We start from the raw sequence: 72,089 nt of genomic DNA, 5'->3' as shown, positions 1-72,089 counted from the left end.
AGAACAATAGTCCAGTTATTCAGCTTTCTATAGGCTTAGGTTAATCCAAGGTTGTATTTAGAGTAACTAACTAATATCCACCCATCAGGACTTCTAAGGCTGTTCCTCCCAGTTGAACCTCTCATACATACTGGGTTGCTGTGATTTCAAGATTGTCCTTCTAAGTAAATATTATTCCATGTTACACTTTTTTTGTTGTACTGATGTCATAATTTTTCCACCTTCATTCACTCACACCCTCTGGTGGTACTCTTCTACACCAACTCTGAACTTAGCCATGTGAAATCCTTTAGCAATGAGATAGTAACAGACAATACAAGCAGAGACTGGAAAAATCATTGCTCATCCCCCATCCCCATTACCTAGAGGACAAATCCAGACTAGCCTGCCAGAGGAGAAGGGACTTTGTGGAAACGAGAAGAGTTCCCAGCCAACCTCTCAGATGACCACAGATGCATGAGCAAGTCCGACCAAGCACAGGAGAACTCAACCAAGATCAGCCAAACAGCCCAGCCAACCCAGAGACTCAAAAATAATAAATGGTTGCTGTTTATATTCCTTATGTTTTGGGGTAGTTTGTTATCTAGAAATATGTAATTGACAAGTGCCAATTTAAAATTGCTGTACTGGAAATGGGTTGACATCCTCTTAGAAAAAATGAGGGGCCAATGAAGGATTTCTCACCTCTTCTATGAGTGAGCTGATGATATATCTGCTGGAAATACCCCATATAGTAGCCAAAAGCACCAGACCAATGACGAAAGTGGGTGGTGAAGGCTGTTTTATAATTTAACGTAACAAGTATATCTGTAAGGTTTTGGAAAATAGTTTTTGATGATAAAATAAATGTTGGGATGGGTACAGTGGTTCATGCCTATAATCCTAATATTTTGGGAGGCCGAGGTGGGAGGATTGCTTGAGTCCAGGAGTTTGAGACTAGCCCCTTAGGCAACACATAGCAAGACATTATTTCTACAAAAAATTTAAAAAATAAGCCAGGAGTGGTGACATGTACCTGTAGTCCCAGCTGTATGGACAGACAGACAGATAGATAGATAGATAGATAGATAGATAGATAGATAGATAGATAGATAGACAGGCTTGAGCAAACTACACACACACACACACACACACACACACACATGCACACACACACATATATGTATTTAGGCTTGAGCAAACAAAATTTTCAGTGAAGATTGAAAATACCAACACTCTCTTTTTACTGATTCAACAAATATATATTGACTTACTCGGCTGAGCACAGTGCTGGGTATGTGGTGCTGAACAAAATGGCCCCTGCATCCATGGAACCAGAGGGAGGGAGCAGCACTAGGGCCTATGTACAAGACTGATTAAAAGGAGAGCGTATGTTCAAGTTTCCCGGATTGTGACCTTGGCTTGCCACTGTCCTATGAGGTCCCACAGATGTATGCTTTCAAATTGGGCATAATGTTAACCAAATTACTCTTCATGCCTTGTTTTTCTTATCTGTAAAATGAGGATGATAATACTAACAGTACTGCATTCTAGGACTGTTGTGAGGCTTAACTGAATGAGTGCAGGCAAATTGCTTAACAGAGGGCCCAGCATGGAAAAAGCCATTTTGAGGGCAGTTTTGCAAAGAATTGGGAGTGATGAGCATGTTGGAGTCAGACTGTTTCAATGAGAATTTAGGCTCAACCACTTTCCTAGCTCTGTACCCTGGAAAAGTTCCATAACCCCTCTAAAACTTATGTGAAGTGGGACAAATGACATAGTGAGAATTAAAGGTGATAAACTCTGTAAAATATATAGCATATGCCTGATTCACAGTAAATGCTCATTCAGTTATAATTTCATCAAAATTAACAAATGTGCAAATTATGCTAAATGCTTTTATGAAGAAAAATATGGCAGATATTTAACTTAGACATGGAGGGGTAAGGCAAACCCTCTCTAATGGAAGGGACAATGACCTGAGGGAGGAGTTAACCAGTCCAAGGGGGAAGGAAAGAGCATCTCCCAATGAAGGAACAGCATGTGCTGATCCTGAGGAGGCACCTGAGGAGGGAGAGGGCTTGGGATTTGTAGAAACTGTCAGAGGTCAGTGAGATTGCCATGCAGGAGTGGGTGAGCCAGGAGTACAGGTGGAGAGGTGGCTGCAGAGGTGTCCAGGTCCATGTTGCCTCACTCTACATCCTGTATTTCATCATAAACACAATAAGCAGCAAGTGAGGAGTTTTAATCTAGAAAGTGATGAAACCCAATTTACCTGTCATTCTTCGAAGGCTCTTAATATCTGCCCTTTGGCTCTCTTATCTCACAACTTTTTTTCTTCCAATTTCCTTCTGGCTGCAAAATAGGTAGGCGATTTGGGGAGCTTAGAAATAAATGTTTTAAAACATTTTTAGGAAAGCAGGTATGTGCAAGTGGGACCAGGTGAACAAGAAACAATTGCCCAGCCCTCAGAAATATAAACATCATTGGCATCAGCAAAATGGCAACCCTGCCTTCTTTTAGAGGAAAAACAAACAAACAAAAACAGAAAAACTACCCCCCTCTAAATCCTTGAAGTAAAAGTCATCTAGATTTACAATACAATTGTTTACCCAAAAAGTAAAGGACAAGAGATTTAACTTCTGGTCTTATATTTAAGCCACTGTAATATATGGAAATTTGGTAAAATTGGTATGTGAAGTTGAATGTTGCTTTGGATTGATCAATAATTTAAAACAAAATTAACCTTTCAAATGTGATTTTTTTTTTAAAGATTTTATGCCTTGCCTTTAGAATTTCTAAAAAAAAAAAATTCTAAACCATTGGTCTTGTCTGCTATCATATTTTGAAAATACTTTTATACACATAACCCCAAAAAGAGTTTGCTTATGTTTCATAAGTATAGTAGTTCTCATTTTAATAATTATGACTTATGGATTAAATATATTATATGAAAAATTTTATAACATTAAATTTCAAATTAACTAGACTTCTAGAATTAAAAATAATAATTAAAATATTATATATGCAATTGATAACTACTTAAACGCCCTGGTATGTAGCCATTTAAAAGGATCCCCACTCCTAAATATCTGTTAAGTTTGGCCAGAAAATTCTCCCAGACAGCTTCTTAAGCCTTAACAATTTTAAAAATTAAAAAAATTACAAAACAATTTTTAAGGAGAAATGGATTTGACTATATTTTATTATACCTGGCTCTTCTCTTTACATATAAACATATAAATTCAACATTAACAGAAAAGGCAGATAAAAGTGAGTATATGGAACCCTCAATTATCCAGTCTGAGAAAATATCTGCAGACAGAATCAAGCTACACAGATCTAATGCACTAAGGCCAGCTGTTCACCAAATCTCACCTATGCAGACCCACTACAGGATACGTCCAGAACAAACGATTTTTAATGAAAGAAGCAGATGAATGTTCAGTCTTGTTTTGGCCACATAATACTTTTGTGGCTTGTACTTTAACTAAAACAAAGACAAATCCGTTAGGAGACAATTCTCCATGAGTCTCGTGTTTCTGCATGTATTTTGCACTGACTATTTCTGTGCTGAACTGTCTTTTCAAAGACATTTTTTATTGTGTACCATTGTGGAAGATAGAGATAATGTTTCCCTTTGGAGCAAAGGGCAGGATTGCTTATAGCCTTAGTAGGTAGAGATGATATCTTCCTCCAGAGCACAATATAGGCATGCTTCTGTTTATTACCCATTATAAAATAGTTGTGGTCCATAAGCTCAGGTTTGCCCTGTTGTAACACAAACCACTGCATGTATAGGTGTCAACTGACCCTCTTCACATTGTTCTGTGAAAACTGGGAGCTGGCACAAAGGCTTATACTTTGGCTACTTCTGTTACTATCAGTAATAAAGTTGTTTGTCTCTGACCTACAAGTCTTGTGTCTTCTGCCAGTTTACGTAAAATGGTGGCAGGCTAACATGTTAGATTGCAAGTAGAATCTCTTCACATTTCTTGACAAAACCATTCCCTGAGGAATTCTCTGCTAATTCATACCTTTAAATAAATCTACATATGTGGGAGGATTTAATCTATGTTCGATGATACATTCCTATCACCCAAAACAGTGCCGATGTAAAGTGTCACCTAAATATTGATAAATAAATGAAAGAAATTAGGAGTATTATTTGGAAAATACATGCATAATACAGGGGTTTTGCCAAAAAATAAAGTAAAATTTCTGGCATTCTGAGAGAAACGGTTTATAAACTAGAAAATGGTGCCTTGTATTAAAACATATTCTGAAAATACTTCTTAGAACTTTAAGCAATTCCATTTAATGAATATTGGTTCCCAATGCTCATGGGCCAAAATTTGAAAACTTTAACATGGCTTAGAGACCTTTCATTTGTTTTTTGACCTGCCAGCCTCTCCAGCCTTATCACCCAGACTCACTGACAGCTCCTGGGCATATCTGGATCACTTTTAGCAACTTGACAGGACAAGTCATGCCATCTAGATCTTGCAAATACTCTTTTCTTTGCCTGGAATGCTCTTCACCCACCTCCTTCCCCTTTACCTCTCACACCTAGGAATCCTTCAGGTCTTAGTTTACATATCAGATACTTTGGTAAGCATTCTCTGATATCCCTTACCATCTAATTACCAACTAAAATTACCAATTAAACCAAGATTAGCTGCGATAAGAGCACACTCTTCTACTACCTCTGCGTACTATTTGTTTACTTTTTTCACAGCACTTACTACTATCTGAAATTATCTCATTTATTTGTTTAGTGATTTATTTCCTGTCTCCATGGGATTGGGGTACTTGACACAAAGTAGGTCATCAACAAATATATTAGTCAAATAAGTAAAGAATAAATGGAGGGACAACACTATAATTCTTTATTATATTTCTTTATTCATTTATGAGCCCAACCGGACTGTAAAGTCTTAAAAGCAGGAACCTCACCTCTCTTATTTCTATAGTACCTGGGACAGCAGCAAAAATTGTTGATGTAATGATAAAGAGTGTTATAGCAAACCACTCAAACACATAAGAGGAGCTATTTAAATAATTTTGAGTTGAAGTGAATCAGAGATGAAATGCAATATAGCCGCTTAATCCTTTACAAAAAAAGCAGTATTTGAGATGATATGGACTTGAAATCTTATACGGACAACTGTTAAAAAGGACTGTATATATTGCTTTGCTCAGAATACTCTTCCTATCTCTTCCATTGTGCCTACTCTTCTTCTCTACTTACTGGTTCCTCAAATTCCAGTTTCACTTTCATCATGACTAGAAGGTAGCTGAGTTACAAAAAGCTGGCATTGCCTGACAGTCTCCAATACTGAGATACCTCAAGGAGTTGTGATCTGGGAGAATATTTAGATTTTCCTACTTCCTTTACTTCCTGTCCTCCAAATTGAAACTTGGTACAGATAGAGATAACCATAATAAAAGGAGGAACAGTGTGGATGTTGTGGATGATAGAGATATGTACATGTGAGTGTCTGCATTTGAAATATGATCAAGCAGGTGGTGAGATCAAAGAGTAAGTGCTGAGACAACTCTCTGCATATCCTAACATGTTTGCAAGTATGGCATAAGCAAACAAGGTTTGGAAAAAAATTATCTATGCAGGCAGAACTCTAGAAAAAGATCTCTGCCCTAAAAATCTTTCTTTAAAGTTACTTTTAAAATGTTTATTCAATAATTAATAAATAAACTTATAATTATAGGACACAAATTTATCTGACTATAACATATTTTAGCAACTACTAGCAAAATTGTTGCTAGTATTTTACACCTTAACAACTTGGTACTTATGTACTACCTGAAATTTATCCAGTTTGTAACAACAATGAATTACTCAAAAGGGCAACCACAAAGTCTCTCTGCAGAATTCAGCTCTAGAAGAAAACCAAAAAGTCATTTACCTTGTTAAATAAACTAGTAATCACAGGGGCATATTTATATTCCCTATAATTCTTCTCTACCCACTGGTTCCTATTCCCTATAACTCATTCAACAAAGGAAATATTGTGTAGATAGTATTTAAATACAGAAAGAATTAACAAAGGCAGTTGTAAAGTATAGGCTTCTCTGGTTTTGAGTCACATACCAACTACAAATTCCCTGAAGAAGAAATGTATTACAATGAAAATTTTTTTGCTTCACTTATAACAAGAATTAATATAACGTCTCTTTTTCTCTAATTTTTTTCACCAAAAACCGTCACCTTATTCTCTATCTTCAAACATATCTGAATACAGTACTTTCAAAATAGCACCAGTATTTCCCACAGCCTTGGTGCTACAGAGTGTATTCTACTGCCCTCTGCTGGAACATGAAGTGAGTTATCATTCATCAACGGGATTGCTGGAGCAAGTGAAGGAAAAAGTTGCTCCCATATCCGTTCAACAACTAGTTGTTTATCACCTACCAGACAATGTACCAGATAATTGATAGATCAATTGGTAGACTGATCTATCAATCTACAGATTCAGAATATTATTCAGAGACAAGATTGGTTCTCTGTACTCTACAACTATATTAGATTTATTTATAGAAGAAAGTTGAACTTCCTCAAACTTGCAAAATAAAAATAGGACAATACATTTAAAATGACAAGTGACAAGCATTTAATGAGTGGGGAATATGGAAGGATTGACTGTAACTAATGTGCAGATAATTAATAAAATGAAGCTTCTTAGTAAAGGGAAGGATCTAGGTTAGAACACAGGAAAATTGGTGTCAGATAAATAAAGAAGGAATAAATGGATGGGTAACTGAAGACCTTATCATAACAGTATAATTCTTTATTACATTTCTCTGTCCATTTAAGAGTCCTCTGGACTGTAAAGTCTATGAGAGCACTTAATGCAACGTTCAGTAAATAATTTCACTGCTCTGTGCCATGGTTCTCTTATCTTTAAAGTAGAAAGTTTTCCTCCAACCCTACAAGCATATTGAGGGTGACAAATAAACAGTGTGTGTTATTTTGTACGTGTGTGTGTATGTGTGTGTATGTGAATTTTCTTACAATATGGATGTTATGTTTAATCTCATAACTTTACTTGAATCATGGATTTAATTCAAAGTTTCCAGAAGGTTTATGTGAAATATAATGGCTTAAAATCTTAATTGGTCCCAGTTTGGGAACATGCTGTATCCTTCCTTGCCAGTTACTTTTGACATTCATTTTTGAGTCTAAATGATGCATCTTGACTCATTGAATCTTTATTTGGACTAAAACACTGGCTCAGCAATGTGGTTTCAGTCACTGGGCTAAGAACTAGCATGGGTTTCATATTCAAACAGACTTGGATTCAAATCTCAGCTCTAACAAAATATTTAATAACTGTCAGAGCAAACACTTGCATAATGTGTACCATATATAGCAACCCCATGAGGGAAAAACTGTTATAATGCTCATTTTACAAATGAGAAAACTATGTCATGGAGATGGTTCAATAACTTTTATATACTGAGTCATATAGTTATTGAGTGGTGGAGTCAGGATTCAGGTCCATGTCTAAAGGCTCTATAACTCTTCTTAAAACTTACATTGCACTGCCTATCTTCCCCAAATCATATTTTCCTAATACATAAAATGATAGTAGAGAAACCAAACTGAATTCAGGGAAGGATTGGGGCAAATGCATATGAAGCATAAAGCAGAGATCCTAGTACATAAAAGGTGCTGAATAAAATTGTTGCTAGTATTTTATGCCTTAATAACTGGATACTCAAGGACTACCTGACTTTTATCCAGTTTCTGAAAGCAATGAATTACTCGAAAAGGCAACCACAAAGTCTTTCTGAGAATTCAGCTCTAGTAGTGAACCAAAAGGCCATCTTTCCTACACTCTTCATTTTAGAAGTAAGAATCATGATGCCCAAAGAGCTTCAGAGGTTTACCCAAAGAAGCACCAAAACCAGACCCCGGAGCCCCTCATGGTCAAATGGGTTTGTCATTCCCATCATGCTGTGTTTTCTCCTGATGTAGTTTGCTATCTGATTAGCCCCACTTCCGGAAAGTTTAGTGAGAAATTCTAGACTGCCTTTTATGTGAGCTCAGATGATGGTAAACCTCATCAAATCACATATATCAGTTGAAAAAGCACAATAGAAAAATAACTATGGTACATCTTCCCTTTTAGATTATTAGATATCATGGCAGCACACAAATAAAAAATATTTTCAATTTCCTTCCATGACTTATACATGCTTTATTTTTCCTTTGTCCAAGTAATCAACCCTGAATTTCTAGTATGGGCTCATTTTATTCAAAAGGAAATTTTATACACACATACCACCCCCTACAAAAGTTTCACGGGACCACCTGAATCTGAATTTTCTGAAGTCTTTAGTAAAATGAAAATCCCTAGACTCTACTCCTGATTTACAGAATAAACCGAATCAGTATTTCTGAAGGTGGAGGCTTAGAAGTTGTATTAAATTCATACTCCCCATTAAAGCATCCTAAAGCTTGAAAACTACCACCTTAGGGCAGAAAACTATGGTTGAGCACAGAGGAAAGTACGTTACACATCTTAAGCCCACATTCCCAGGGCTGAGTTTGATTCTTTGATTTTCCTTTCTGCTCCCACTCCCTCCCCCATGCCCATAGTGTGTTTCTCTCTTCCTTTCTCTCTCTCCATCCCTGTCTCTCTGTCTGTCTCTCTCTCTCCCTTCCTCTCTCTCTCTCTCTCTGTTTCTTTCTCTTTCTCTTTTGCCTTTTGCCTTATTGGTAAAACTGGGATCTGTATAGGCTAGAAGATGCTTATGAATTTCAGATCAGTATTTATGGTAATGTGTACGTATGTGCCAAGGACTGTTGGTTTTAATCACATTTCTTTATTTATTGCAGCATATTTAAATTCAATATCAAAATTTATTTCTGACACTGACAAAAATCTCCCATGGAAATAACTAGGCAGTTCACCCCTAAAGAACAACTCATTTGGGGTGAGCTCATCACACAGAATAAGGTCACTTCAGGACTTTGTGGGGCTAGTGGGTTTCAAGGACCTCTCTTTGGTCAGTCTGCTAAGAAAATGAATCAGGGGAGAGAAGGAAGCATAGAAAAGCACACCCACCTCCTTCAGGTAGCTCAAGCACTACCAGAGTCCAGGCTAACCGAAGGATGGAAGGGCAGGAGACCGGAAGGCTAATTGACAGGAAGGTGGAGGCCCGTAAAAATGTGACCATCTGGGAGAAAATGGAGTCCCCATGGAGCTTTGGAAAGGAGAGAAAAGGACCCGTTTCTTCACTGAATACCCTTTTCTTTCCCATGGCTTTCCCAGGCTTCTTTTCTCTCACCTATCCATGACCAAGTGGGTTTGATGGAGCCCTAAGATGGCTTCCCCTTTCCCTACTGGACTGAAATTGCGTGCACAACTAGAGTGGGTGTTAGGGTGAGGTTTTTCTACCTCCCACTCTTACACCTTAAGTAATGGGCCAATCCCATTATCTACATAATTCTGGGCCTAGAATCTACGTGTACAAAATGCACAGAATAGTTGAAAATGAATACATTCTCATGGATCATTATTTAGAAGCAATATCAGACCCAGAGGCCACAGTGTATTACAGTTGTCATTCCTGACTGATACCGTTTTCTCGGGCAACACAAGTTGCCCTCCCTGAAGTTTCAATGGTATTAGGAAAGATGTCTTTTGCTTCCCTCTCCTCAACCCACAGAACGTCTTCAGCCCCTACTAACCCCTTAACCATTCCATAATATGACCTCCATTACAGAATGTTTACACCCTTGGTTGCCTCAAACGTTTGATGTGGTTCCTCCAAAGGATCAAAATATTCTTCAGATCTTTCTTCCTGTGCCTACTGCTTCTACCTGTGTAAGTAAGTAGCAAATGGGAAGGTGTCATTACTATACATTATTTATGAGCTGCAAATTATATAGTTCATTCATAAACCCTCTGGTAAAATAGGCTTGTACAACTTTAAGTTGGAACATTTGAGGGGATTTCCAGTTAGTTTCAAGTCAGTTTCCACAGCACTAATTGGTACATTCCAGCTGCATGTGATATCTTTAAAAAAAAAAAAATGCACAAAGCCTGGCACAGTGACTCACTCCTGTAATCCTAGCACTTTGGGAGGCCAAGGCTCACGCCTGTAATCCTAGCACTTTGGGAGGCCAAGGCTCACGCCTGTAATCCTAGCACTTTGGGAAGCCAAGGCGAGCAGATCACAAGGTCAGGAGTTTGAGATCAACCTGGCCAATATGGTGAAACCCCATCTCTACTAAAAATACAAAAAAAAACTAGCCGGGTGTGGTGGTGCGCGCCTGTAGTCCCAGCTACTTGGGAGGCTGAGGAAGGAGAATCACTTGAAACCAGGAGGTGGAGGTTGCAGTGAGCCAAGATTGCACCACTGCACTCCAGCCTAGGCAATAGAGGGAGACTCCATCTCAAAAAATAAATAAATAAATAAATAAATAAATAAATAAATAAAATAAGAAAAAAATAAGAAAAAAGAAAGCACTGAATTCCTACCCCTGTAAATATTTCCATCTAGGAGTTCCACCATCTATCAATAATGATGAATTATTAATGTACATACTGTTGTTAACTATAGTTTGCCATGGTACACTAGAACTTATTCCTCCTATCTAACTGTAAGACACTTTCTTGAAGATATGGGAAAATCAGCTTATATATCTATGGTCTTTTATAATAAAGGGAAAAATTTATTCTCTAGCCTCAAAAGCCCTCATTTAGTTATTCAATAAATATTTATTGAGGACCTAGTAGGTGCCATGCACTCTTCTAGATACTGGGGATATATAAACAAAACAACAACAACAGCAAACTTAAAGACTGTGCCTTCATTGAGCTTACATTCTAACTTGTATTGCTTAACAGGAAGGGAAATATCTGGGGAAAAAGAAGATTTGGGTTCTAATCTTTATCTTCTAACTTATTTTCTGTTACCCATTTTACTTGTTTTGACCTCACAGTTTTCCTTCCTATTAAATGATTGTTTAAAAAGAAAATAGGCTGGATGCAGTGGCTCATGTCTATAATCCAGAACTTTGAGAGGCCAAGGTGGGAGGATCACTTGAGACCAGGAGTTCAAGAACAGCCTGGGCAACATAGCAAGACCTTGTCTCTACAAAAAATAAAAATAAAAAATTAGCCAGGTTTGGTGGCCTGCACTTGCAGTCTCAGATACTTGAGAGGCTGAATCAGGAGGATCACTTGAGCACAGGAGTTCAAGGCTGCAGTAAGCTATGATCACACTGCTGCAGGGCAGGCCAGGTTTAGCCCATGAGAGTTCTTGGTAGCGGGATGAGGGAGAGTGGGGATGAATGGGGATAGTTAGTGGGTGCAAAAATATAGTTAGAATGAATAAGATCTAGTATTTGATCATGCAACAGGGTAACTAACTATAGTCAACAATAATTTACTGCATATTTTAAAGTAACTAAGGTGATGAGATTGAAATGTTCCTCGAACAAAGAAATAAATGCTAGAGGTGATAGACACCCAATTACCCGATATCATGATTACACATTGAATGCCTACATCAAAAATCACATGTACCCATACATACATACACCTAGTATGTGCCCATAATGATTAAAAACCTAAAATTAAAAAATACCTTTTACTTGCCTCATTGAGGTGGATGGAAATTCGATAAAGCAGCATAGATACAGAATGCCATATACGCAAAAGCATGTAAGAGACATCCATGACATATACTGAGGATGAGCCTCAAAGAAGTCTTAATCTTGCTCAAGGAGATGGCTGTGATGTAAAACATACAGTGATGATTAATTACCAAGCTGTCTGCTGTTGACTCTAGCTTGTAGTTAGAGAAATCAATGAGCACTTGAGTAATGAGAGGGTGATTTAAGAAAAGGGTAAAACTTGAACTGAATCCCAGGTAATATTTAGGTTAGGCAGAGTAAGAAAAGTATAGAGATGGGAATTGATATGATGTAACTGGTGTACAACAATGAGGACTGCTTAATAAGAAATGGGAGAAATAATCCGCGAAGTAAAAGTCATGAATAAACATCCGGGAGGCTTTAAAGTCCTAAAAGAAGTTTTGATGTAACAGAGAGCCAGTGGAGATCTCAAGCATGAAAGAGAGATGCTGACAGTCCTGTCTTTGGAGAGTCTATACTAGATGCTGATTTTCTGCTATAAATTTCTCTTATGAATAAGCATGTCCTGACATTGTCAGCCTCCTCCAATTATTAGAAGGCTTCCCTTTATAGACCTAGCAAGATCCTAAAGTCTTGGAAGAAGGGGAGAAACATATGCTCTGAAGAAACCTGTCATCACCATACCACTAGATCCTCCATCTCAACCTATTTGGGAAGACCCTAAAAGTAAAGCAAAACTTTTGACTCAACTTTCCTCTTTCAAGCCAAAGAAGAATAGCTTGGTCTTCGATCATCGTCATTCCATAAAGCATTCCAAACTTGAAAGACTGGGAAAATACAATTAATATACATTTGATACCTAAATGTAGGAGGTGGCTGGAGAAACTATCTTACTGTATTAAGACTCTCAGAGTAATGTGGTCAATGAGTTAAGAATAGGTTTAACAGAAAATCCAAAATCAAAATGGCTTGCATGAGAAAAAGTTTATTTCTCTCTTATATAAAAGAAGTACAGAATCAGGCAGTCCAGGGTTGGTGTAGTGACTTCATTCATCAGTAGTCCAGGCCTCTTTCTGTCCTTCAGCTCCACTATCTGAACACAAACTTCCATCTTTAAGTTTCAATACATGGCATCATTCGTACCTACACTGCAGACAAGAGGAATGAGAAAGAAACAAAGAACTAAATGTACCCGTCTCAGATGAGTTGCTCCCTTTGAACAGCCTTCCTAGAGCCTCACACCACATTGCACTTACAGTTCACTGGTTATATGACTATATGACCATCAGAGGCTGGAAAAGACAGTCTTTCAGCAAGGTTTATTCCTAGTAAAAATGAATTCACTAAGGCTATAAAGAAACTGAATTTCAAAGTCTGAATATAAATTCACTACAAATGGGAACAGAACAAAGTGAAAAATGGTGACAGTGATAGTTAAAGAACAGGATCTAAGTATTTTTCCCAGGATTAGACAAGAAATCAAAACAAGAACCAGCTGTCAGAACTGGGTCTTTTCCTTGGCCTTATAAATTGCTGAAGAGTGTGTTAACATACACTTCACTCAGATTCTCTAAATATTAACATTCTACCTAAATTGCTTTATATATCCATTTGAGAATAAATCACAGACATAATTCTCCTTTACCCCAAAATACTTCAGTGTGTGTTTCCTAAATTCAAAGACGTTTTTATACGGCCACACCCTAATTTTCAAAATCAGAAACATAGTATTGATAAAATACTACTTATAATTTACAAACTTATTTAGATTTCTCCAAATATACCAATAATGTATTTTACAGCAAAAAGAAAATATCAGATTACATCTTGCATTCAGTTGTCATTTCTTTAATCTCCTTCAATATAGATAGTTTCTCAGTCCTCCTTTTATGATTATTAACAGGTATTTTGTAGTGTATCTCTGATATTGTATTAGTTCTGTGCTTCCTCCCCACAGAGGAAAAAGAATGGCTTTAAAATGGAGATACCTAGGAGACACTATGTTAACGAAGCAATCAACATTAATATCACCACCAATGGGACAGGCTTACATCATTTGCCTTTGATATGATGCAATTGACAACACATAATTCCCAAGCTATCCCTGCCAAAAATGCATAACGGAATCTCATTTCATGTTTATTTCTTGTAATATGCTAAAACTATTCAAGCAAAAAGATTTTTCCCTTACACTATCTATCTGTTGTAATTGAGTGATGAACCATGTGTGGTTCAATTTCAGGCACTAAATTAAACCATCTTATTTACTTCAAGATTTAGATTGTGAGAAAAGAAAAAGGTGAGTCCTATAAGGAAAATGATGCCAGGTGTTTTTCTTCACTCATTATCATATCTGGGTTTCTAGAACTTCCATAATTTCCTTCACTTTTTGTATCTAACCAGTTGTGTTCTACTCTTTCTTTGTATATAAAAATGTAAACCCAGAATCTGGTGAGCTAAAGGGGAAACTTAGTTCCCATCCAATGTTCTAGATTTTGAAAGAGAGAACATTGCTCATTATGTTATTTTTTAACCACATCCTGAAGTTGCTTTGTGTTTCTTCACTCTGAACAAAAGATAAAAAAAGATTTTAAAGTATTTGTTAAAATTAATCTTGTCTCTTTTCCCATGAATGCCTAAAGTATAGTATTGCCATTATTTGCATAGAGAATGAAAGCTAAAATGTTCCCATGGTCTAATAGCAAACTATGCCAAAATTTAAATTTTCAGAGCCATTCCCCATTCCTCATGAAACCCAAGCTACCTAAGTAATGAAAAGAATCATGTTTTATTTATCAGCATTTATTATTTATCTCCATTCACCATATTTCCTTTATCTTATTTGTTTCATTTTATAACAGAGGTTAATCTAGAATGTCTGATTTTAATTGCAGATTAACTTTATACAGAACTTTAAAGTATGATTTTTAATGTAATTTCTTCCTGACCTCAAATCCTTTGGACAGGAATGTCAACAACTTCTAATAATGTTCTTTTAAGGATTACATTAATAATGATTCAATGAATGGGGCAAGTGAGACCCATTGAAAAAAAAAATCAAACAGGTAAAAGCGAAGAGCCAACATATATCAGTAAGTAAAAATAGAGTCAGGCTTGCTTTCAAAACAGCATAGTCCACTCTCTAATGATACAAATTATGCCTTTTATTCTGTGGACCCAAGATAGTCCCTTAACCATGCCATTCTTTCTGTTTTCTCTACAAAGCAACAATTAAAGCAAGCCTCTCCTGGATTTGTTCAACTAGATGTAGACTCTCTCCCCAAAACTGTTCTGATTAATCGGTAGAATATATAATATATTATATATATTTTTTCTTTTAAGTTCCAGGGTACATGTGCAGAAAGTGCAGGTTTATCACATGGGTAAACGTGGGCCATGGGGGTTTGCTGCACCCATCAACCCATCACCTAGGTATTAAGCCCCACATGCATTAGCTATTTTTCCTAATGCTCTCCCTCCTCCACATCCTACCCACTGCCGGACCCCAGTGTGTGTTGTTCCCCTACCTGTGTCCATGTGTTCTCATTGTTCAGCTCCCACTTCAAAGTGAGAACATGTGGTGTTTGGTTTTCTGTTCCTGTGTTAGTTTGCTAAGGATAATGGCTTCCAGCTTCATCCATGTCCCTGCAAAGGACATGATCTTGTTCCTTTTTACGGCTGCATAGTATTCTGTGATGTATATGTACCACATTTTTTAAATCCAGTCTATCATTGATGGGCATTTAGGTTGATTCCATGTCTTTGCTATTGCGAATAGTGCTGCAATGAACATATGCGTGAATGTATCTTTGTAATATAATGATTTATATCCAGTAGTGGAATTGCTGGGTCGAATGGTATTTCTGATTCTAGATCTTTGAGGAATTGTCACACTATCTTCCACAATGGTTGAATTAATTTACATTCCCACCAGCAGTATAAAAACATTCCTATTTCTCCACAACTTTTCCAGTATCTGCTGTTTCTTGACTTTGTAATAATCACCATGACATGGCGTGAGATGGTATCTCATTGTGGTTTTGATTAGCTATTCTCTAATGACCAGTGATGTTGAGCTTCTTTTTGTATGTTTGTTGGCTGCATGAATGTCTTCTTTTGAGAAGTCTGTTCATGTCCTTTGCCTACTTTTTAGTGGTGCTGTTTATTTTTCTTGTAAATTTAAGTAGTAGAATATATTTTTAACTTATCTGTAGTCAACCACATATGAAATTTTTATATCTAGGCTTTAGGATTTTACAATTCCTCTAAAATATTATTTTAGAATAATTAACTGATATTAAAACAAAGGTGGTATTATTGCTGCTTTTTTATCACCTCACTCTGTACATAATATTTGAGTGAGTTGCACCTCTGAACAAGAAATATTTGACTACATCAGTGAGCCAATTAATCCATCATCCTATACACCTTTCCAGTTATACAGGAAAATAAATAGTGGTTTGTTGTTGTTTTTATCTCCCGCTAAATGAAATTGTTGGCTAGCTGAACAGATAGACTACTAGATGCCTTTTGGAGGTGTGAACTAACTCCTTAGAACCAGCCTGGAGGGAAAAATAACATTCATTTTCACACTCAGGAAGAACCCTGGATCGTCTGCTTAGATCCCCTTCCGGTTCTGGGAGCTTCCCCTCTGGCTTGCAGATAAAGGCTTCAGGTATCATGTTCAGGTAGGTCAAGTTGAATTCAATTCACCCTGAGTCATTTAATTAGTTTTAGAACTTTGCCTTAGAATATAACTATGAAAAAATAGCAATTAATCAAAAACATATTATAATATCATTAATGTGGTTTCTCAGTTGCAGTTGGGAGAGGGTTCTTTATACTTTCACAATGCCTGACACCCAATCCTCCTGTGCTTCTTTGTGTTTTCCCTCTCCTCTGCTTACTTTCAGTTTTAATTGTACATCTACCTTCTCCCAGAAGCCCTTTCTGATTAAAATCATGCTCTTACTAATACTAGCTTTATCTCCTATTGGTTTTCCTTTTAGGCTTGATCAGACATTTCTATGTACAAGTGGGTATCAGCCTCATATGCATTGCTTCTCTAATTAAATACATATTCTCAAAAGACAGAGGAATTGGCCTTTAGTTTCTTGTCATCTCCAGATCCTACCATGGTTAGTACAGTAAATGAGTTAATACGCATAACACATACACTTACACCATTGCCTGGCACAGAGAAGCACTTAAGTGTTAGTTGTCACTGTCACAATCTGAGGTGCTCAATACAGGCAGTTGGCATCTAATAAATGTTTACATATTAATGCATAGTTCATTCATTTTTCTGATTTTAATTTTTGTGCTTTATTATCCCATGCTTAAGTTACACTGATGAGAAAGACATATTTGAAAACTGCATTAAATTAAGGGAAACAGTGAATCCAAAGTGTTACTACTACTACTGTGAATTATAAAGGCTTGGCAACTACCATAATGGCAAAATTATAATCTGATTTAATCAAATGCAGTACTTTATTATCATTACATTTCTTTCCTCAGAAGAAAGAGGGGATATTGTATTAACTATTACAAAACTTTGAAAAGAATCTGTAAGTTGTTATGTCTGTGTGTCAGGGTTTGTGCTTGCATCTTGTGTGCTTTTAACAAACAGACCTGATAAATTAAAGAAAAAGATGCTTAAGTCATTTCTGATGGTTGGTGTTAGTAGTAAATTGCAGAATCAAGTTTGATAGAGGGAAAGAACTGAGAATTAGAAGGTTGAAGAACTGGGATTTTGTCTCAACTCAGCCATCTATGGCCTTAGGCAAGTCACTTCATTTTTCTGAGCCCTGACTCCCTCCTCTGTAAAATGATAGGCCTGATATAGGTTCCTTATGGTTCTCTCTGTTCTAACACTGGGCTTTTAAAGTCCTCACACAGGAAAGTTAGAACTGACTATTCAACCCCATTCTGCTTCCTTAGAGTTCACTGACATTAAATTGCAATTTATATTGAATTACATATTCAATTTGTATTAAAATATGAAGCGTACCACTCTAAAACTACATTATAGAATTTTTTCTCAGATATTGCAGGGACACAAAATAATCTACCAGTACTAAGACTTCTTTCATGTTCTTTTGTAACCTAGATGATGATCTCTTCATTTCTCCCTCCAAAATGTCTTTTTTTAATTATTGGTGTTAGCTAGGGGATTTTGGACAAGCAAACCCTATACCAGGGTTTCTCAACCTCAGTACTATTGACATACCGATAATTCCTTTTTATAGAAGCTGTTCTATGTATTACTTAATGTTTATCAGCATTGTTGGCCTCTGCCCACTAAATGCCAGAAGCAGCACCACCCTCCAGGCAGACTGAGAATTTAAAAATGTTCCCAGACATTTCCAGATATGCTCAGGGGATCAAGATTACCCAACTGCATGTTGAGTACCACTATTCAGAAAATCAGCAGCCTACTACATGCTGTGTCTGTTTTCCTCTCTTTCTTTAAAATTTTACACTTTATCTATTCATCTTTCTTTCTTTTCCCCTATTTGATTTCTCTTTCCTCCTTCTTTTATTCCACTTTTTTCTTCTGTCTCTCTTATATGTGATCTGGTTTTTCCATTTTCCAAACCACTGGCCTGTGGAAGTCAGAATAAAACTGACTCTGGGCCTTGAAAGTTTACACGGCTAAGGAGACAGGTTTACAGCCAAATTTAGGCTCAAATCCTATTTCTGTCATTTAAAAGTTCTATAAAAATTGATGAAAGTTACTTAATCCCTTTGGGGCTTGGTTTCCTCATCTGAAAAACTAGAGTAAGAGTGCCTTTTTCGTAGACCCTGTGAAGATGAAATTAAGTGAGCTAAAGTAAAGTACTGTGCTTCATTTAGGGCATGAGACACGGTGAGGTCTCAATAGGTGGCAGCTATTGCTTAATACTGTTAGGCTACTAGAGAGAAGGAAGCAATTTCAAGAGTAGAAAAGCCCATAATAAAAACTAAAACAGTGTCGTTGTTGTCAAAACAGGTAGAATCCTAATCAGTGTACATAAAATAAACGTGCAGTAAAGGGCAGAGCTAATGATGGTGGTCCTTTGTGTTTTCTGCCCAGTTAAATCCACAAATTGCTTATTTAATTGAAGCGTCTATAATGTGACCATTTCACATAGGAGTAACTGCATTTATTCTCAAATATAAGTTGATGGTATAGGGTATATTAATATAATAATCAATCCAAAAGAAATGGTGTTCTTCCACTGAAGAAAAAAATAAAATGTTGTTTGGAAATAATAGTTTAAGGCACTAGATAATATTTGGATAAAAGGCTAGAGCTGGTATGTTGCTTCTTTTCATATTTCACGTGACTTGGAGGGCCCTGGAAATCTGGTCTCTCTTTTTAGGCAAAGTCATTGTTTTTTTTCTTTTGAGTTGCTTGGATACAAGGTCACTTTGGAGCCACTGTCATCACATTCTCTAAAATTGTGTTCACCATTTTCTAGTACTGTCCCTGTAGTTAGAACTGAAATAAAAAGTATTTGCAAAAACAATATCAAGGTCATTAATAAGAAAGACCCATTGCCCCAAAACACCAGGTTAAGAAGAAACCATAGTCAGACTTTCATTATGGATTTGTGAAAACCAGAAAAGTTGTTGCCAAGTAAAGCTGTACATCCTAGATCATTTCTAGCATCTCCAATGACTAGTTGTTGTCAGATCTGCTCTCTCCCTGAGCTGTATTTCCACAGAAGAAAGGCTTAGAAAAGCTGTCATTCAATATGCATGAACACTCACTCACAGCATCTAGCTCCTGGATTCTGAGGCAAAAGGTCAGCCAAGTCTAGGTAATGCGTGGAGTCAAGGCCAAGGCCAGCCTTCACATTGGTTCATAGACCAATGCTGTTTGCTTTCCTTCGACCAAGAGCCAAAACCTAAGAAGGTGGTAAAAGGTGTGACCCTGGAGATAGGCTTCCATTGGCAAGTGTATAAATCAAGATTTAGAAATGCTCAGAGTGAGACTTCATGGGAGAAAGTCACCACTAGTAGAATATGGAGGAGTTTCTCCTAAGAAATGCAGAATCTCAGCGCCTGATATGAAGCAAATAGAAACTCCTATTGATATGGTTTGACTGTGTCTCCACCAAAATCTCACCTTGAATTGTAGCTTCCATAATTCTCACTTGTTGTGAGAGGGACCTGGTGGGAGATAACTGAATCATGGGGGTGGTTTCTCTTATACTGTTCTCATGGTGGTGAATAAGTCTCACAAGATCTCACGGTTTTATAAGGGGTTTCCCCTTCCACTTGGTTCTCTTTTCTCTCTTGTCTGCTGCCACATAAGATGGCCTTTCACCTTCTGCCATGATTGGGAGGCCTCCCCAGACACGTGGAACTGTGAGTCCATTAAACTTCCTTTTCTTTGTAAATTACCCAGTCTTGGATATGTCTTTATCAGCGACGTGCAAAGGAACTATACACACACACACACACACACACACACACACACACACACGCATATGCATTTAATTTACCAATCACTAATCACAAATTTTATTTTTAAAAAACTTTCTGGCCAGGCTTGGTGGCTCACGCCTGTAATCCCAACACCTTGGGAGGCCAAGGCGGGAGGATCGCCTGAGGCTGTAAGTTCAAGACTAGCCTGACCAACATGCAGAAACCCTGTCTCTACTAAAAATACAAAATTAGCCAGGCATGGTGGCACATGCCTGTAATCCCAGCTACTCAGGAGGCTGAGGCAGGAGAACTGCTTGAACTCAGGAGGCAGAGGTTGCAGTGTATTCTCTAAAATTATCAAGACAACCAGTAAGAAAGAGCATGAAAAAGTGACTGCCCATGCTTAGTTGGGTCTTAAAATATTTATTAAATTTAATTTAGGTTGTAATGATGAGGTTAATAAAAATATTTTATAATACAGCAGGAAAAGAACATTCTTTATACTTTCTTTGTAAATACTAGTGAAAGTTTTATAAAGAGTTTTCACATTCCTTTGCAATTAAGGAGGGACTTGGAAAGAATTGCTTCTCTTTACTTGTGTGCTTATTTAAATAACTTAAAGGTTTTTGAAACTCCCTCAAAGGGAGCCTGGCTTTGAGTGTGTTCATTGGAGAAACGTTCTGCAAAGCATTTATTTCTTTTAGGGATCAAACAAATGTTCCTCAAAAAATATTGCAAATAAAAGCCTGAAAGGCCCTTCATCCATACCCTAAATAAATAAATTTGCTTTTCTTCATTCTATAAAGCCACCCATATAAATCTTATTAAATATGGAAAAAAGTGATAATGACAAAAGCAAAACAATCAGAGACTGACAGACCAATAAAGCTGTTGAGTATAATTACTGTGATGTTGTTTCTACTAATAGAAATCAGATAACATATGCATTACAAGGAAACATGGGCTCAGTAAATGTGTACAATTCCCCAATCAGATAATACTTTTACAGATGCAGAAATAATGGAATCTTTCACATGTATCTCTCAATGCCAGTCCTTTACAATGATTAATCTGCTCAACTCACAATGCAATATCAAGCTGAGCACCTGTAGTAGAATCCCAACATCTTGGTGTTGCAAAGGACCTCCTGCCCAGCGTTATATAGATAGACCTCCTGCCCCAGCATTACCCCATTCTAGATGGAGGTCATATAAACTCTGCCTGCATCCTACGGCTACCGACAGTTCATCATAATCAAAGTTGCTTTTTCTAGTGCTTGAAATTTTTAGAATTTTTTGTCTCACACTGAGTTAGATCTGCCTCCTAGTAGCATCTCTCTATTGATCTTATTCTGTATCTTTAGAGCAAAAGAGAATTATTTTGCCTAAAATGCTTTAAGCACATTTGAGCCAGCCACTTTGCTATACACTGGTAATATAGCAGTGAACAAGACAAATGCTAACTTTTCCTCAGTCTAATTCTCCTTCCCCATCATCAAATATTGAAAGACAGCAATCATATTCCCAAGTTTTCTCTGTATTAGTGTAAAAATTCAGTTTTCTCAACTCTTTCTTCCTTGGCATGACTTTCAGAACTTTTTAAAATCTGATTGCTTTCTTGTTTTTGTTTCTGTTTTTGTTTTGAGACATGGTCTTATTCTGTCACCCAGGCTGGAGTGCAATGGTGCAATTTTGACTCACTGTAACCTCTACTTCTTGGGATCAAGTAATCCTCCCACCTCAGCCTCCTGAGTAGTTGGGACTACAGGCACAAGCCACCGTGCCCAGCTAAGTTGTCTTTAGTTTTTGTAGAAACAAAGTGTCACTATGTTGCCTAGGCTAGTCTTGAACTCCTGGGCTCAAACAATCCTCCTGCCTCGGACTCCCAAAGGACTGAGATTATAGCCACTGTACCTAACCTGAATACTTTCTGAGACATTTTGGTTTACCAGTAATAGTTGTAGAGTAAGCCACCCCAGTTGGACACAAGTCCTGAAATGCAGTTTTACCAACATAAAAAACTGTAGGATTGCACTTCTCTGCACTTAAACCAGGTTTACTAATGCAACCTGGAATTTCACTTACTCTATAGATTTTTCATTCTCATTAAGTTGTTGGGCATGATGCTAATGTGGTTACTACAGTCCAGAAACCATAAGGGCCCTGAGTGGTAAAAAACTGTGGGTATTTTCATGTCTTCCTCTGTCGGTCTATGAGGCCCCTGCTTCTTGCTCATATTTTTGTTACTTTTATCTTTGCTAATTATAGCTCTTGGGATTTGTTCCAGATTATCGGCCTATTAAAATATTTTCGAATGCTCATTCTGTAATCCAGTGTACTGACTATTTTCCCTGATGTTTAGCACCTAGAAAGTAACTAACAGGTCTTGTAATTATTCTTCCAAGTCTTTTATATTAGCAAGAATGAGACTAAGGACAAACTCCTGTGGAAAACTAACTATTAAAGCTACTGTCTCAAATTGGTTTTTATTAATCAATTAATCTCTTTGGGAGATAATTATTCAAATAACTGCAAATCTGAGATGGAAACAGTAGATACAACATATACTGAGTTTCCTCATACTGGAGGTCACGAGAAGCATTTTATATGTATTATGGCAATTAATCATCATGACTATTTTCACACAATGGCTATTGCAATGCACATATTTCACATAGGAAATATATTTAATAAGGAAATATGTCTCATACAAAGCAATTGAGGCTCAGGGAGGTCAGGTAATTTTCTTACTGTCCAAGATAGTAAGTGGCAGATCTGGAATGCGCACACATCTGTCCTACTCCAAAGCTCATATCCTTCATCAGAGAGAAACACAGTCTCCAAATACCATAACATCACTCAACCCAGAAAAGGAGTCAATGAAAAACCTTTGAAATGTCTTCATGAACTCCAGATACACTGTGTCTCCAATATTCAGTCTAGTGAATTTTTAGCAAAAGGAAATGAGAACATATGGAATGATCTGTTCTTCCTGAATTCATGCTAGTTCTAAGAGATCTCTTCATTCCCTTCCAGAATTGGCGAACTGCACTTTGACAAACTAAACTATCATTTTCTTAGGGAAACAATAGTATGATTCCCCATATGTAGTTTCTAGTATCCACCTAGTATCACTTTTTTTTTTTTTTTTTTTCCAGACCAAGACTCACTCTGTCGCCCAGGCTGGAGTGCAGTGGCATGATCTTGGCTCACTGCAACCTCCAACTCTTGAGTTTAAGCAACTGCCATGCTTCAGCCTCCCAAGTAGCTGGAATTGCAGGCGTGCATCATCTCACCTGGCTAATTTTTGTAGTTTTAGCAGAGAAAGGGTTTCACCATGTTGGTCAAGCTAGTCTCCAACTCCTAACCTCAGGTGATTCGCCTGCCTCAGACTCCCACAGTGCTGGAATTGTAGGCATGAGCCACGGAGCCTGGCCTTAGTTCGCTCTTTCTGAAGAATGAGGTGTTTTCCAGCCTTTGTTACTGGACATTGGTTCCACTCTGCATACTTTATCAAAGATTACTAACCACAATTTCCATATTATAACTGCAAATTCTTTTAGTACATTAAATGTTATTCTTGTAGACATATTTCCTTGAATTTTTCAAAGTGCCTATTAAGTACTAGCTATTAAAATAATATTCTCTTCCCTCAAGCTATATCCACAGTCTGAATGTTTGTGTCCCTCCAGAATTCATATGTTGAAATCCAACTCTTAATGTGTTGGCATTAAGAAATGAGGCCTTTAGGAGGTGACAAGGTCAGGAGGACAGAGTCCTGGTGAATGGGATTAGCACCCTTATAAAAGAAGCCTGAGGGCCAGGTGCGGTGGCTCATGCCTGTAATCCCAGCACTTTGGGAGACCGAGGCAGGCGGATCACCTAAGGCTGGGAGTTCGAGACCAGCCAGGCCAACATGGTAAAACCCTGTCTCTACTAAAAAGAAAAAATACAAAAAAATTAGCTGGGCATGGTGGCAAGCACATGTACTCCTAGCTACTTAGGGAGGCTGAGGAGCAGAATCGCTTCAACCCGGGAGGTGAAGGTTGCAGTGAGCCGTGATCACGCCACTGCACTCCAGCCTGGGTGACAGAGCAAGACTCCATCTAAAAAATAAATAAATAAATAAATAAATAAATAAATAAATAAATAAATAAAAGATGCCTGAGAGCTTGTTTGCCCCTTTTGCCTTTCCACCATGTGAGGACACATAGAAGTCACCCACCATCTATTGGAACAGGCCCTCACCAAACACTGAATCTCCTGGTTAACTAATCTTGGTCTTCCCAACCTCCAGAACTGTTAGCAATAAGATGGTGCTCTTTATAAATTACCCATTCTAAGGTATTCTTTTTGGCCATGCATAAAAACTTATTTTTATTGCAAACAAACAAAAGAAAAGGAGAGAAAGAGAGAAAATGGTCAGAAATACAACACATAAGATTAAGAATTTAAAAGCATCTTACATTCTGTCCTAATGGCAGCATAATTAATAGGAACGAATGGTCATCTTGCTTCCTGCCACAGCTGGGAGGTATTTTTTTATAGCAGCCTCTACAAACTAAGACACGATTTTCTTATCTTTCCTTTGCTTTCTTCTAAGATAGTATTCCTAAAAAAATTTCATGATTACCATTTATTAGAAGATTGGGACCAATTCTTTTAAACTCTCTCACAGAGGGTTCCAGAAAGATGAGGTTTGCTGCAACATGCTCAGAAAGAACACTTTCTTTTAAATTTTTTGACTGGTCCCGGTGACTCACAAGGCTGAGGAAGGATTGCTTGAGGCCAGGAGTTCAAGACCAACCTGATCAACATAGCAAGACCCCTTTCCTACAAAGATAAAAATTAGCTAGGTGTGGTGGCATGCACCTATAGTCCCAGCTACTGGGGAGGCTGAGGTGGGAGGATTTATTGAGCCCAGGAGGGCGATGCTGCGGTGTTCATGTGATCATGCTACTGCACTCCAGCCTGGACAACAGGGTGAGACTCTGTCTCAAAAGAGCAATATTTAAAATAAAAAAATTAATTAATTACTACTTAATGCTTTAATCAGTTTCATAAAGTCCACTCCTAAGGAAGAAGCTTGAATATCACCTAGTATATTCTCCTTTTTTTTTTTTGATGGAGTTTTGTTGTTATCCCCCAGGCTGGAGTACAATGGCGTGATCTTGGCTCACTGCAACCACTGCCTCCTGGATTCAAGTGATTCTCCTACCTCAGCTTTCCAAGTAGCTGGGATTACAGGCGTGCGCTACCATGCCCGACTAATTTTGTTCTTTCAGTAGAGACGGGGTTTCACCATGTTGGCCAAGCTGTTCTCGAACTCCTGACCTCAGGTTAAGCACCTGCCTCGGCCTCCCAAAGTGCTGGGATTACAGGCGTGAGCTTCTGGCCGAATTCTCCTCATTTTATCAACGAGAAAACTGAGACCTGGAAAGGTCAGAGGACTTGCCCAAGGGAACATAACCAGTAAGTGAAAAACTCATCTGATATCAAAGAAATAAAAAATAGGCATAAAATGAAGATCCTTCCCTATTTTTATCAGAATGCCAAATCATGAATTTTAAGAAGTAGTTCCAATATAATGCTAATTTCTCCCAAATGTCCCTTGTACTTATGAGACACTTCAGCTCTGATGCTATGCATTGTATGTGTTTATTCATGCTTTAAAGGTTATATTTCTGCTCTACATCTTTCGAAGTCTTTATTTGCAAATTTTTTTCCTCACAGATGTGTACTGGTCTACTGGTTGCATTTTGAAGCCAAATTGTTTAGTTTTCTCACCCTTCAAGATTGCTCCTTCTTAAAGCAATAATATGGAAAACATCCACAATGATGAAAGTACCTGTCCTCCTGCATTAGTCATGGCAGAGGAGACACACACCTCTCACATTTTGTATGGGAAATACCCATTGGTGTTGAAAACAATTGTTGCATGGCTGTTTGCATCATTTACTTCAGCCCCTCATCTTCCATTCCTTAACCTCTTTATCTCCAAGGGATAGAAATTTCAAAACTATCCCCTTGGCCACTTCATACCCCCACAGTTAAACAGAAAAGCTTAAGGGGTTCAGGACATCTAAAATCTATAATAAAACTATGATTGCTTCTCAACAGTCCCAGAGAAAGGAGGAGTTTTCACAGTTACAGTTATTTTTATTCTCACAAGTGATTTCAACTCAGTATCTTTTACAAATTTACAAATGTACCATCAACTGAATATTATGATTAAAGTAAGAAATGCTTTTCCTTTTTAGTGCTTGCCTCAATCTCGATAATTATGAAGAGTCAATCCAAAGATAACCCCACCCACATTTCGTTTTTTAAAAACGCTCCTGTGCACACATTAGTCCCTCGTATTTTGTTTCCTCATACCAAGTCACTGAAACCTATATGGTATCAAAGCCCTATAAATCTGAAGGCAGGCACTTAAATTGTAGTTTCAGACATTCAACAACATTTTGTTTCCAAATTGATGATAAAAATGCATACCGAATCTTTCAAAAAAATAAAATCACTAGAAAGCTTCAAGACAGAAACATGGTAGGAAAATAAGGAGCCAGACTGCAACAATAAAAAATGGAGCTGTCATGTTTTATCATTTTTTAACTTATCCAGATCTGTTATATGGATGTCATGTCTTATTATTCAACTCAGTGGACAATAATGCTTCTGATGGGTAAAAGGTGGGCAATATCTGAGGATGCTGAAGTAAGACAGTTTTTCCTTCCTCTCTTCTTTCCTTTGCCTACTTACAAATCCAAGACTATAAAAAATAACCCTGGAAATACTCAATGATCCAAAAATACTGTCTTCTTAACTTCAGAAGGAAAGAAGGAAGACAGCATCATGAGACTGTGGGCAAAGTGTTGAGTATATAGAGTACACAGTCTGAAGACCTTCGTTGTGTTTCCCACCTCCACTTTCTAACCAGGAGCTTATTGCAAAGCCCTAGTTGTTAGAAGCCTCCACTTTCCTGACCGCCTCCTAAGTGTTTTGAGACAATGATAACAAGTTAAATTGCTTACGAAGCAATAGTACCACATGTATTTTTCCCCTGGTATTATTTTAATAAATTTTCACAATCATTTCCATTTTGTAGTTCAGTGCACTGAACCTCAGGCTATTAAATAGCTTGCCCCACCACCTAGAATGAGAAAGTCCAGGGTGCGAACTTGACACAATAATTCTAATTCTTGACTTTTCTAACTTTATTATTTTTGTGCTTTGGGTAGATGGAAAGGGGACACCCAGGGAGATTGTGTAATAGAAAAAGAAAAGGTGGTACAGTGGGCATCTGCAAAGGAAGATAGCTCATGGAGTCTTAACCCATGGGTGCAAAGGTGAGGACTAGTGGAAGGAAGAAAATCAAATAAATTTAGATAATTCATAATTAGATTTTTAGAAGAAAGATGAAAGAAGACATGAAAGTGCTCCTAGTTGACCTTGATTTAATAATGATATTTTTCTGTTACATTTTTAAAAAAACAGTCCTAAACCTACTTCGAAAATCACCAGCAGAGGGCTTCATGCTGGGTGCATTTGCTTTTAATTATACTCCGACACTTACTGAATACTATTCCCTCTATTTGAGGCTGAAAAAAGAGGGTAGAATAAAATATCTTTGCTGTTTTAAACTGAAATAAATATAAATGAAAGAGGAAAGCACGAGTGTTAACTATCTGGGATGTCTCCAGCGCCGTTCCACCTAGGCGAGCATATGCGTATCCTGAAAAAGAAATACGGACATAAAGCAAGATAAAATAACGAGGAAAATGCATATTCTACTCATTTAATTTCCTTCAAATCCAGAGTTTGTTTTGCCTTTGTGTTTCCATTTACTGAGTTCTTGCGGGAATCTTTTCCCTACGTCAAGTGATTGGGTGATAACTCGAAAGGCAATAGAAAGTAAAAGCAACAGAGGTAGGTTCAAGTTAGGAAAAATTTTCTCCCTAGTGGCTGAGCTTTTATTGTTCGTTTGGCGTTTGAACTTTTTAGACGCTGGAACGATCGTTTTTAAAATTAGTAAATATCATAAGAAGTCAACTTTAACAATGTTCCTCTCGAGAAATCACAGGTTTTCAAGAACGGAAAGAAACCTTTGCCGAAAAAAAAATCAAGGGGCCTTGCAGGGTTTGCGTCTACAAAATTCCGACAGAGGGCGCTGTTGCCCGTTCAATGACGGAACGCTCCGTGGGAACGGTTTACCTTGCAATGTAACGTCTAGAATTTTTCGAATAACGCCCACGTTAAAAAATTAACTAGGATTTTAATTATGATTATGTATTTTGAAGGCTATTCTCTATATGTGTATATTTTTAGGTTTATACCTCATTATTAATAAAACCAGATTTCTTATTTTTCAGGTTTCCTAAATAACTTAAATTTTAACCAAATATCTCAAGATTATTTCCACTTTAAAAAATACCTAATACTAGCATAAAATAAAATTACATATGAAAAGTTTGAAATTATTCATATATAAGGCTATAAAATAGTTATACTAACACAATACATTATATATTTTTTAATTTATATATAAAATTATCTCTTGCAGGTTTTGTTTTGTTAAATCTCAGAGTTTATTTATTTTACACTAGGCAATAATATACCAAAAAGATATTAAAAGCTGTTAAAAGCATTTAGAGAAAAAAAAGTAAGATTTTTCCAAATGCATTTTATTTGGGTTGTAATGATCTTTAGGTAATAACAATGATAGAATTATTGATTTGAAAGGGAGAAAACAATTATTTCCATTAATGAAATGTCTTGTGTCTGGAGAATCTGGATTTCCAAGTCTATAATATTTATCTTTCAGAGTATTGATCTCGCACTGATTTTAGTTCTAGAAGTCAGGGGGTGTGGAACCCGTTTCTAGTCTCAACACACAATAATATCAGGAAGAATCCCTTCCCATCTCCTAACTAGCTCCGAGAGCAAAGAAGAATATCTTTGCTGATGCTCCTAGTGAAAAATCTGTATAGATTGTGTATGATTTAAGGTTAACATTTAAAGGGGAAGAAAGGAATGGAGAAAGGAAGGAAGGAAAAGGAAAATGAAGGAAAGAAAAAAGGAAAACAAAAAGGAGGGAGGAAGAGGAGAAACAGAAAGACAAAAAATAAAAAAATTCAACCGGAAATAAAGGGTTTATTTCTGAAGTTCCTTCTGAAGCACCTTCTTTGTGTTCTTTTCCTTTGACTTATCTTTAAAAATTAAATTAAAAATCTGCAGAATTGATTATTCTGCACTTCGTGAAGCTTCTCCTTGGTTTTGATGGAATCGACGTCCAACACGGTTGTCCGGAGCCCTCTACTCAAAGAGCGTCCATCTCTGTTCGCGCAGAGCTGCACACAGCAGTCCTGGATTTAAAGACAATCACCCTTTGCAGATTCACTCTCACCACGCTTAATAACTTCCACCCCAAATTGCCCCATCCCTCCTGGGTCCCTCCTGGCATTTCTCTTCTGTCCCAGGGGCAAAGATCCTCTTCTGGGCGTCTGTTCCCGGCTGTGAGGAGCTTTCTGAACCCTGAAAGGGAGTAGAAAAACAGAGGGGATGGGAAAGGGGGGAACAGATGAGTATTCATTTCATTACAAAATTCAGAATTCCTGCGCCTTAAAAGGTGCCCATTTTTGAAGTCTGGTTAATATTGTTCTTGTTGCTGATGATGTTTTCTTTTTTAAAAAAACTATATGAATCACCTTAGTAAGAAAAATTATACAAAAAAAAAAAAAAAAAAAAAACTCCACACGCCTGAAAATATTTTTCACTATCTCTTTGAAGACATTCTGCTTAAACCTTTTCAAAGATTCGGGTGGCCATTTCGTGACTCTCCATGATTAAAACCACTTACAAGTCATACACAACAGATGCAAATATAAAATGTCCTTTGCCTCTGCAAAGAAGGCTCAGAATTAACCTTTTGTGTATGTGTGCATATGTTGCCTCTAACATCTGAAAAAAACTTGATAAAATGGAGACTCCAGCCAAGAGGAATGGTGCATGGAATCCCTTGAAAATGCACACAAACAACACCTAAAATAACAAGCAGGACAAACTGAGGTGTATTTAAGTTTCCAAAGGTTTTAGGCAAAACGACCAGAAAATATTAGAAATGGTCACCAATGGTGGCTAGCTTTTTTGTTCTACGGTGACAGAGATAAAGTTAAAAAAAAAAAAAAAAGTTGTGTAGCCATCAACACAGAGAGATAGTCCTTCAAACCTCCCGTATCCAGTCTTTCAAAATACTCTCCTCCGGAACATACATGAATAGGAAGGAGCTTTTGTGTTTTAAAATCTTGGTAATGGTCCCCCTTTAAAATCTACATAGAAAATAGGGGACTGATGGCCCCTAGTTTCTCATTATGAATTGCAAAGACTTCAGTTAGTGGCTACAATGATTTGTCATTTTCGATATAGAGGTTTTAAAATGTATATATTATATTAATCACCCTGAACAACTCTCTGTTAAATGCACATTTGGAGTCTGCAGACTGTGTGACCCAGAGGTGCTTATATAACTATATGTGGGTGTCTGGGTGTAAATACGGGTTTATGATTTTTATAATATATATGTCTGTGGGTTGCATCTAACTCCTGTGTGTGCAATAATGTTTTTTCTCTTTACTGAGGCTTACTTGTCCAGCCTATTGTTTGAGACAACAGATATAAGTTGCGATGGGAGAGGAGCGTCGGATTTGGTGTGTATCCCCCATTTCCAATTATAGATGGATCATTACAGACAGCGGAGTCCTGAGAAGCCAGACATCTGCTCCTCACATGAATGCACTCACCTCCTAGAGACCAGGCTGCCATCATGCTCTGGAAGCTCGTGGAGAATGTCAAGTACGAAGATATCTATGAGGTGAGTCGACATCCCCAGATGCATCTTAGAGCTTTGCAGATAGAGAATTTGAGCTTCTTGATACCCCAACTGATATGTATTTTAAAGCTATTTACTCGTAGGTTTCCGGTCGGTTTTCTCATCTTTCTTTAACTTTTAGAAAAGCTGGCTAGGGGAGGCTTCGCTGTTCTGAAAAGGGACTTTAAGGTTGGAATCTGACAACTTTAATTTAGGAATTTTTAAATTTATTTTATTTTTCTTTCTCTTTTCTTCGCCTCCCCCCACCCCACCCCACCCTTTTGAGCTCTGATGGGGAATGTGGTGCTACTGAATGTGGGCATGCTGTCAGAGAAAATCGAGATTCTGATAAAGGCAGGGACTTTTCTCGTTTTAAGTGTGGAAGAGAATTGGGTTTTCAAGCCTCATTTGTAACAGACTCGGGCTTTTAATTTTTATTTTCAATAAAATTTCTGAAATTGATAATAAATGGTTCCAAGTAGAGGACAGAGAATTAGCGGGAAAGAGGTAGATAGACGGATGGAGATATGGATGGATAGAGCAAAATCGAAGGAGTCGTAGCAGTTTATTATTTTCTATTTTCTTGTGTTTTGCTTCCTTGAGGGTCAGTGCGTCCAAACAGAGAACGCAGCCGCCCCCTGTTTGGGCATCTTTCACAGAAATTTCTGCCCACGTTCAATGTGCACGGGTCTCTAGCGCTGAGTCTCGCTCAACTCTTCCGCGACAGGAGAAGTTGCGCCCAGCCGGGAGAACGCCAGCCGCCTCCGAGGCCGGGGCCGCGCTCGCCAATGCCCTTTTCTGGCTCGGGCGAGGGCTGAAGCGGAGGCCGGGCGGCTCCGCTACTCGAGGGCCAGGCGGGCTAGGCGCGGGGCGCGCGGCTGGCCGGGCTGGGGACCGGGAAGCCCGCGGAGCCTCGCTCTTGAGCGGAATGGCCTGGGACAGCCCTATGTGGTTGCCAGGGTAAGGGAGGAAGCGAAGGCTTTGCGGAGACGTCGAGGGAGGAAATAAAAACTTTAGAAAGGCGAAAGGAAAGGCGAAGCGTAGTTAGAAAAGGGGGGAAGTCGAGACGGGCGAAGCGGGCCATGGAGATTGCTAAGAAGAAAAGTTGGAGAGAAAAGGGAGGAAGACAAGCACACTCCCGGGTGGCGGGCGTGGGCCACTTGGTCGGACGAAAGGTGGAGGGACGCAGAGGCTCCCCAAAGAGCCGAGAAAGACACGCGACTCCTCCGGATCGGGACAGCTCCTGAAAGCCCAGCGGGGAGCCGCCTCGAAGATCCTAAGAGTGGGCGACTCACAGGAGCGGCCGGCAAGCTCCTGCGGGACTCGGGCTCCGACGAGCGCCCACAGGCAGCGCCCGGCGCCCACACCTCCCGCCCTCCCTGAATCCTGAAGTTGGGGTGTATGTATGGAGGTGTGTAGGAGAGAGGAGGAGGAGAGGAGAAGAGAGGAGAGGGAGAAAAGCAAGAGAGCGCGAGAGCGCAGAGTAGAGAGATTCGTCTTGTTGCTGAATGATGCTTGGGGTTTTCCTTTCCTCTTTGTGGTTGTGTATCGACTGTAACCAAGAGCCGCGCCTACGCGCCTGGTGGGGATTGTTTCGGTTCGGCCTCCTTTTCTTTCCTTAACAGACGGGATAATGGTAGAGTCGAAGGCGCTAGAACTGTCCTAAAGAATATTGGCACCCAAAGTGGGCATGACATTAGCAGCCATGGGGCCATGGTGAAAACAGCTCAAGGTATATGTATGTAGAGGCATTTCAGTGGGTTCTAAAAAGTAACCAGGGTAACGCTCGTTCTTTACAGAAAGTAAAGTAGCTAAATGGCAAAGGAGGGAGGGAGAGAAGAAAGGAGGGAGGGAGAGAGGAAGAGGGAGGGGTGGAGTGGAAGGGAGGGAAGAGAGAAGAGAAAAGGGGGGAGGGAGACAGAGAGGAGAGAGAGAGAGAGAAAGAAACAGGGAGAGAGGGAATATTACAGGTAGTCCTGTCTGCCCAAATTTTCTGCTCAAAAAACAGAATCCGCAGCTTGGTGGAAGGAGCCTATTTAAGTCTGGACTAAGGTTGAACTTTAACAGAAATGGCAGTCAGGCCAGTTGAACGGGTTCCTGAAACATCCAAAAAGGTTTTCTGTTGCCCCTGGCTTTGCCTGGAAAGGATAAGTTTAGTGTATTTGAAGATTGATGGCTTATGTTTTAAATTGAGGTAAAAATCGCAAACTATGTGAGCACTGAACAGGAAAAGGCAGCACAAGGAATGAAAAACCTACATCTCGCGTCTGTCCTTTAACAAATGAGCATAATCTTCCACATTTAGCAAAAGTCTGCAAAAGTCACTGTAAATAACCAGGCCCACCAATTTTCTTTTCTCTCGCCTCCAAATGATGAAGCAATCCTTTTTATTTTGTTTTTGTAATCCGCACACAAAGCGCCCAGGGCAATCAATTCCTCCGATTAGGAAAGTCTCTCTCCAGGTAGGAGGACACCTCCATTCTATACAACCTCCCGGCACTGTTCTCCCTCACTGCCTTGTCCAAAGGAGCAGGGGCTGCTTTACTCGTGTCCCCGGCACAGTTAATTGAAGTTCTGCCTCTTTTCTGCTAAACTTTTTCCCCAGTCTGCCTTTGCCAGCCCCCTCGTCTGATTACATCTAGTAATTCTCCACTGAATGAACGTCATTTACAATAGTAGGGGAGCTCTGCGCTCGCTGCTGCTTCACGCTCCATTTGTCCTCCATTCTCCCTTTAAAGTACTCGTGTAATATTAATAGTCATGAATATCAATTATTATGAGGCGGTGTAGGCAAGCGGAGGGAGGAAGGGGCGCCCGAGCAGTCTGAGCCCAGCTTCGGGTGGAAGAGGACTGCATCTGGAGCCCCGAAGAACGACAGAAGAAAAGAGGCCAAAAAGACAGCAAAGAGACAGATGAATAGTTCTGTCTGTGTGTGATAGGCATCGCCAATCTTGTTGGGGTGGGGGGGGGGGAGTGAAATTTTTTTTTTTTTTTTTTTTTTTTGATGGCTTGTCCTGGAAACACATCAAGCTCAGCTCCTGTGTCCAGCTCGCTTCTCTGCTGGACTCCTTGATTTTTTTGAAATCATTGTTTGATTTTGAGCAGTAACCAGGCTTTTTTTTCCAGATGTTAGTCCACACCTATTCATCCATGGTGAGTTTGGATTCACGTGTTACCAGAATTGCATGCTCCCTCCTCTCACTGTCTCTCTGTCTCTGCGTCTCTGTGTGTGTGTGTCTCACACTCTCTGTCTCTCTCTGTCTTCCTTTGAGCGCCTTTGGCTTGGTAATTTAGCACCATAATTGGACGAGGCTGCAGCTGCTTCTCTCTGCATTGTGTGTTCTCCGTCTGAGCTCCATGAGTCAGCTGGGAGGGGAGAGGTCAAAAAGAAAAACTTTTTATTTGCCATTGCAGTTTGGAAATTTAGGTGACTATTTCTGCAAAAAGAACCATGGGGAGTTCTACAGAAGAGAGGGAGAAACAAAGTCCACCCCCATATACACACCTCCCCCTTCTTCTTTCACTTAGTTCACACTCCAGATAGGACCAGGAATAAGTTGTCTGGGCTTTTATTTCCCCCCACCCCAACTTTAGGTCCTTCATTTTCACACCCTGAGTATAACAGCATTAGATATAGAAAAACAGCCTTAGAAATAACTCCTGTGAACCACAACTCAACTTAATTCAACATGGGCTTAGGATATGATTTCGAATGAGATCCATTTCAGTGAAATACTATTTAAGTTCTTTAATTTCTCCTGGGGAGGGAGGAGTGACGGGGAACTCAGACCAGGCTGATTCCTTGGAGCTCGCGGAATGATCGGGTTGTGTGGAAAGCTCCTCTTGATCAGCCAGCTGCATTTCCAGCGAAGGCAGAAGTTGGTTTTTAATCAGGGGGAGTAGCACAGCAAATACTATGAAGTTTTATTTGTTGTGATTTGGACCTCTGGAAGAGTTAGAAAAAAGTAATTAAAAACACCCAGAGGAGCAAGCACCTTATGTAAGACTCCTACAATTTTAGTTAAGGCATTTAGAATCTCCCTCCATACAAACTGTTCCTGTACCCCTGCCTTTTGCCTGCTTTGCACTCCCCAAAAGGCGGCTAAAATGTTAAAGTGGGTGATTCCTTTCCCATTTTCTCCCCAAGCCTCGGGTTTGAAATTGCTGAAATCATGTGGCCCTCTGAGTCAACTTGGGGGGGGTCTAAGTTTCAGATCCTTGCTTCCCTTGTCCCGGGAAGAGCGTACAAAAGCCGGGCTCTTCCATTTGTCACTTGTATTTTTTTTTCTTCCTCTCTGTCACTCTCTGTCTCTCTCTGCCTCTGTCTCTTTCTCTTTCTCTGTCTCCTTCTCTCGCTCTCTGTCCCTTCCTCTCTCCGCTCCCAGGACCGGCACGATGGTGTCCCGAGCCACAGCTCGCGGCTCTCCCAGCTGGGCTCGGTGTCCCAAGGACCCTACTCGAGCGCCCCGCCGCTGTCCCACACCCCGTCGTCGGACTTCCAGCCGCCCTACTTTCCACCCCCCTACCAGCCGCTCCCCTACCACCAGAGCCAGGACCCCTACTCCCACGTCAACGACCCCTACTCCCTGAACCCACTGCACCAGCCCCAGCAGCATCCCTGGGGGCAACGACAGCGGCAAGAAGTGGGTTCGGAAGCCGGATCTCTGCTGCCCCAGCCTCGGGCCGCCTTGCCCCAGCTCTCGGGCCTTGACCCCCGGAGGGACTACCACTCGGTCCGCCGGCCGGACGTGCTGCTGCATTCGGCGCACCACGGCCTGGACGCGGGCATGGGTGACAGCCTCTCGCTGCACGGCCTCGGCCATCCCGGCATGGAAGACGTCCAGGTAACCACAAACAAACAAACAAACAAGACCACGAATAAGGAATGCTCCAGGAGGGGGGAGGGCAGGAGAGGGCAGCTCTGTCTCTTTTTGGGGAGTTTGTTCCCATGTTTAGAACAGGACTAGACAGTGATATAGAACTGTTTATGTATGTCTGTATGTATGGCTCTATAGTGGCGATTTCCAGAGGTCTAATTATGGTAATCCAAACCATGAGAAATTAAATCTTGAAGAAGAGAAATATGTATTTGTTTTGGTACCTTAAGATTATTAGAATAAAGGCAAATGCTTTTGTCCTGCCTCAGCTACCATCTCCTGCATATTCTCTAGTGCTTTGTGGAAGCAAGCTTGGTACCCCTTCTTTACCAACACACACACCCCATAGTGGGGCTGTCCTGCTGACTTGACAGGTGAAGACCTGGCTGCCTAGAGGCTACAGCTTCAGCCTGAAGGTCCAGGGGCCTCTGTAAGCTCCAGAGGTTGCTGCTGGATGTGCAAAGATTTTGCTAAGCATGACAATGAGCTATGATCATCTAAGCCAGGTTTTGCCTTGGATGTCTCATAAGCCACAGAGCTTTTTTTCCAAGATAGAGGTGCAGTCGTCATCTGAGAAATAGAACATATGTGAAGGAGAAACTCAGAAAGCCATACTTCGGGAGTAAATGACGGTAGATACCATTTTGGAAATTCTTTTCACTTTTTGGTTCATTAAGTGACTGTAGTCACCTAATATTCTCCACCTCCCTCTCCTGGCCTCCGCCTATATTAACACTCTTCTCTCCCCACTGCCATCATCCCAGTTGAGAGGCATCACGTGTTTATTTCTTAAAACAAAAGGCTCAAAACACTCCCCCTACCCACCCACTATCCCATCTGCAGTCTACACAATGGAGCCTGATTTGGTTGAGAATACTTGGTTAAACTAAACAAAGAAACATCAAAGAAATTATTCCTAAAAATTGTTTGGGTGATTCTGAGCAGGTCTGCTTTTTCACCCTAAGTTAAATAGTCTGCAGAAAAGATAAGTATAGTTTACAGGTATGTAATTGACACTTCAGTTTCATTGTCCTAGTTGTATTTATTATGCATCCTTTGACATACTTCTGAAGTAAAGGAAAATAAAATGGGAAAGAGAAAAGGGTGCATGAGTGATTCTTCTGTACCTTGCTGAAAAAAAAAATAGTTTTAAACAGTTAAAATGTGGTGACAGCATCAAATGCTGTCTGTGTGGTCTGTGATTGTTTATTATTTTAAAAGAAATTCAGTTATTTATTTTTTAGAAAAGATGGAATTACCTGATTTGTGGCTGGATTTACCGATAGTAATAAGAGTAATGATGGTTTTGTTGATTTAACTGAGCTTGACTGTCCCTGTCTAGAGATACTGCTCATTTCAGAATATCATATGAGAAAGGAAATATTTAATAGTTTTTTTTTTTAATGCATGGGGTAATATGTGTCTCGGGGGGAAAAGTTTTTAAATTAACCTTTCTGAGCATGGTTCAAAGTGCTGGATAATGAAAGTAGATCAACTCATCACCATTACTGTTGGTGATGCTAATGCCGGTCCTGTCACCACCACCCTGCAGGCTGAGTGACTCTAGCGAAGAACTCAGGAATTTTTTCCCCAAAACAAGGAGCAGATTTCTTTAGTTAAATGTTTTTAAAGAAATAATTGAGTGAGTTTATTGTGTTTGGTGAAATGCAAAGTCTGAGAGAAAAACAGGGCCAGATCAGTATTTGGGAGAATAGTCTTGTCAAAGCATCGGAAAGGATTTAGAGTGTTTGTGTGAACAGAGTACCTCAGGGCCAAGTTGTTGCTGTTGGGAATACAGACCACAGAGGTGGAGAGCTGAAAGGAGAAAAGCAGCAGGCAGCAGACCGGGGGCACTTGCAGGCTCCCCACTCACCCCTCCCCACCCTGTTCCTCCCCTGCTTAATCACATCCCATCACCTGCCGGGAGGTCCTCAGGATCTTCTTGGGACGACCCCTGTAGTGCAAGGGACACACCCTGTTCCTGTCCCTAGAGGGAAACAGCAAAGACAGGGACGCTCTGTGTCTCCGCAGTGATGACAGACCTCCTGAGGCCAGGGTGAAGTTGACTGATGCAGGGCAGGTGACAAAGACCAGGGATTATGTTTCCATGACCACAGCCTCGAATCCAGAGGCTTCCACTCATCTGCTTAATACAGAAGGATCCCTTTCTGAGTTAGGGATCTGGGGTACGGGGGCTAAAGTTACACAAGCAGGTCGGGATTTCAACACTCCCTGCAGCTATAGAATGGGTAGCCTGTGCTGGTCCAGTCTTTAAAAAGACCAGAGAGTGCCTAGGCCTGGATCTTAAAGTCACTTGTTCTGATCTCAAGGACCTCGTGTGTGTTCCAGATCCCCCTGAGCCAGGGAGCAGGCAGACCCTGAGGGTGCTGCCCTGCCTATGGGTTGAGGGTTTTGTTGTGTGACCCAGATGCACACACTCAGGGCCACAGCCCCCACCATGAGAGAAGAGAAGGAGGAGAGCTAATTAACCAAATGCTTCTAATATTTTTTTAAATGAAACTATAAAACCCTGTCAATTTCTATTTCAATTTACTCACAGGGGCTATTAAACTAGCAAATCGCTGTTTGGGTTCTGGGTATGCTACATTTCACCCATTGTGCATGCGCGCGCGTGCGTGTGTGTGTGTGTGTGTGTGTGGTGTTGGGGAGGGGGCTACAAGTGTTAAAAACTCAGGAAAACACCTACAGAGAGAGAGACAGAGGGAGTGAAATGACACCTAGTTTGGGATTTGTTTAGTTGCCATGTACACCTCTTTTCTTCTTCCCACCTTTGCTCTCTTACCTCCCATTACCTCTAGCACCCAAGAATATGAGCATATAAGGATGTTAAGTCAACTCCCCCCCAAACACATACACACACTCAAACACACCCGAGTGTCTTAAAGCAACCCCTGGTATCACTTTTAACTAAAGAAGTCTAGTAATTACGAGTCTGAGTTGTTTTTCTGCGCTTCCGCATGCAGTCCTAATTAAATCTTTACGATCCTCCCTGTGACGATTAAGCGCCAGCATGCTGCGTGAATATCCTGTACAAAAACCCAGCAGGCGGCCGTAATTAGATAGAAAATCAGACAAGAGCCTTCTCATTAACTACCACAACTACCCCACGTCGCTGATGAGGCGTTTATACATATTTACGTACAAGAGTGAGGGTAAGGTGTGGGGGTTCCCGGGTCCAGGTCAGTGTAAGTCAGGGTCTGGCTGCTCACGGCACAGGAGAATATTTCTGTCGTGCCTGGAAACATTGTCACTGTATACACATGATCATAGAAAGGTGTGAATCGTGTGTGTTTGTGTGTGGCAGGGTCCCCTGAGGATTTATGAACAACTTACATGAAATATTTTTAAAACACCTTTTTACTATTTCTTAAGCTGTGCATGGCATGTTGCAGCAAGGAAAACAGTTCCTATAGAGAATAACAATTTTGCTCACCTTTCTGAGAACAAAAGAGTGACTATTAAAAATGAAAAGAAACAAATCAACATGCCCCCTCTACGATTAGATCATCTCATTTCTAAAGTGCTGCTTGTTTGGGGTAGACAGTCTTTTTCTTGTGATGAACTCACTCTCTGAGGATGCAGCATGGGTGGGTGTGAGTGCTGTGAAAACACCTCCTCACTCTCAAGCCCTTTGCTTTTTACTTCTCTATAAAGTGGGTAACAATTTGGTCCCAACTTAGGTTTTGAAGGATCAAGAAAGTAGTTGTAGATTTTAGAAAGACTTAGTATTTATTTTCTTGGTGGGAGAGAAAGGGAACTCACTGCTTTTGGATGCCCTGGGATGCACAGCCAGAACTGTTCATGTGTATTCTGACAGTAAGAAACTTGCTCCAACAGCTATTTCCTCTCAGAAGTGCTACCAGTGCTCAGAGTTAAAACTTTCCTTCTCTGGAATGAAACTGTGGCACGGAAGATGAACATTCCTTGCAATGACCTAGGCACTGACTGGGAGGATCTAGACCTTTGTGTGTGTCTGCTTGTCTGTAGTTACTGCCTTCATAGCAGGTGTGCTCCTTGCTGGGAAGCAGCATCAGCAGGGCTGGGAGGAAGGGTAAATTGTGAAGGTTCCTCCAAGAGATTGTCATTGTGCAGCAAGAAGCTCATAGTCTACAGGAACGTGTATGGACTGTAATGGGTGTGCAGTCCTAGAGGCTTGCAAACATGTTCCTATGTGTTGCTGTTTGCATTCCATTCCAAATTGCTCAGACTTTAATTAAAATCCCATAATGTAAACTATTATGTATTTGTAAAATGGCTCTGGGGTTAAGATGCACTGGGATAGAATGGAAAACACAAATTGCTCTTACTAATATTGGTGAAAATCTGTCAGCTGTTGCCAAATTTTTACGATTCATAAGAGCAAATAATATAAAGGTTTATCTGTCTAATATCTATGTTTTATATAATAACTAAACCAATGTTGCATCCCAGATGTCTCTCAAAGTTTTCTTTCTCCACTTCTTCCATTGGAAAAATTTATAATTTGAGTAAATTTCATTTCTATGTCGATTTGGAGGTAATAATAATAATAAAACAGCCCTTTGTGAATTAATATAAATGGAAATAACAGAAGTTCCAGTTTGGAATAACATGATTTATGTGTACAATTATTTAATATCCAGTCAATTTGAATAGTGATGTTTTTATATTCACAGTCAGTTGAAGATGCCAATAACAGCGGCATGAATCTATTGGACCAGTCTGTCATTAAAAAAGGTATGGATTATTCCCCCCAAAAGTAAGCAAAGTTTTCTCGTGCATTAATGTCTTTATGATGAGTTTTCACTTTGGGGGAATTCATTATTTGACAAGACATAAATGTTCACAATCATAGGACAATGGCTGTCAGACTAAGGGAAAGGGCATGTTGGGAAGATGGAAGTTGGGCAAGGGAGAATGAAAATCTCAGACACAAACTCAGATGAGTGAGACAGACTGTTGCAATTTTTCTTATGGCATATTTGGTAGCCATTCTCGATACATCTTAAATAATTGAGCTATTATCATGTGTGGAATTGGCTGGTAAACACTGGTTTCAAGAAGGTGCTACAATTATTTCAATGATAACTGGAGTTTGCTGAGTTAAATCCTACGTTATTGAGACAGCTCTTTCTTTGTTTTGTATTTGATTTTTTGGTGGTAATTTTGTTCCCAGTTCTCTATGTTTTATATGTTGTTTTTTATTTATTTATTTTTTCATTGTGCCAAATGTGTTGCTAAATATGCGCATCCTGAGAAGCTGAGACAGCCTATGCACATTTCTAAATCTTCCTACATATGCATTCATGATTTAGTGTGACTGTGGAATCACCCCATACTGTTAAAGGGCATGTGATATTAACAAATGTTTGCAGTCTCTTGTACAGCTGTAAGCAAAATAATTAACTAATTAAACTAATTAAATGTAATTACAATAACTCATTTTGGGCGTATTGCAGCTGCTTAATTTTTTTCTCCTCTTCTCTGACAGTCACTGAGAGAATTTCTGGCGATTAGTGTAGATGCTGAAAGGCCTGAATGTCACTCACATGCCACACATTTAGGAGCTTAAATGTGTAAACAGGGCAATCTTTAATTATCACAGGAACTGGCATTTGAAGATACAATTTTAATACTGTAACCGGTTCTTATGGATGCTGGAGAAATTCTGTCCCTATATTTAGTGTCAACAATCCCCAGCTTTCAATCATTTATGATTCACTTGAGCCACTTGACATTCAACAAAAACAATTAAAAGAAAAAATGCTTTGGGAAGTAATTCATCCAGACTCAAATGGGATAGTAGGAGGGTTGTGGAATAAGGATTCCAAACAGGGTGAGGTATTCTAAATTGTCTTCTTTTACAAAGGCAGGAAGAGTAGCTTTGAAAGGTAGCTGGGGGAAGCTGTACTAAAGATGCCTTTGGGCCTTGGAATGAATATCCCGAAGTATAGTAAGGTTTGGGGAAAAACTATTTATTTTAATGGTTGCTTCAAACATCTCTCTCTCTGTCTTTAAATAATATTGTTTTGGCTTTTAATGCCAGCTTTTGGGTTTGCTAGGATACCTAGGCTCGGTGCTTAAATTCGCAACTGTGCTGACAGCTCACTTTTCCCATTTTCTCTTGGGTCTCTTCTTTCTGTTAATTGCTGGTTGATTAGGGTGGGGTCGGGGAGGAGCTTCTCCATTGGCTTTTTTCGGTTTGTTTTAGTTCCTCCGCCCTTTTCATGGAAAGCTAGAACCACTTAGCTCAGTGTTCTGTATCCTAGCAACATCATTTGGGCTGGTAGGGGAACATGCCCAACAGATGACCAATCAGAAATGTTATTCATAGCCGGTCCAATAAAAATATTTGTAACTTAGCTTGCCTAGCAAAACAGAGCTGGAGATATTCTTAGATGTGGGATGCTTTGGTTTCAGAGCTTGTATATGTTTGTCAGTGAAATGTGAATATCGATGTGCAAGGTTGTCTCCAGGAATAAGAAAAGGAGAATGACGACTAAAGTTGATGGCTCTGTTTTTGGAAACACAAGAGTACATTTTATGTCCTCCCAAATGTGCAGATTTTTTTAAAATGTGCAGCTTAAAATATTTAAGTAGCATCCCAGTTACTTTAATTGATTCGGGGGTGTGGTATGAATATGATGAAATGGTAGGTCAATTCCATTATTTAATATTTGACATATTTGCTTTATTACATTAAGAAAAGATCCTAACGTCATTTTTTTTTCTTTAGAGAGCCATAGGCAAAACAAGAATACAAGGTTGATTTACTTTTCTAACTCACTATAAGCCACTTAAAGTTGTGGTGGGTTCATTGGCCCCTTCCCTGCACCCTAGACTCCCGTCTTTGCTCATCATCTCCCCAATTATGAGAGATGTTTCCAAGAGATTAATTCTGTAAAAGAGGTGAGAAAGTTTTGTGAACTAAACATTCCACATTTCAGCACCTGGAAGAAGGCATAGTTTCTTAATATATTTTCTAATGGGCTTTTAGGCAGATAAAAAAAATGCTACCTCATTAATAAAAGATTGGCAAGTGGTCTAGGTTTGGGGGTCTCTGACCCTGTGTTTATGAAGCTGGAAGACTTAGGCATAAATGATACATATTTCTATCTCTATATCTCTTTCTCCAATTATGGCAAGGCCCCTTCTAAAATTTAACCAGTCTAATTTTTCACCTGTGTTTATATCACCCCATAGATTATGGGCTCCCTCTCTTGTTATGTTTGCTATCTGGGCTTAGCTGACATTTCTGAAGTAATTTAGTTAAGAGGAAATGAGTTGTTCCCAGTAGAGAGAGCAAACGAGTGGAGTGAAGGTAGCCAGCGTGATAAATGGCTCTTTCATTTGAAGATCTCCAGAGCTCGTTTACGGCTAATTTTCTGTATTGGCCCCCTTTGAGCTATTAATGCAATCGGCAGGGACCGTGGCCCCTCTCCTCTTAGCTGCCCCATTAGAGCTCCCATTAAGCTGCCTAGTCTCAACTCCATGGCAGAAGTGGGCGGGGGGTGGGGGTGGGGGTGAGGGGGAGAGTAATGAAAGGTGCTTTTTAAACTCTCCTAATCTAAACCGGCAGAGGGTGGTTAATACGATTTGAAGGGGGCTGGTCAATGAGCAATCAATAAAGTAATAATGAGAAGGATTCGGTACATAAACAGTCTAAAAATCCAACGAGACATTAAAAAATCATTCTTAACTCTCAGTTCCATTGAGATTAGAAATCTGGGGGGAGGAAGAGGGTGTACCCAGCTAATAAAAATCATCACTGCCACCATCATATTGCTTAACTCAGAAAAAGGCTCACCTAAACTTTAAGAAAAAAGTTTTTGGTGCAATCAGAGGCCACTGTGCAATCTGTTTAACACCTTAGACAGCAGAAAATATGCTGGGATTTCTTGGAAAGGCTAGCGTGGCTGGAATCCAAGGTTCAAATGTTGTGACTGTGGGGCATTTTCATTGGTCTTAGGGATATCCTGTTTGGTTAGTTTCAGTTCAACCTCCATTCTCTTCCACTTTTTTTCCCGTTAGTTCTGGCCCCTTCCCCACATAAACACTTTGATTGGTGTGGATTTTCTTTCATGGGAAGTAAAGAAATTGCCAAATTTCTGTTACAATTGATTCTGTTGGGATTCTTCTGACCTAGAAGGTAAAATGCTCTGAGAGTCTGTCAGAGTTTCTGAATGGTATGAGTTTCCTCTCAAAAGGAAAAAGTTCACGTTTCCAGGGTGGACTTGGATCCCAATAGCTATTTATCAACTAGAGACCCTGAGAAACACTGCAGCCACTCTTTCAAAGTCAGGCAGATTAGACATTCTTCTTCAACACTCCAAGTGCTGAAACTGAGAGAGACAATAAATGACTTTCTCATGGTCCTATACACCATGTAAGTGATGAGACCCAACTCAGTTTCCAGCCTCTTAGCCTTTTAGACTCTGTCCCTACAAGATGCCAATACTGGATGTTTGAGTTTTTTAATATCCCTGCTTTATTTGTGGAAATTATTTTTCTTTCCACAATTCCAGTCCGCACACTTACACACACGCTATAGCTGTGGAATAAAATTTTATGCTCAGGTACATGAGAAAGTGTTCAAATGTGAGGAAAGGGTGCTCTGCTGGAGAGAAAGAGTGCTAACTTTCAGGGGCCACTTTGAATCAATGCTAAGCCTCCTGGTTGTTTCCAGCATCATTTACATCTTTAGGTCAAGAGTGCCTTTCGGAGGGACTTACCCCATGAATCTATAAGATAGGGCCATTTCTTCCCTTCTCCTCACCAGCAGATCCAATCAAACACAAAAGTCTCAAAACTATAATTTCACGCTTAAGTTTAAAGAGTAGAGAATAAAAGCTAGCCTATTAACATTTTAGCTCTTCTAAAGAGCTATAGTCCACTAATGAATAAAATTTTCTCTAATCATTTTTCTTTCCTCTCTCTTAACTAAAACTCCAACCATGTTAATGAAATATTGATCTGCTTTTAGCCATTTTTTACTTCTCCCCAACATAATGCAGCAAAAAATGGGGGGAAATGAGTTTTGTGGGTGTTACATCCAGAACTTGGGCTTGACACCCAACTGGGAACTGAAGAGGAAAAAAAATACTTTTAATATATGCACAGAAAATTGTAAACATGTAAAGAACTGAAAGCTTCATGCTGAGTTTCGCCATGCCCCATTTCCTTACTATTTCCTGCTGTCGCTTTAAACCTATCTCAGTCATCTCTGGGTTCCATGAGCAGGAACAGTGTGCTCATAATTACTAACAAATCAACCGGGCCCTGTTGAGCGCTGGGTTTATTGATAAACTGGAAGAAAGCAGAAGGGAAAAGACAAAGAAAATAAAATATGGGGTTAATCAGGTGAGCTAAGCAGGTGTGAAAGTGGAAGGGAAAGTAGTTGATGATGGAGTTATGGACCTAAAGGAAAGCTGGGACAAGAAATGTGTCAGATCTAGTCTAGGGGACCAATACTAAGGAGAGAGGTTTAGAACATGAGGCTAGGAGGCTAGGAACACAATTGTGATACTTAAATTAGAAAATGGAAATATAGTCCTAAGCACATCTTCTGACATTGTCCATGCTTTGACTGCAGGGAGAAAAAAAAAAAAAAAAAAAAACCCTTCCCAGAGAGGGTAGTGCACTAACAGAAGCTGATTGGATTGGGGATATGCAGGTGATAATGTATATGCAGAAAGGTATTCAACCCATGGCAGGGAGCAATATACATTCCCCAAAGGAAATAGCTCTTGTCAGGTGAATCAGGCAATTAACAATAGTGAAATTACAGGGTGGTTTATAACATTTCTTTAAAAGGTCCAGCTTTTCCAGAGGTTTAGCTTCTGGGATGGGGAGAAGCAGGTAAGAGTCCAATCCTCAGTGGGTATTTGGTTATCCACTGTAGGAAGCAGGAACTGAATTTGGTACTTTCAGCTTAGTGGAGTTGGTTGTTGTTATTTAAAACAATATTCTAAATAGTATTTAGAGATAAATATGTTGCTGAGTATCGAGGTGAGATTTTTATATAATTTATTTCTATAATTCACACCATGTTAAAATTACAAAGGGTCATCTATATTTTGGAAAATGAACTTTTCCAAGTTTTCATAATGCTAATTCCCATGATTGTCAATTATTTGTTTATAATGCCTCCACTATGAGTCTGAATTATGGAAATCAGCACTGTTGTGAAGAATAAGACAGATGCCCCCACCAATCACCTATTAAGTGACTTTAAGTTCACATTTTACTCAAATTTGATTACCATTCACACTTCAACTTTTCATTGATTCATTCTTAAATGGGAAGCAGATTCACTGATGAGAAAATGAGGGAAATCAAAAAGAAGAAACCTCTCTATATCCCCTGTCCCCACCCCATGACAGTGCAGAATATTTACTCTGTTGCCAACATCATTCATCCATCTGGGACAAGGTCTTGGGCTCTGTGGACAGATCTATAGATCCTAAAATGCCTACCAGGGAAGGCTTTAGTCTCCTCATCCACTCCTGTAATAAAGCTTTTTTCCACAAGGTGTTTATAAAGGATCTAATGAAATTCATAGTAAATAAAAGATTTGGGACCAACCTGGCTTTTAGGAGTCTCTAAACAACTATGGAGGTTTGTATACTGGAATCTGTGGTAGAGAGAATAAACTGTTAGAGAAATACTCAGTATTGGTTAGTCTGTTCCATAGAAGGGAGGTTATGCATCTTGTTTGATATATAGGGTTCTAGGCTCCAGATGATAGAAACAGCATATCTTTCCCCCACACAATTACAGAGTGAGATAGACTTTATTAAATGGTAGTGTTGGAAACCTCTTTTTTTCCACACTAGATGCATGTTTCCATAGATTTTTTGGACTGGTGATCAACAAATACCATGAAGATTTGGAAGCGTCATATCCCAGTGGAAGAAGCAAAGTTACAGGGAAAGTCAGGAGGTATAGTCACCTGTTCAGGGGCCTGTAAAACCTACATAAAGAAAATGGGCTTAAGCAGTGAAGTCCAAGGGGCAATACTGCCAGGGAACTGGGAGGTTGACTGTTCCTCATTCCCAGCCTTCTGGTTCCACTGAGCCTAGCCTCTTTCTGACATGCAGATGACACTGAAACACAATTAAGCAGAAATACAGGCTGGAGAGGCTGAATGCGCCAGGGTAGCAGTGGCAACCAGCTGTCAACTCTTATTAACTTCTGCATAAAACATACCTTGAGTGCGGTTTGTTATCAATTACTTGCCGAAATGAAACAACTGGGGCAAGGCAAGACCGCCGCTCATATGAATTAGAGTGATTGGTTGATTGATCAGGGCACCTGTTGTAAATCATAACTGCTCCAAACAATCACCAGCCGGTGCTTTAATTTGTAAACAAAATTCATGTCACTGCAGAATTGCTTTCACTGAAGATGAGCATTTGGGTTCCTTTCTAAATGAATCTGTTGTTATTATGTAGGGAAGAATGGGGCCCACTTTAAAGAGATGAGCAGCTCTTTTGGGCCCAACTCCCCAGCTCAATGGTATTATTTGTCTGTTCTTGGGCATAGTATCTGATGGGGTCCACCCTCATTATCCTTTCTAGTGATGACCATAGATCTGGGTCCAATAGGAAAGGAGGAAGGGGTTTCCGTTGGGATTACCATTTTCTATCACTGCATGGTGATAATCACCATCAGACTTCAGCACCAAATGAGATAGGCATTATTATCTTCAGGAGACAGACAAGGAAACTGAGGAGGTTCAGAGAGAGTCAATCAGGTGTCTAAGGTCACAGAGTTAGCACACGATGGAATAGGATTTGCCTGGTTCACAGCACAGTCCAAACTCTGGATTGTTTGATTTCTTGATTTGTGTAGTGAGCAGGACTGTAGCAAATGACACTCATATGTCTACACACGACGTAAGTTTCCAGAGGAGGTATGGTTTTGCCGTCTCTTTTTGCCGTCTTACAGCCCTCTGAACACACTGCAGCCCCACTGGAACGAACACTTCCTCCCTCAGCTTTCCACTTGGTGTCTGTCCAGTGGCCTCACACAGAGACTTATTCTATCAGCCTGTCACCAGGATCGAGACTTTGTCACCTTTATGGCAATTTTTCTCTCTTTCTAGTTCCGGTTCCTCCCAAATCGGTGACTTCTCTAATGATGAATAAAGATGGCTTCCTGGGAGGCATGTCTGTCAACACCGGCGAGGTGTTTTGCTCCGTTCCAGGCCGTTTGTCTCTGCTCAGTTCAACTTCGAAGTACAAAGTAACTGTGGGAGAAGTTCAGAGACGGCTGTCGCCCCCCGAATGCCTCAATGCATCTCTCCTCGGCGGAGTCCTCAGAAGGTAACCCCACCACCAAAAAAAAAAAAAAAAAAAACCCAACAAAACAAAACAAAACGAAAACGAAAAACAAAAAAACACCAGTTTTTATTGGACAGGGAGGAGAAGGTTCCAGCAAAACCCAATCTGCCGGCTGACGCGGTTGCCTAGCAACCAGGTGGCCCGCCGCGCTTGCGAGGATCCGTGGCCGCCAGGTGCTCGCCCACAAACTCTGGTGCCCTTGCACCCAGGCCTGCCCGCGCCGCCACGTTCTACCGCAGATTTTGCCGCCCTGGAAATGTTTCACTTTCCTGGCCCTGCGCCTGGCGCCTCTCTCCCTCTCACCCCTAGGACATCTCAGGGGGCATTCTCTAGCCTGAGTACAACGCGGAACTAACACCTCCCCTTACCCCCCCATTCAAAAAACCCATAAGTTTCATGAAGCAACTCTCTTCATACCTCCAGGGTACTCTTTCTCTTTTGCGTGTTTTAAATGCAGTTGGCACCCAGTGAAATTGGTCTTTCAACCTGCTGATGCACCGTAACCCAGTTTAATAAACTCTTTTTCTAAATTTCTGATATCCCTCCTTCAATAACACCACCACCAGTAATAGCAATAATACCACTTTAGAAGTATTTATAGGTATTCCTTGGAGCCATTCAGGTGCTTCACAGTATTCCATAGCCCAGAGACTGACTCCTCCTCATGGAAATGGGAGAGAATGTGGCTTTTATGTTAAGATGTAATGCCTCCCTTAAAGTCCCTGCCAATGCCTGAACACTTTGGCAGTGTCCCTGATATGAAAGTGACTTTGTCTGAGGCAAAACTTTCTAAGATAACCCGTTTTGGGGGTTGACAGTCCTTTTCTTTCCTAAAAGTGACTGTATGTACAGCAAAAGAGATTATAGTAACTGAGGATTTTTACTTGTACTTTTGTCCATACTTTAGCACATACAAGGAGAATCTTGGGGGAAATTAAGAGTGTGACCCAGGAACTTTCTCATTTTGAATCCTCTTGCTCTGACCTCCTTTGGTTCAGTTTTCAAGTGAGTGCGTTGAGCCTCAGAGTGTGGAAGTTTTCAATCACCCCTGAACATTAAGCCTGTGTATATAAACTTGCTGAGATGAAGTAAAATAATCAATATAAAGTGCTTATCACATAACTACACTTCCAAAAATGTTAGCCTTACTGTTATTATGATCATCACCATTTCATATTTCAGTCTGCCCTTTCCTTTTAACATAACACCATATACAGCAACTCTTGACCCCTTCCTCACAAAGCCCACCTGTTGCAGTAAGCGTGCTCCCCTCTCTGAGCCACCTGGCTCTTTCCCTCTTTTCAGCAAGGTTATGCTTGCCCAGTTTCTGCTCACCTCACTGACTCCTTGACAAGGAAGCAACATGCACGTGCGTGCATGTGCAGCTTCTACTTTCTCTAGACCCATAACCTACACCTAATTATTCCCATCTGGTATCCTTTTTTTTTTTTTTTTTTAATTTTCTTACAAGATAAAAAAAGAAAACTCAGTTTAAAAAAAAACTCTCTGTATTGCAGAAATTAAGCAAACCTCAGCAAACTATCAGCAAATAACCAAAGGAAGGGGGAAAAATGTGCTAACCTCAAGTTAAAACCTCTTCAAGCTCCACTGGGCTTTAGATTGCTAAGTCTAAACTTTGTTTCAGGAACACTCTAAGGTTAATCAGAATGTTAATTCTTGCAATTTCAGAGCCAAATCGAAAAATGGGGGGAGATCTTTGCGAGAAAGGCTAGAAAAAATCGGTTTGAATTTACCCGCGGGCAGGCGCAAAGCAGCAAATGTCACGTTACTCACCTCCCTGGTGGAAGGTAAGCAAGACGTGTGGCCATTTCACGAAGTGGCTGAGCTTAACTGTCGGCTGGAGGCTGACATTTTACACATTTCATGATTAACTGGAAATCATTGTGATTGTTGTGCTCTTATGAGCTGGATGTCAAGCGTCTGCTTGAGAGAGGTTCAAAGGTCCTTTTAGTTAGAGGAAGCCAGCAGCTGTAGAGAGGACAAGGGAAGTGCTCTGAAAAGTGCTCAGGTCCAGCCTCCAAACCAAAGCAGGGGTCACTCCTGCTGCCATGTGCAGGACATCCTCTATGTGAACTCTTGCAAGAGTAACTCTTTAAGCAATAATTCAGTCTATACCCCTTCACCTTGCCAGATTTGAATTGTCAGTAGTAGAAAACACATTGCATTCATGACCCCTAATGGTTATTTAAAAACTTTTGTCACTCCTAGGGCCAAATCTGCAGATTACCTGGGACATATTGTTATTGAAATATTGATAGCTTAGTAAGGTCAATGATAGCTAGGGCTTCCCCTAGCTATCATTGGGGAGGAGGGGTGAGGAAATATGTAGGGGAGTCCGGTGTTATCTTCAATGTAGATTCATCAGTTGTGAATTAAAGGGTGATAATTGCAATAAGCACCTTATAATTTGCTCATCAGTTTGGGTTTCAGGATGATATTGATGGTATGTAATAAACAAAATCATCTACACAGTCTAGAACAAGAGGATCTGCAGTTAAATTTGTAGAAAGTAATATGAAATATAGTCAGATGGTCCTAATGGAGGAAGATGCAGAATTTTCTCTAGCATCTAGCTTGTAGGTCTTGTGTTTTAATTCCATTTGTATGGGTGCAATATTATGATGCTTCTGTAGAGAGTTGGTATTTACAAGATGGAATATTAAAATATTTAAGTAGCAACCATTAATAATTATAGTTATAGGCCTTATACTTGGCCATTTTTAAGGCAAAGTTGCTTGGCCTGAACACCCTCCAGAGGGAGGAGTCACTGAATTTCCAGACCACACTTACTAGTGATTGACTCTCAGCCTGGAAGTTTCACATTTTACCCTTCAGGGAATTGCTAATATCATAGTCCTCATGTTGAAAAGCAATCAAGGTAACCTTAGCTCAAGAGAGGGATTTTAGTGGAGAAGGGAGGAAACTGGAAACCCCACTAAAATTCCAATATTTGTTTGCCAGTTTTTAGTTTTGTGACTCCTTGTAAGCACCATGCTGGAAGTCTTTTGTTATTATGATGATAATAATGATTAAAAGTAAGTCATCCTCTTTAAAAATAATGTAGCTATGGGGTCTATGGTGTATTTCAACATATCTGTTTTTCATGTTTGGGATCTTTCCTTGAACCCCAACAGGCTGTGTTTTAAAGGGTAATAATGCTTTACTTGAAAGGGGCTTTCACATAAGCTGAGTAATACCTTAGATACCCCAGTTTTCTGTAGCTGCTGTGTCATCTTTGTGCAGTGAAAAGTCCTGAAGTAGGAGGATGATGACAGGAACCTCTGAAGTGGGGAAACCTGAAACTTGACTAGCAGGAAAAGTGACAAGGAGAATTATTATTTCATTGCAGATAGAAATACTCTTTCCATATACATTTTACATATAGTCTTTAATATATGTGGACATCTATACACATAGGCTTGTTTTTATATATTTGTTGTAATACAATTGTAGCAAGATGACGGTGACTTTTAAGTTTTATTTAAAGCAAGTGTAACAGATACTTTAAAAAGAAAGAGGGATCTGGCCTAAATGTCCAGCCAAATGTCCAGATTCAGTTGTAAGGTGGTTCTTGAATTTATCGGCACGTTTCCCTTAAGACAAAAAGAGTGGGATATAGGAGACCCCTTAGCTATTCAGGAGATGTCTACCTAGGACTTGGCTCAGGGAGAGGCCGGAAAAAGGGGCAGGAGCAAAGTTGGTCCCACCAATTTTAATTACAGCTTAAGAATCATTTTTTTTCTTTAGGCATCTCTCACCTTTGCTTTTGGCTCCAACAGCTGGCCTTCTCTGGAAATACTAACAAAGTTGACAAGGGAATGTCTCCTGCCCTGGGATATTTAGGGCCTGGGCGCTGAATGTTACCTTCACTGCTGTCTTTTTCAGGAGAAGCTGTTCACTTAGCTCGGGATTTTGGGTACATTTGCGAAACAGAGTTTCCCGCCAAAGCCGTCTCTGAGTATTTGAACCGGCAGCACACAGACCCGAGTGATCTGCACTCCCGAAAGAATATGCTGTTGGCCACCAAGTGAGTGATTAGACTCTGGGCCCTCATCTCACTCCCAGCTGGCTGGGCCACCCGACTTTGGAGTAGGTGGTGGGGAGGGGCAGAGAAAGAATCCAGAGGGTTGTCTAGAAGTAGCATTTGCAGTCTGTGGCAAGCAAGGTGGGCAGAGTTGATGGGCTACAGGTTTGTCTCAGGTCTCTTCTCTCTGGGGAAAATGGCTTTGTTAATCTGAATCCAGGCTTCTTACAATTCTCTTTTATCTCTCTGGGAATGTCAGGCAGATCTTTTCTGAGTAGTTCTTGTTCCAGCTCTTCCCTGGATCCGAAGGTGCATATTTCTGCCTGGGTTTCACATCTATCTCCCTGTCGTAGCCACATAGCCATGTGTGCTCGCTCAGGGTGTCTATAAAACCCACGTGTACCCATCTCTACACAGAGCTCTAATTACTCCGTTTCCAACGTTGCTGTTTGTCATCTTCCACAGACTTGTAAAATTTACTACAACTCCAGAGGGGAAAATAGTAAATCTCTGGCTAAATTTAGGTCTAGAGCTCATTTGAACTTTTACAGTGGGTTTTCTATTTATTTGATTTACTCCTGTCTTTGGCTTCGGTGTCATATTGTTGGTGTTTTATGGCCGGCTCAGGCCTGCAGTGGGCGGCACTGCGTGCGCCTGCACGTTTCTCTTGCAGCCGCGGCCCAAACAGCGGCGCTCATTTATTTAGTGCTCGAGGACGCGGTTTGTCCCGTTGACAGCGTAATTTAAAGAAATATATGGAAGGCTGAAAAATCATTTGCTCAAATTTGTCCAGATGTTTTTGAGACGTGATTGGAATTTGATTGCCCCTTTCCGCAGGGTCAAAAAATATTAATGTCCCAGAACTTTAATTGCTTACAGACTCTGGTTTGGGCTTTGAAGATTTAAAATGTTTGACTGTAAGCATTTGTTCTCCCCAGTTCAGAATATCTTTTTTGGCACTTTGGTAATGAGTACAAACTTAAGGAAAGACTTTACCCATCTCTCCCAATGATCAAAACCTGGCATCCACCCTCTTTTTAAAAGGTTTTCATCTGCTGTATCAACCAGCAATATAATAGATATTTGTCAGTAGATTGCCCTCCTACCCCTTGTGCTGGTGTCTGGTGTGTGTGTTGGGGGTGGGGGGTGGGGTGGGGGAATCAGTTGTGCTTTATAAAAGAGGAAGGGTATTTTAGGGAAAAAAATAAAACCAAACTGTATAAATCAGATAGGACCCACACATGACTCTCATTTCCCTAAGGTATGCATCTAACTGCCCCCTGTCCAAGCACTGTGGCTTCTCTTAGGCCAGCACTTCTGACCCTGGGGTATCGGAATTAGCTGGCGAGCTTTTTCAAGATATTTCTGTATGGGGCTATCCTCAAATCTTCTAAATTGGAATTACTGGAGGTGGGAGCCTGGGAGTGTGTGTTTGAACCCCACAGGTGTTTCTAAGGTGTACCTCTTAAGAGCTTAAAAACTGCCCCACTTTGGTTAGAACCCTTATCTATTTCTTCCTGGTTGTGAGGATGTATGTGTGTATTTCAAAGGGAGAATGGAGGGTGCCTGTTAGTGTTCTCTATCCACCTGCCTTAAAACCAGCAACTGTTTAGCTGCTGTGACTGGGTGGTATTCCTCATCAGATTTAGCCACTATCCCAAAGTGGCAGCACCCTAGGAAAGGATGCCTCAGGGTTCTTTGAGTCCAATCACCTGCCCTGTTTACCTGTTGGCTAGGCCAGGTGTGGCCAGGTATCTGTCAGGCCAACCCATTGGAGGTCTAGGACTGGAGTGCTGTGGGTTTGTTTTTTTCTAAACCCCACAGACCCATAGGCTGGGTAGAGGCAGGTGGACATGAGAAATCTGCCCATCTGGGAAAAGCTGTGGCCTTTGGGAAGCTGTGGCCTTTGGGATGCCTGCCAGCCATTTGACCTTCAGGGCTAAAACCATCCCATCCAGCTCCTATATTAAAATTTCTCAAATAAGCTCAATCCATTGATAGGAACGCAGACTTTCTAAGGCTGGGAGATTCCTCTAAATTGTAGGTGGCTTGAGGAAATAAAAACCTTCAACAAATAAAAATCTATTCTCCCTAGTGTCTTAACAGCCTACCTTTAAGTTTTATTTAAACTATATGGGAATCCTTTTATATTGACAAGTCCGGTTATACAAAGATTTTCAGTAGCCTACACTTAGAAGAAAGAAAAGGGGGAAGGCAGAAACTACCTCCCTCCCCCAATACTGCAGGTAAACAGGTTTTTGCTTTGAATGGAATCAGCATTCTCTAGAATAAATAGTTTCTTGCCCTGGGCCATGGAAGGCTCCAGCAATCTGCTTCAGTGCCTGGGACAGGCTTGTGGCCGAGGGGCCTAAATCTTTCAGGGCTTTTTGCGCCTGATCACCAAGAGGTTGGAGAGGTGGGAGGGACGCGGGGGAAATAGCTCAAAAGAAATGCCAGGTAAGAGCTCAACATTATGAAGTATTCAAAATCAACCGCTAAAGCCTAGCGAATGTCCCAAAGCAGAGTCCACGCGGTCCTGGAATGGAAGGGAAAAAGGCTGAAGTCGGGGGAAGGCAAGGCTTTGGGGTGGAAGGGGTGCATTACCTCCCCACCCCCGCTTTCCTTTCAGTCCCAGCTGCTCGAGAAGAGAGAGCGCTGGGAAAGGAAACAGAGCGGAATCGCCCACATTAGCCTCGCTCTTCGGTGACCCGGCGCCTCTGGGCTTGTATGAGCGTCTCCTTTCTAATGCCAATGACAACGACACTGAGGGTGATTTTCTGTGCCTCGCCCACCCCTTTGCAGGCAACTTTGTAAAGAATTTACGGATCTGCTGGCGCAGGACCGGACACCGATCGGGAACAGCCGACCCAGCCCCATCCTGGAGCCGGGGATCCAGAGCTGCCTCACGCACTTCAGCCTCATCACGCACGGCTTCGGCGCCCCGGCCATTTGCGCCGCGCTCACGGCCCTGCAGAACTATCTCACCGAGGCGCTCAAAGGCATGGACAAGATGTTCTTGAACAACACCACCAGTAACAGGCACACGTCTGGGGAAGGCCCAGGTAGTAAAACTGGCGACAAGGAGGAGAAACACAGGAAATGAAAAATTTTTAAAAAAAGAAGGAAAAATGTTTTAAATACAAAAGGAAAAACAGACAAAAATTTAATTTTAGCTTTAAAATGTTGGATTGGCTTTGGAAGAATTATATTAGGTAGAATACACATACAATCAAAATTTTAAAAAAGCTAAATAACTTAAAAAAAAAAAACTGAGGCGTACAACGGAGCAACAATATCGGTTCTCAGTGTCTATTTCAAGATACACTTGGAGACAACCGTCCGGATTTTCCACTTCGGTTCTTTCGAGCTTAGTAATACTGATAATAAAAGAAAACTATGATTTCCCCTTCCCTTTGGAAAATAAACATAAGACTAAACATGAGAAAACGCTAACTTATTGGAAGAAAATCGGAGAAACGTTGGTGTCAATGCTTTGAGAGCTGGTTGACTGAGACGCACGAACTTTTTAATTTTAAATATATTTTTAGGAAACTCTCTCGCAGTGCCCGCCCTCCATCTCACTTCACCCCTCTTCCAGCCACCCTTATCCTCCCTTCCTCACGTTGTTACGGGAATCGTCTGGGATGAAAATGAGTGTGGTTGGCCCTTTTGCGTTGTTTCAGTCCTCTCGGTACACCCCCCCCTCCCCCGCCCTGCGATCTTAACTCACCGGGCCCGGCTCCCCTGCCGCTTGCATAATTAGGGAGGGCGAGGGCGGGGCGGGAGGCCTGCGGAGACCAGGCGGAGGCTGCAGTTTTTGGTGCAAGCCGGCCGAGCAGGTTCTGGCGGCTGAGGAAAATCCGGACCAATAAGTTGATTCAGACTCATCATCACTTCCTTTCAGAAATGTTACTAGCTCCCAGCTTTGACAGCATCTGCATAGAGAGAATCTCACATTTGTTATATTTGTGTCATCTACTAATTTTATGAACTATAGTAAAACACACACACACACAATATGAATACGTTGATTAGTATGTAATTCCTTCGGAGGGGTATGTACCATTTCATTCTCTTCTGTTTTCCAAAGCTTTGCCCGCATGGTTTATGAGCTTCTTCAAAGAGGACTTGGGCTTCCTACACAATCTATAAGGTACAGAGAAAAAAAAAATCCGATCCCTTTTTAATCAAAGCCTGTGTGTCAGAATTCTGCAGGTGCACTTCTTTAAAGAAGCTCAAAGGGAATAATTTAGAAAGTGGCCAACATGATGGAAGCAGCTTTGAATCTACATGCTAACATTCCTCAACACTCCAGTTCCGATGGGGGTGGCGGGGGAGGGCGTCTGCAAAATGAATTTTAAGGGAAAAGAGTAAAGATTCTTAGAGCCCTATATTCTAATAGTATTGCCCTGCATTTAAAATTGATTTGATTTCCCTGGGTTCTTTGGTGATTGCTGTTTAAGCGAGGAAAGCAGCAGCTTTGCGAGTGGACGTGGGGAGGAGGGCGGCACAAGCGCCCACATTTCTGTAACAATTGCTTTCTTACAAGATGCTTTATGAATGAGGCATTTTTCCCTCCCAGACGTGCACTTGTTTCGGCATATAATGGCAAAATAATGCAAAGTGAAGGGAGATGTATTTCAGCTTTGATTTTTACCGTCTGGATATACTGGGACTATTCCCAGTGGATAAAGTTTCATGCATTTAATATTTCTCACTTCTGGCAGCCCAGCTCCTTTCTTGGGCTCCATCTTAGCATTATCATGAAATAAGATCTGGAATCCATTGTCTGCACCTCCCCAAAAGCAGTGAGAAATTATCCCGTAATAGGGGTGAATGAGAGACGTCTCTAAATACAGTGTAGATACACTCACCTATTTAACAAAGTAGACAGGATCTTTGCAATACTCCTTGAAGATAACGATATAGATGTTGTTCTGCAGGATTTATAGTTAGGACCCACTCAATTCTCCAGGACTCTCAGTTTTGCTCCCCTCTCGGTTTGCCTTGGTGGGGGTGGGGATTGGGTGGGTGGGGATTGGGTTGGGGTTTTAGGAACCTGCTGAGAGATTTGCCCATTTTTATTAAAAGAGGAAGGGGAAGTTAGGACATTGGTCTCAGGTCACCAAAAGGGCCCAAGCAACTGTTTGGGCCACACTGCAGCCCCTCTCCAACCCCTAGCTTCGCTTGGCACCTCTGATCTTCAGGGCCCAGCCCTAGAACTGTTGAGAGGAATACAATGGCCAAGAATCAGATGTTATGGAGAGTGTAGTCACTCTCTTTTCCCAGTCCAGAGGCCTGAGCCTTCGTCCTAGAGCCTGGCCGATCGCATTAGATGTGTTCTGATTGCACAAGGCCAGGAGAGACCACACTGAAAACGATCGTCTCCTTTCCTTGCAGGGCAACGCGCCCCACGCGTGTGACGTGCGAGAGACGCGATGGACGCGCCTTGCTCTTACTGTGCAGGTCCTGAGAGCCTGTGGGCCACAGGCGCCCAGTCGTGTTGAGGACATAGAATCAGCCGCTGGAGGGGCTGCCGACTGCGCGGGCCCTTCCCGCTCTCGGTCTCACCCTAAGGGCTAAGGCGACCGAGAAAGCCCCATTCACCAGTAGGTAATGGGGTGGCGCCCGGTGGGCTGCAGGTGGGGAGGGCTCCCAGCGCTGCCAGCGGCCTCCCCGGGCGCCTGCTCCTGGAGGGAGAGTGGCCTAGAAATATCCAAGGAATCCGAAGCTTCCCCTCCTCCACCTCAGCCAGTACGGAAACACCCCACCGTCACAATCCTAAAGCGGGGAGATGGGATGGGAATTGTTTTACTTGGCAAGGCAGGCTACCTTCATTGCCAGGCGCCCTCATTTGTATGTTCCTCCTTGCTCCAGCGAGATAGAACCTTTTGCGCCCCCGACCCCATTTTGTGGAGTGAGCCCACTACCCCTTCTCCCTCCCTCACTTCTCCTTTCATGTAGGACCCCCGTCCCCTCGCTTTCCTTAGCCAGGCCCGCTACGTTTATCTGATAATTGAGTTATTAAAAGATTTGGTTTCCTTGGGCCTATAAATCAATAAACAGTAGGATTAACGCAAGAGTTTGCCTTTTAAGTCAAGGGAAACGTTTAAGGCAAGCCCCTTTGAACTTTGTTTTCAAACCAAACAGGTGAGTTGCAGCTCTCCCTCTGACCCCTTCACTCTTCAGACATTTGGTCCCTGTCGAGTGCCCACTCCTAAACGCTTGGTCCCAAAACAAAATAGCGAAAGACAGGAGGAGTCAGGATGTGGCAGTGCTGCCTTCACACTTTCCACTTCGCAAGTTCTTTTTAAGGTTCCAAATATCTCCAGACCATTCTCTGCCCAACCCTGCCGCCTCCTGCACGTATTGTGGGTCTCTGGGGAGCAAGAAATGTCCTGTTTGGGTGAGGATTCCGTCATCTAAAAAGATCTTTAACTTCTCCCCCAGAGTGAGAAGGTAACTTTCTCCCCCCTTTCTCCACCACCTTCACTCCTACACCCCCAATTACCTTGCATTTTCTTTCCTTCTTTCTGGCCTCCACACCCATAGCTTCCTCCACCCCCACTTAAAGAACCGAAAAGGCTTTCAAAGACCTGGCTGCTTTGTTTTCTTTGGCCAAGGAAGCCACTTTCTCTCAAGCAATTATTTCATATCCTATGAAAACTTTGGTCGAATGGAAAACTCGAAACCCCGACCTTATCTACACACTGTTCCTCTGCTACAATGCGTTACTAGTTAAGAGTGTTTATAAAGAATTTGTCATCACATCTGATATCCTGTACTTGTAATACATTATGTGGAAAGGAAATAACCTTAAACCATCTGATGTTGCCTCAAGAGCCCAAACAGCGTTTCCCCACCTTTGACAATGTATGTGAAATTACTGGCTTAAAAAAAAAAAGTATCGATTTTTTTTTTTTTTTTTTTTTTTTTTTTTTTTTACGGAATGAACACTATCCTTCTTTAAATGCCAAAATCGACTCCTCTTTTGAGTTGGTCTCTAATTCTCTAACATTGTTTTTGCCACACAATCAAGAAATATCAATCTATTGACTCTTCACGAGAAGAGCTCTAGAGGGTATTCATGTTAAGTTTGTATATATTTATTTATGCTTAATTTAATGGGAATGTGTAAATATGGCGAGCAAGTAGTTTGGGATTATTTATCTGTGAATCTATACCTCTGTGAATGGGTGGTTAAAAAACCGCTTGACCCTAGGTAGAATCCTATCTGAATTTTTCTGTTCTTTATAAACAAGCTGTTATGGTAATGGGTAGAAATTGGTTTATTGTCCAGTGTTAATCTGATTTACATAAATAAAAAGATTGTTGTGTTTTTGTTGTGTTTTCATCTTCAGTTTCTTAAATGTGGACAATGTTTTTAATTCTACAGACAGAGGAAAAGTATAACAAGAAGCTTTTTTCTTTTTGTCTCCTCTCATTGAAGCACCCACAGCGTTTTCATTACAACAGAAATACAATAAATTTTGCTTCTCAGAAAAATGAACACCGTTTTTTCACTAGGAACTGTTTTTTATTTTTTAAATTCCAAATTTACATTCTTCTTTCCTATTTCTAACCAGATTTGCAATAAAAGCTAATGTTAACTGAATCTTTTGGTTTATTTTGCCCTTTACAAATCGAGGAGTCAAATTTACTTCCCAGGTAACTAGAGGACTCTGGGTCGCTGTCAAAGATGATGCTCCCTTCCCACTGTTCATGGGTTGGCATTCTGGCATCGTGTTCTAAGGAGATGGTGCACGGTGCAGGAGAAGTCTTCACGGCTGGGTGTGGGCTCCTGCACCCCTCAGCTTGGGATATGAAGGAGTTAACCCCCATTTCAAGATTGAACCTGACCCTGACCTCATTAGCAGTGCAAGACCCTCCCTAAACAAAGGAGGAAAAAGCTCCCTTAACTGAGAAAAGTAAAAAAAGTGTACATGTCTTAGGAAGTTGGGGGGCTCCTACCTTAGGCTCAGAGGCTCCCTAGAGAAGCCAGAGCTTTTCACACCTGGGTTAGTAGGCTTCAGCCCGGCCCTAATGGGCTGCAGTGATCAAACATCATCTCAATCTGTATTTTATTCCAAGGCTTAGGTGTCTTCCTTGAGGCCAGGAAAGCAAAATCATTCACGATGTTATACAGTTTGGATGAGTCACTGTTCCTTTTTGCGCCTCAAGATCTTTATCTGTAAAAACAAATATGGACCTCCTAACATCCTTTACTTCATCAATATTGCCTATAGTTTATTATAAAAAGCAGAAACAGCAACCTGTATATGAGTTCAAGGAGAACTGGAAACGTTAAATCGTGATGATCCCAGATTTATATATGAGTGCTTAGCATACAGTTTGTTTTCAGTTAATATTCCTCCCATACCAATTTTCTGTTTTTAAACGTGAATCTTTTTCAGTTGGACTTCCCTATAGGGAAAGGCAGAAAGAACAATGGAATCTGCTTTATGTGACATTTCCCCCTTTGTGTCCTATTAATTAAAAGCGGGGAGATCATGGCTAGAACTATAAATAGTGGAATGAAAGAAAAGAAAAAAAAAGGGGGGAATAAAAGGAAACAAGGAAGCAGAGAAAACCAAAGGATGTGTGCTTATAGGGACATACATTTATCTAGAAAAAAATAGATATGTCTTAGTCTCTGGTTGAATTGTTACACTGAGTGTCCTTTTCATTGGCTTTACAGAGGATGGGGGTTGATTACCACTGGGATTATATAAAGCAGGTGGTGTGTAATTTCCATATCCTATGGCAATTTTTCCCGCCCAAGGTTAGCTCGAGCCCTTGATAAACCGACCTGCAATCTATTATCCCGCAGGTAAGCTCCAGGCTACTCCTACCCACCACCACCACTTGGTAAAGAGAGGGTCTGAAACAATCACCTTTAGCAAGTAAAACCCAAGATTTTGAGGAGCCTGAAAATAACTGGAGTAAAGACCAGGCAAGATGAACCAAATAAGGAAAGTAAAGGGGTTAGAAGCTGGACAGCCCTGGGCTGCGTGTCACAGTCCCCCCGGCTCCTTTGTTATGGTGTTAGGAGGCTGTAGAGGGAGTAAGGAAAGAGCAGTAGCTAGAACCTCTAGGTCGTTGACCGGCCCAGCGCGGGGACCCTGGGTGACTCTGGAAGAGGGCTGCTGCGGTCCCTGACTGCGAAGAGTCCGCAAGATCCGGTAGGCGGCTTACGGTGACCCAGAACGGGTGCGTACCCGCCGGCCAGTGTTAGCGGGTTAAGGGCTTGATTAAAAATAGTGCTGAAAGGAAGACCCGATTATTTTTTTATGAAGACACATTCCTTTTCTTCATTTGCAAATAACAGTTCCGTAGGGTCCCTCCCCAGGGACCCCGGGCGCCGAAGTTAGGGGCCAACTGAGAGTTGTTGGCCCGGTGGGAAGTGTCCCTTTCTTGAGGGCGCTCACGGCTTCCCGAGGCAAGCTGCTTTCTACGCTTGGACTTCGAGGGCGGTTGTCTGTCATGTTGAAGCCTCAGAAATTAAACGTGCAGCTCGCAAGTCCATTAATTTTAGCTTCCCATTAATCTATTTATAAGTGAGCCAGCGCTTGCTCTATAAATACAGTCCTATAAAATTGAACTCCTTCCCATAAATCTTCCAAGTTGTTTATTTACATGTATTCCCCGGCTCTCTAACGATCCTCGTGTAAACTTGGGGAAGACTCGGGCAGACCCTACCCACGACGGGGGAGTGCGCTCTCCTCCCGTTCCTCCCCGTCGGGGATCGCGGCCTCCTAGGGGAGGGAGCAACTGCGCGCGGTCGGAGGGAGTGGCTAGAAAAGAGAGGGCGAAAACTCATTTTTCCTTCTTGACTTTGTTTCCTTGTTTCTATCCTAAACTCGCAGTCTCCATATTTCCCATCACACGCTCCACGGTGATTTATATAGTCATAAACAGCATTCTTGCGACTGTAGCTCCTCTCATAGCTTGAGGTGAGCTCTTTTTCACTTTCCTGGCAGCCACTACTTTAAATCAGGCCTCATAAATAACCCCATGGGCTTCCTCAGGATGCGGTCAAACATCTCCCCGGGTCTACTTTTCAGGCTTGGGTCTCGCCATGCCCCTCCCCTGGGTCACATGTTGGCGCATTCCCACTGCCTTTCCTTCAGGTTTCCAGAGCTCAATCGCCGATTCCAGTTGGGAGACTGGGTAACAACACACGCTCTGGGCACAGGGACCGCGGGCCAACGAATCGCGCGTGCGCCGCGCCAGCCTGCGTCGAGCCGACGCACACGGCGCCCGGGGCCCGCGTCTAGGCACGCTCTCCGGGTTGCCAAGCAGGGTGTCAACAAGCGCGCACGCGCAGATGCCCACGCAGGCGCACGCGCCGTGGCGCCTTCGGGCGTAACCCCAGCCGCCGGGACTGGCCAGGGCTCGCAGCTCGCCTGCTAGAGTTTGTGGCACGCCCTCGGGATCAGGGCACTGGGGTATGAAGGGGCTGCAGCGTGGGAAGCCTTTATTTATTTATTTATTTGTTTGTTTGTTTATTTATTTATTTATGTGAGCTGCGTGTGCCCAGATTGAGGAAGCAGTTTTGTCACACAAGTTCAACACGTTCCACGCTGGTCACAAGCTAACAAGGTCAGGTAGTGATTTTTCGCCCACTTGCTCGTAAACCTATTAGTTCCTGCTCACCCTGCTCTTCGCTTTTCCTCCTCTCTCCGAAGGGCTGCAGCCTTCTGTAGCTGACTCAGGCGAGAGGCGTCCAGGGCCCAAATAGGGGTCACACCTGCTGTCGAGAGAGTCCTCTGCATAAAAATGCTCTTAAAATTTTTTTAAATCAGCATAATGGCCAATGGAGTTAACAAAGCGTGACTTGCCCAGGCTGCACGGAGGGCAACTCTGGCAGTCATCTGTAACTCGACCAGTTAACGTCCCGAACGTGCCTGTTCGCAGAGATATTAGCAAACGTTTCAAGGATGTGGCTGTCAGATGTCATTAGCCAACGCTTGCTTACCCAACCATTTGCCTAACTGGGAGGAGGGCATGACCACGGCGTATAGGCGTAGAATTTGGGGTGGGCAGGAGTGTCACAGTTTGTTCCCTGTAATAGCCGCATGTTCCGAGCTGTGCAGACATTTATCAAATGACTGGAGAAAAGCTGGCACATGACTACTGGGCTACAGAGACGTGGAAAGGGAAGCTTCTCTGAGACTGGGACTGAACATGCAAGTCATGCAAGTCTTCTCTAGTGTGGAAACTCCCCAAACCAGACAGAACTACTGCCTAGAATAGGGTGGAGGATCGAGTCCAGTCACTGAGCCCTAGCACTTGCCATGTGAACCATAAGGCCCTGAACACTGGAAATTCAGCGTCAGGACTCTCAATCAGATGCCCTGCAGCTCGGAAGCACCTGATTGCGCGGAAGGCTGGTGGTGGTTACTTGGGCAAAGAGAGTGCGACTTGAAACTCGAGTTTCTCGGATTTAGGAAATCCGATCTTTAGTTTCTACACAGCGTTGGATTTTACTTGTAGTCAGCTGCTTGTTCTAAGTTTGAAAAGGGTCAGGTAGGTGTTGTACAAAATGACTGAGAAAGTGCTAGGCAATGCAACGAAAACAAGTATAAAACCAAATCAAGGCTCAGTGCTCCATTAGCTAGTCCTCGCCAAACAAATAAAAAACATACAAAAAAATGCCAGTACTAACTTTTGAGATTAAAGCATCAATCTTGGGAAGAATTTTTGGCAAATGTTATCCTCTCCGATACCTGATTTGCCAAGTGACTAGGTGAAAGGCCCTTTTGGGGGACTGTAGTTAGGGCTACTTACCACACTCATACACACAATATTGCAATATGGGAACTCCCCAATATCAGGACTAAATAAAACTCAACCACAACAAAGTAGTGTTTGCTGATGTGAATTTTCTTTGCCATGAGAGACCCATGTGTTAAGCAGAAGGGATTTTTGTTGTTGCTGTTTTTCTCATTGCTTAGGTTTAAAGACTCTTGCTTTTCTTGCTTTCAGTATAGAATTCTTTTGGCCAGGGATTCCTAAAGATGGGGAACTATCAAGATTGAGGCAAAAGCAAGGCTTTTAAAAAATAGGTTGTTTCACATGCTTTTCCTTTTGTTATGTTTGGAGGCAGAAGAGGGGGGCCACAGGCATGAGCCCTCCCAGTGAAATGAGCCCCCGAATCATGTGTTCACTTTTATGTTCAATCGAAATATTCTTTTCTTCTTCAAAGATGAAGACCATTCAAGACAATGGGGCCAAATAATCTAAAGAAGGATCAAGATGATCTCGGTCCCTGCGACCTTTTACCCTTCCTTTAATTCTCAGGAGTGAACATCTGTGTTTGGAGCCAATGTCTGAAAGTAATAAAGACAATTAGAGCATTTTATTTTTTCTTGGGGAGGGGGAGTTGGGTGCCAGTGTGCAGAGGTTAAATCTTTGTCTATGACACTGCTTTTCAGGATGAAACTAGTGGAATAACATCCACTAAGCCTTGCTGCTTCTCAGGCCCTGAGGAATGGAGTGTACTAATTATGTACTCTCAAGATATAGGTAATTCATATGTTTCTTCCCCATCTTTATTAGTCTGTGGGCATTTAAAAAACGATCCTATCATATGTCACCTATACACCAGGAACAGAAGACAGTCTGCCTCTCTTCAACCTTGTTTGGGGTTTACTTTCAGGTGTGAGGACTATTAAATTAGGTTCCGGAATACGTTCTCACTCTCTCATCAGTTTTGTGAAGGCGCTTCCCTCTTTCATTGACCTAAAAACAAACTAAAGTCAAACCACACCCAAACCTTGACAAAACACTAATACTCACTACGTTTGTCAATTTTTTGAAAAGTGTTTCAACCTTTAGTGCGTAAAACTGCAAAGTCCACTAATCTCAAGCCCATTCGAAAGGGTCAAAGATCTGAAAGAATAAGATATTGCAGAGATAACCAATTAGAGAAATTTATCTCCAAAACAAATGTCAACAGTGAAATAACACATTTTCTCAATACATGTTGTCCTTATGGCACTCTGTTGTGGGTTTTTGATGATCCAAAGCTTGTCTCTTGGAAAGGATATACCTGCGATCTTGAACGAGCAAACCTATTACATATGCATGCAGAAAACTCCATAACAACTTAAAACTTTTGGGTGAAGTTAAGGTTGAAAAGTGACAAAATATCTCTCCATATCTCTATCCCTCTGTATGTATCTCCTGGAATCACAATTGCAGTGAAACTTTTTTCCTAATGGAGGTCATTTGGAAAAGCCATCCTATTTTTAATGTTTTAAAATTTGTAGAAGGGTATGTGTCTAGTAACCACAGTGTGAAACCTTAAAATGAGGGAAGAGTTTTCCTGTCAACTGGATACTGGATAGCTTCCCTGCATGTCATCACTCTAATGTCAACACAGAAACATGAGTTTGCGGTTGAATCATTCTACATTTAATCACATATGTGCACACATAGAAGACTGTTATCACTCATCATTTCTCCTTGATGTTAAACATGTGTTGGGAATTTTGGAACTCTAACTTCTCCAGGTCATTCGTATTTGTGACTTTGTTCTTACACATGCAGTTTAGAAACCTACAAGGTGATAACTAGGTTATTCTTCTGTTCCGTTTTTTTTTTTTTTTTTGCTGTTAATAACTCTGTCCTTCCTTTCCTCTCCCTCACTGACTCCCCCCACCCCAGCATTCTGTCAAGCAGTAGGCTGTAAAATAGTTATCCAGACCAGCAGCCAGGCAAGTGCCGTTTGAGAGTAATTTCTGCCCCAAGCGTTTAGCCCAGGGCAAAGCAAGCGTGCTCTCTAACTGATCAACCTGGATATTTCATTATTCATTAATTTACTGTTTAACCAAATCCCACTCATTATCAGAGGCAACGCTTGGCAGAGCCCAGCGAACAGTAGCAGTTGGTGTCAGGCGTGGAGAATTGGCCCATTTGATCCTGGGCTGTTTTATTATTCAACACCACTGACTGAGAAAAAGGTCCATGAATAATAAAGAGCCAAAGCGTGTTTGAACTGAGAAGCATGACACAGCCTTACAAAACAGCAGTTAGAAAATTAAAGGCAAGGTGGCCCAGACTTTGCATTTTTTATCTTGGCTGTGGGCACAGACATTTATATCCCTACATTGTTTTCAATGATTTTTTTTTCAAGTCTTTAAGACAGAGACATTTGTTTCAGTTGCACCCTTTCAAAACAGGCCATTGAAGAACTCAGGAGCAAACTTACACAGCAAGAAACAAACATGCCTCCAGATGGGAACTTGAAAATGTAATTTCTAACCTTATAATCAGTTAGGTCCTTTGTGGCCCTTCTCAGCTATAGGGAAGATTTGGGTGATTTTAATTCTCCTTTGGGCCTGCCATCATCCATACCCTGGGTTGTTTTAATAATATAATTCATCATGCCAATCAAACACATGTTATATTCCTTTTCTATCCAGCTGATTCCTTGACAAGTCTTTGGGTCCATAAGCACCTGGCCACACAGGGCATATAGCAAGGAGTTTATGGGCCTTATAGGTAATATTTAAGGTCTCATTAATACGAAAGAAGGGCTTATGAAATATATATGGATGGAGGCAGTAGAAGCACCTTTTCTGAATCTACACCGGCAACAGTGGTCATGAGTTCTCAGGCTCTTGTTAGGTCTGTAAGTGTACAGTTGAATTGAATACACTTGTTGGATCTATTAGTGGCAGGCCTGAAAGTATGGTGTCTGTAGGACTGATCTATCCTGTCATTTGTTCTACTCATGCATCTTTTTAATCCATTGCTTTATAGTCCTTGAATAAGTATGATGGAACTTAAAACTGTAATGATAGCAGTACCTTTTTAATGTTTCCTTCTACTACCTACTAACATTTATCCACACACAGCTTTACTTAGGCAGAAAAAAAAAAGTGCAGGAGCTATGGCTCTTTTATTTAGATAAACAATAGCTGTGTAGGAAAAAGTTTCTGACTACCAACAAAGTCTACATGGGCTACCTATACCCATCAAAAGTAATATATAGCTGGGCATGGTGACACACACCTGTAATCCTAGCTACTCTGGAGGCTGAGACAGGAGAGTTGCTTGAGCCCAAGAGTGCAAGACCAGCCTGGGCAATGTGGTAATACTCCTGTCTCAAAAAAAAAAAAATGTAATATATATAACCTTCATAACTTGGCCAGGTAGAATGGCCTGGGCACTAAATACTTAGAATGACATGTAAAAGCTCCTGTTCAAAGGTGGTAGTGGTGAAACCAAATTTCAAGTGATTTTTAATACTGGCATCTGTAAACCAATGCCGAAAGCACTAGAGGGATGTTAACATTTTTTACCTCAGGACATTTGCTTGCTTATATGGTTTGGCTGCGTCCCCACCCAAAGCTCACCTTGAATTGTAATAATCCACACTTGTCAAGGGCAGAGCCGGGTACAGATAATTGAATCGTGGGGTCAGTTTTCCCCATACTGTTCTGGTGGTAGTGAATAAGTCTCACAAGATCTGATGGTTTTATAAATGGGAATCCCCCTGCACAAGCTCTCCTGCCTGTGCCATGTAAGACATGCCTTTGCTTCTCCTTTGCCTATTGCCGTGATTATGAGGTCTCCCCAGCCATGCTGAACTGAATTCATTATACCTCTTTCCTTTATAAATTACCCAGTCTTGGGTATGTCTTTATTAGCAGTTTGAGAACAGACTAATACACTTGCCTTGGATGCATTTGGAAACTGTTGTTAATATGTTGAATATAAAATAGGATGCAACATTGGCTTGGAAAGCGTTCTTTTAACATCATAAGATGTTAAAGAATGGCTTGTCCAACATCATGCATGTAACTCTTGACAGAACTGCAAATACAACTTTGATTTCAAAGTGCTCTTTCCTCTACAATAGATGTTAGAGCTTAGGTTTCTATTTTAGATATTAGTGTCAATTATTTTCTACGTAACTTTCTATAGTTTTGAAGGAAGAGAGCTTAAAAAAATTCTGATCCCATTGGACTGGAGTACAGTATTTTTAAACTTATAACTTTTTACTTTCATTTTTTATTTTTAAAATTTCAACTTTTATTTTAGATTACGAGTTACGTGCACAGGTTTGTTACGTGGGTATATTGCAAGATGCTGAGGTTTCGGGTATGACTGAACCCATCATCCAGGTAGTAAGCATAGTTCCTAGTAGGTGGTATTTCAACCTTGACCTCCCCAATCCATTTTATTTATTTATTTATTTATTTATTTATTTATTTATGACAGAGTGTTGCTCTGTCACCCAGGCTGGAAGTGCAGTGATGTGATCTCGGCTCGCTGCAACCTCTGCCTCCTGGGTTCAAAGGATTCTACTGCTTGAGCCTCCCGAGTAGCAGAGATTATAGGCGCCCTCCTCCATGCCTGGCTAATTTTTGTATTTTTAGTAGAGGCCAGCATCCACATGTTGGCTAGGCTGGTCTCAAACTCCTGACCTGAAGTGATCCACCTTATACTCATCAAAAGTAACATATAGCCGGGAGCCACTGTGCCTGGCCTTCCCTCCCTCCCCCGTCTTATTGTCCTCAGTGTTTATTGTTCTCATCTTTATGTAAATGTATACCCAATACTTAGCTCTCACTTGTGAGGATATGAAGTATATTTGTTTTTCTGTTTCGGTATTAATTAAGTTAGAATAATGGCCTGCAGGTGCATTCATGTTGCTGCAAAGGACATGATTTTGTTGCTTTTTATGGCAGCATAGTATTCCACCGTGTATATGTACCACATTTTCTTTATTCAATTCACTGTTGATGGGCATCTAGGTTGATTCCATGTCTTTGCTATTGTGATTAATGCTTCAATGAACATTCAGGGACATGTGTATTTTTCATAGAATGATTTATTTTTCTTTTGGGTACATATATCCAGTAATGAGATTGCTTAGCTAAATAGTAGTTCTACTTTTAGTTCCTTTTTGTTGTTGTCCCAGATTTATTGAAAATAATACAGCATTGCAGAAAAGATTTAAACAGGTCCCCAAGGCATTTTGAAATTCATCCCAACTGTAGGCTGAGTGACCTGCAGGTTGGACAGACTGCCGAAGTCCAAAAGCTTCAGCATTTCCTTAGTGTCAGAATCTACTTCAATGATCCCCTGATCCAGGGCTGAGACCTCAGGAACATAATTGTTTTTCCTTTCTCTCACCTCCTCCTGCAGCTTGATGGAGATACCTCTTACTGGGCCTCTCTGAATCTGCTTCATCTGATAGGTGACATAGCCTACTATCTTGTTGTGGAGCTTCTTGCTGGGGATAATGGTGATCTCCTTGCACATGCACTTGTTTGATTGGAAGTCGTTGCTCAGGCGCATGTAGTACTTTTTGTGTGATGATGCAGGCAGCCTTCTTCACGGTTTTGGTGAAAACGTGGCCCATGTTGGTGGGTCCTTGGTAAAAGAGGTAGTTCTTTGAGAAATTTCCAAACTGCTTTCCACAGAGGTTGAACTGATTTAAATTCTCACCAACAGCATATAAGTGTTTTCTTTTCTCCATAGCCTCACCAACATCTGTTATTTTTTGACTTTTTCATAACAGCCATTCTGACTGGTATGAGATGATATCTCATTTTGGTTTTGATTTGCATGTCCCTGATGATTAGTGGTTTTGAGCATTTTTTAAATATGTTCATTGGCTGCTTGTATGTCTTCTTTGAGAAGTGTCTGTTCATGTCCTTTGTTCACTTTTTAATGGGGTTATTTGCTTTTTGCTTATTAAATTGTTTAAGTTCCTCATCGATTCTGAATATTGGACCATTGTTGGATATATATTTGTGAATATTTTCTCCCATTCTGTAGATTGTCTGTTTGTTCCTGAGTATGTTATTTTTAAAAACAGATCCTTTATAATGGATACTCTTTTGGTACACAATTTTTGGCATTACTTGCAAGAAGAGGGAAAAATTTTTCTTCCAACTTGGTTGGTATTGGAAAGTCAGGGTAATAAGATAAAGAACCCTGTTGTTTCCCTTCTCAATATGGGAGACCAAGTTGTTCACCTACTATTATAAATAAAAGTTAGTATAAGTTATTATAACTAAGTATGAACATGATTGAAACTTATGACAGATAAAGATAATGCTTTGACTTCTCAAGTCATACTACTAGCCCTGATTAAATCCACACCCTTGGGTTTGCCCACATGTGAAGAACTCTTGAAGTGAAGAAAATTAGATAAATATCAAACATTCATCCACTTGAGAATCACAAGGTCCTTGTTCTCGGTTTTTTTTTTTCCTAACCTTGCTCTAGGTTGAATTGAATTTTTATCAATTCAGTATCTTGAATTGATCCAGATATTGAATCTTTTTCCAAAGTGAGATGTGATCTAGGACTTTTAAGATTCTTGGGTATCACTTTAAGTCTTTGGGATTTAGAACTTCAAAGGGTTGGGAAGAGCAGCGCATGAGAGGAACTCGTCTTCATAATCCGTTTAGAAGAGAAGGTCTGTTGAACATTCGGAAGGGGAAAAATTTGACATTTTTTCTGGACTTCGTGAATCATAAAGACAAAGAGGCTTAGTATAAGTATCACTTCACCTGAGAAAATGTCCTTTCCTAACTCCTCTACCTGTTATAATTCCTCCTTTTTAACTTCTCTATCAACTATTCTATTGCTGGCTGCACATTAGAATCACCTAATTAAAAAATAAATACTAGTGCCCCAAGCCCCATCCTCTGCTTTATTTGATCTGGGACACTGATATTGCTTCAAAAAATCCCTAGATGATTCTAATGTGCAACCAGCATAGCAAAACAGTGCCGTATGTTCCCAGAGCACTTTATTTCATAACTGGACACTTACTCTGTTGTCCCATAGTTCTTTAAAATTCTGTCTCCCTGGTCGCTTCATATGATAAACTGAGTATGAAGACCACGTCTTAGTCAACTTACATAAGACATAACCTCTAGGAGTTGCTTGCTCATTGAGTTCTTCTCCTCCTCCTCCTCCTCCTCCTCCTCCTTCCTCCTCCTCCTCCTCCTTCTCCTCCTCCTCCTCCTCCTCCTCCTTCCTCCTCCTCCTCTTCTTCTTCTTCTCCTCCTCCTTCTCCTCCTCCTCCTCCCCCTTTTCCTCCTCCTCCTCTTCCTCCTCCTCCTCCTCTCCCCCTTCTCCTTCTCCTTCTTCTGATGGAGTCGCACTCTGTTGTCCAGGCTGGAGTGCAGTGGCACGATCTCGGTTCACTGCAATCTCTACCTCCCAGGTTCAAGCAATCCTCCTGCCTCAGCCCCACTAGAGGCTGGGATTACAGGCATGTGCCACCATGCCCAGCTAATTTTTGTATTTTCAGTAGAGATGGGGGTTTTGCCATGTTATCCAGGCTGGTCTCGAACTCCTGACCTCAGGTAATCCACCCGCCTCAGCCTCCCAAAGTTCTGAGATTACAGGCATGAGTCACTGCGCCCGGCCTAATTGAGTTCTTCTTTTTAAAAATCCCCAACACATTCTACTGAACAATCACCAAGTTCTACAATCTGGGGCTACATCAGAAAATAAGACAGACCTAGTCCTTTACCTTATGAAATTTACAGTATTTTTTCCTTGAGGGCAATTATATTGTCCTTGCATTTGCAAATCTATCTAGGGTTCGCTAATAGCTCACCAAGAAACATCACAGTAGAACAAATAATTATTAAGTGCTTTCTGTTTGCTAGCCACTGTGCTAGGTCTTGGCTACAAGAGGGCAGATGAACCAAGCTACAGAGGTCTTGATTGGGACATACTGTTTTATCTGCCCTTAGGACTGACCCATTCTGTGTTTTCTAAAACTTGTATGTTTGTGAAATTTTCATTTAAACTCCACTTACTTGACACATTAAATCACAAAGATTTTTAAAATCTAGAAGATTTCTACAAATTACTAAAAAATCGTATGGTTTCAGTGCCTACTCCTGCACTCTAAATGGTAAATAGAATGAATAGATGTTTGTAGA

At 40.9% G+C, this 72,089-nt stretch overlaps 1 protein-coding gene and 1 pseudogene across 2 annotated transcripts; one reads left to right on the top strand and one right to left on the bottom strand.

Moving 5' to 3' along the window:
• The first annotated feature begins 30,724 nt into the window (after positions 1-30,724).
• On the top strand, positions 30,725-55,320 carry TFAP2B (transcription factor AP-2 beta). 2 transcript variants are annotated; one of them, XM_045391017.3, is made up of 8 exons: positions 30,725-30,895; positions 34,019-34,045; positions 35,278-35,736; positions 40,446-40,506; positions 47,876-48,095; positions 49,803-49,921; positions 52,020-52,161; positions 54,961-55,320. In XM_045391017.3, the coding sequence occupies exons 1-8, from the start codon at positions 30,815-30,817 to the stop codon at positions 55,259-55,261; spliced, it is 1,410 nt and encodes a 469-aa protein (XP_045246952.2). In that variant the 5' UTR covers positions 30,725-30,814; the 3' UTR covers positions 55,262-55,320. The 2 variants fall into 2 exon arrangements, with proteins under 2 accessions (XP_045246952.2, XP_005552819.2); XM_005552762.5 differs by lacking the exon at positions 34,019-34,045 and having other exon boundaries at positions 30,817-30,895.
• Positions 55,321-69,082: 13,762 nt separating this feature from the next.
• Positions 69,083-70,557, bottom strand: LOC135970431 (small ribosomal subunit protein eS17 pseudogene; annotated as a pseudogene).
• Positions 70,558-72,089: the final 1,532 nt, after the last annotated feature.

The sequence above is a fragment of the Macaca fascicularis genome, chromosome 4 (assembly GCF_037993035.2).
Source record: "Macaca fascicularis isolate 582-1 chromosome 4, T2T-MFA8v1.1".
Taxonomy (NCBI): domain Eukaryota; kingdom Metazoa; phylum Chordata; class Mammalia; order Primates; family Cercopithecidae; genus Macaca; species Macaca fascicularis.
This window is presented reverse-complemented; position numbering and strand designations above follow the sequence as displayed.

Excerpts from the sequence above, each read along its gene's own strand:
- TFAP2B (XM_045391017.3), top strand. The coding sequence starts at position 30,815 with ATGCACTCACCTCCTAGAGACCAGGCTGCCATCATGCTCTGGAAGCTC. Across the intron at positions 40,507-47,875 it reads CCAGTCTGTCATTAAAAAAG|TTCCGGTTCCTCCCAAATCG; the intron begins GTATGGATTATT and ends CTCTCTTTCTAG. Across the intron at positions 49,922-52,019 it reads ACTCACCTCCCTGGTGGAAG|GAGAAGCTGTTCACTTAGCT; the intron begins GTAAGCAAGACG and ends TGTCTTTTTCAG.